This window comes from Eriocheir sinensis, unplaced genomic scaffold, assembly GCF_024679095.1.
Source record: "Eriocheir sinensis breed Jianghai 21 unplaced genomic scaffold, ASM2467909v1 Scaffold1141, whole genome shotgun sequence".
NCBI classification, from domain to species: Eukaryota; Metazoa; Arthropoda; class Malacostraca; order Decapoda; family Varunidae; genus Eriocheir; species Eriocheir sinensis.
The window spans coordinates 4,395-76,483 of record NW_026110454.1 but is presented as its reverse complement, the minus strand read 5'-3'; the positions used below and the strand labels follow the sequence as shown (position 1 = coordinate 76,483).

General features: G+C 43.1%; 1 protein-coding gene across 1 annotated transcript; it reads left to right on the top strand.

The window, feature by feature from the left end:
• Positions 1 to 30,553: 30,553 nt before the first annotated feature.
• On the top strand, positions 30,554 to 69,675 carry LOC126989379 (uncharacterized; the record flags this gene model as incomplete). Its single annotated transcript, XM_050847988.1, has 9 exons — positions 30,554 to 30,860; positions 43,672 to 43,838; positions 55,647 to 56,041; positions 56,122 to 56,278; positions 57,121 to 57,400; positions 58,186 to 58,401; positions 67,026 to 67,197; positions 67,800 to 67,979; positions 68,613 to 69,675. Coding segments are annotated over 7 exons (1,569 nt in total), but the record flags the coding sequence as incomplete, so codon positions are not given.
• Positions 69,676 to 72,089: the final 2,414 nt, after the last annotated feature.

The following is a 72,089-nucleotide window of genomic DNA, read 5'->3' as shown; positions in this document are numbered from 1 at the left end:
AATACCGCGAATGTTGCAGAAATTGAGAAGAAAGAGGTTCGAGGAGTTATCAAGACACCTCTCGGGTCGGCAGCCAGAAGGGGAGTCCTCCTGGGGAATTTAGGTCCTCCAGTCGGGGGACCTGAGGCTTGGTGTATGTGCGCCATTTTGAAATTTTAATTTTGGGAAAAGGTGTATATGTTGTGTGAATGCAGTGTGGTGTGGATAGAGAGAGGATCTGTCTTAGAGAGCATGCTGAACTACCTCCGGTGTTGGTGAGACAATAGGGAAACGGTTAGTGAGGACATGGAAGGGTCTTTGAGGGCTTCAGCCCTTCTCACCTCCCATATATACCTCACTGGGAGTGGCTTGCGCCTGCTCGGTAGGTGTCTTCCTACCTACTCCATACATGGTTGGAGACTGTAATAGGGGGCTGTCGGGGTGGACATCACTGGTTGGAGGGGATGGGCAGGAAGGTGAGGAGACAGCGATAGGAGAAGGAGGAGGAATGGTGGAAGAGGACGGGAGGAAGGGTGGTAAAGTGGAGGGAAAGCGAATAGAGGAAGGGAGGTGGAGACGGTTAGTGAGAGGAAAAGGAGAAGAGTGATAGAGAGCGTGGTGGAAGGGGAGGTGAGGTGGAGTGAAGGGGATGTAAGAGCAGAGAAGAACAAGAGGGATGTGGAGGGTGGTAGTGAGGGAAGAAAAGAAAGAAAAAAAGAGCAGGAGGAGGACGAGGAGGTAGAGGAAGAGGAGGAGCAGGAGGGGTAGCAGGGTCGGCCACTAATTCAATTAAGCAACACAAATTCCTTTCTTGGGCTGCAGCATCGCGGGACAAAGGCCACCGCTGGCTGGTTAGCTTCTCTTTCTTTGATTTTTATAGTGAGGGTTTTTTCTTCCTTTATCTCTTTTTTACTTTTTCTTTTCTATCTACAGTAACAAAGTCTCTTCCAATTTTTTAAAATCATTTCAGTTTTTATTGTTTTACTTTTTCCTTTAATATTACTTTTTTAGCTTTTACTTTTACTCTTACTTTTATCCTTCCTTTAATTAGTGACAGTTTTTTTCCTTCCTTTATTTTTTTAAAGCCACAAACGATTCAAGTGATTCTACGTCATGTTCATAATCGTTTATCTTTCAGCTATGTGTATAGGTAAGTATTTTCTTTAGTCAATATCTACTGACCTTTTTCTTCTTTTCCTCCTATTAAAAATACCTCTACTTATCTCACATTATATTTATTTGTCATTATATCTATATATCCTTACGGTTACTCTCCCGCTCTCTTTCACGCTGTCTTCCTATACATTCACCCGTTTGATATTTCTACTCCTTTCTCGTAACTGTCATGTATATCTAATGAAACCGCAGCATGTTTCGTTCTAGCTTGTGTCTGTTTAAATAGTTCATCTTTTTTGCAGCTTTCCTTCGGTCTCTTTCCTCTGTGGACTCACTTCCTCTAGAGGTGCCCATTGCCAGCTCTTTCTCTTGTACCAGCTTAAACTGACTCAACTTTTTTTTACATGTCATTTCAACTGTTTTCAAAGGATGCTGCAGAACGGTGATAGGCTGTAGATTTTATCATGTAAATTATCTGCTGTTCGGTGCGTCAGTCACACTTTGCGCAGCACCAAAACCTGCAGCCGACCTTATCGGTCATACGGCGGACGGAGACACATGACGCTCGCAAGCGCGACCATGTGCGACCTCCCACGAATCGCAGGTCGCCGATTGTCGTTGTTAGATCGTAAAATCAGTGTGACAGGGGTTTTATCTGTTCGTACTCGAGCCTGTACACCTGTCTAATTAAACACCTGCACCTCGAGACGGATGGAGTGGCGTTAATAGGACAACAGGAATGTGGTAATTAGTGTGTGTGTGTGTGTGTGTGTGTGTGTGTGTGTGTGTGTGTGTGTGTGTGTGTGTGTGTGTGTGTGTGTGTGTGTGTGTGTGTGTGTGTGTGTGTGTGTGTGTGTGTGTGTGTGTGTGTGTGTTTACATTATATATAACATTAATTAAACGTTGTATTGACTGCAGCGACCTTCTCTCTCTCTCTCTCTCTCTCTCTCTCTCTCTCTCTCTCTCGAATTAACACAACATACACTTTCATTGTACGTACAAATCAACTGGTGGGTCAGGCAGCAGCACACACACACACACACACACACACACACACACACACACACACACACACACACACACACACACTAATTACCACATTGCTATTGTCCTATTAACGCCACTCCATCCGTCTCGCGGTGCAGGTGTTTAATTAGACAGGGTGAGTCTGATAATAGTTTGTCATGTGGATTATTCCGCAGTAACAGTGTGCACCCTGACCCTGGGGGACGGAATAAGAGGATGATGATGAGGAGGAGGAGGAGGTAATAGGAGACTAGCAGAAGGGTACTGTTGGACTAAGATTCTGAAAGAAAGGCACGTAATCAGTAACATAGTGGTGTAAATGGTGGAGGGATGAGGTTCTGTTTGGTGGATATTGATGGAGGAGGAGGAGGAGGAGGGGGAGGAGGTGGAGGAGGAGGCTGGATGGTTGAGGGTGGTAGCAAGGAAGAATTGAGTGTGGTAGAAGGATAATGGTAGAAGGAAACTGATGAAGGAAAAAGAAGGAAAGTAAACAGAAGACAGATAAACGAAAAGTGGGCAGTGGAGATAGCAGGAGGAGGAAAAGACGGAGGAAGCAAGAAGAGGGAGGCAGAGGTAGGTGAGGACAGGCAGGTGGAGGAGGAGGATGCGAGAAAAAAGGTTAGTGAAGAATGACGAGGAAATAGGTAAGGAAGGTAAAATAGGGTAAGAAAAGATAAGGTAATGTAAGGTAAGGTAAGGCAAGGTAAGAGATGGATAGTTAGGGAGCTGTGAGGTGGAGAATACAAAGACGCTGTAAAGATAAGCTAAAATTATGGAACATTATAAGATGGTAAATTAGTGGAGCTTGAGAGGTGGAGGACACAAGGACGCTGCTTACAAGTACATGTAGAGTGGAGGTATTAAGACCTGAGATGAGTGGAGACCAGCAAGGAGACTAGATCCGCTAACAGTGTGGAGAACAAATGTGGGAGATCAAGGCAGCGTGGGAGGCGGTTTACCTGATGGACCTTCCGGGAGGCTACCAGACGAATGGAGGAAGGGGAGGAGAGGGAAGGGGGAATAAACTGACGATGAAATAAATAGAAAATGAAGCAGTTCAGACGAAATTAAAAAAGTAGAAAAATGAAGGAAATAGAAAACGAAAACGACAAAAAAAAAAGAAAATGTAGCGAAAAGAAAATAAAGAAAAAACAAACACGGACATGAAGTAAGTCAGATCAGAGGTCACAATTTGAGACGAGGTAGCGGGCAAAACCTTCATTTAAGAGCTTCACGTCTGTCTGTCAGGCCTGCCACGCCCCTGACCAGCGCCGAGGGGGAGCAGCAATAACCAACAGCCTGGCACCCCACGCCTTGTCACGCCCACACACGCACGAGACCTAAACTTCTTTCCTCCTATTATTTTCTTGATCTTCTTCCTCTCCCTAATTTTTTCCTTACTAATTATCCCTTCCATTCATCCATGCTTTATTTTTCTTCCTTCCTTCTATACGCCAGGATTGGACTGAACTGAAGAAGGAAAAAGAAAGAGAAAGGGAAGAAGGAAGGTGTGGTATGGGGGAGGAAGGATAGGAAGGTAGGTGGTAAGTGATTAGGAAAAGAAGGAAGGTACACGAACTGAAGAGGACGAATTATGTTTTTTTTTTAATTAAGGAAACAGTTCAGTTAAGTGCAAAGAAAATATATAAAAAAAGACCTGCTACTAAGTGCTCCTGATAGAGGTCAAAGGTGTCCAAAAAAGAGAGGTCACTTTCGGGAGGAGAGAGGTGTCCTGATACCCTCCTCTTAAAAGAGTTCAAGTCGGTGGCAGAGGAAATACAGATGAAGGAAGATTGTTCCAGAGTTTACCAGCGTGAGGATGAAAAATAATAGTAAGGTCTGAGGCTAAGCGTTCCTGTTGCCTCCAGCCTTGAATCAAATCGCTAAGTCTTGTAGAGTGGGCCCTATTAAAAAAGAAGTTGAGTAATGCAGAGGAGTCACTGACGTAAGAATGGAAAGGACAGTTCACTTTGGAAAGATCAATACCAAATGAACAACAGAAAGAGAGTGGGAGATAGGACAGAGCCCCTGTGGGACACCACTGTTAACAAGTTTAGGAAGAACAGTGACCGTCCACCACAGCAGCCAATAGAGGAGTGGTCACAATTTGAGACGAGGTAGCGGGCAAACCTTTCATTTAAGAGCTTCACGTCTGTCTGTCAGGCCTCACGCCCCTGACCAGCGCCGAGGGGAGCAGCACAACAGCCTTGTCACGCCCACACGCACGACCTAAACTTCTTTCCTCCTATTATTTTTCTTGATCTTCTTTTCCTTCCTAATTTTTTTTCCTTATCAATTATCCCTTCCATTCATCCATGCTTTCTTATTTTTCTCCTTTCATCTATACGCCAGGATTGGACTGAACCGAAGAAGGAAAAAGAGAAAGGAAGAAGGGAAGGTGGGTGGTATGGGGGAGGAAGGAGGAAGGAAGGTAGGTAAGGATTAGGAAGGAAGGAAGGACGAACTGAAGAGGACGAATTATGTTTTTCTTTTTTTTAATTAAGGAAACAGTTCAAGGGCGCAAAGAAAAATATAAAAAAAGCCCGCTACTAAGTGCTCCTGGATAGAGGTCAAAGGGGTGTCCAAAAAAAGAGAGGTCACTTTCGGGAGGAGAGGTGTCCTGATACCCTCCTCTTAAAAGAGTTCAAGTCGTAGGAGGAAATACAGATGAATGAAGATTGTTCCAGAGTTTACCAGCGTGAGGGATGAAAAATAATAGTAAGGTCTGAGGCTAAGCGTTCTGTTGCTTTCAGCCTTGAATCGTTAAGTTCCTGTAGAGTGGGTCTTCTATTAAAGTAAGTTAAGTAATGCAGAGTAAATTCATCGGCGTAAGAATGGATTGGACAGTTCGTTCTGGAAAGAAGATTAATGAACAACAGGAAGAGAGTGGGAGATAGGACAGAGCCTTGCGGGACACCACTGTTAATAAGTTTAGGGGAAGAACAGTGACAGTCTACCACAGCAGAAATAGAGCGGTCAGAAAGGAAACTGGTGATAAAGGAGGAGGATAGAAACCGTAGGAGGGTAGTCTGGAAAGCAAAGATTTGTGCCAGACCCTATCAAAGGCTTTTGATAGGGTCCTGCGCAATAGCAAAGGCTTCACCGAAACGGCTAGGAGAGGATGACCAGGAGTCAGTTAGGAACCCATACTGGCGATCAGATAGAAGGTTAGGAGTGGAAAGGTGTTTTTGAATCGTCTGGTTAATGATTGATTCAAAAGCTTTAGATAGACAGGAAAGTAAAGCTATAGAGCGGTAGTTTGAGGGATTGGAACGGTCAACCCTTCTTAGGCACAGGCTGTACAAAGGCATACTTCCAGCAGGAAGGAAAGGTAGATGTTGATAGGCAGAGACTAAAGAGTTTGACCAGGCAGGGTGTCAGCACGGAAGGACAGTTTTTAAGGACAATAGGAGGCACTCCATCAGGTCCATAAGCCTTCTGAGAGTTGAGGCCAGAGAGGGCATATAAAACATCATTTGGAAGAATCTTAATGACAGGCATAAAGGAGTCAGAGGGGGGATGAGTAGGAGGAATATGCCCAGAATCGTCCAGGGTGGAGTTCTTACAGAAAGTTTGAGCGAAGAGTTCAGCCTTAGAGACAGATGAGACGGCAGTGCTGCCGTCAGGGTTAAGGAGAGGAAGGAAAGAGGAAGAAGTGAAATTGGAGGAGATATTTTTGGCTAGATGCCAGAAGTCACGGGAAGAACTAGAAGCAAGGCGTTGACATTTTGTATTGAGAAAAGAAGTTTTGGAAAGTCGGAGAATAGATTTGACACGATTCCGGGCTGAAATGTAAAGGTCAAAGTTAGCGGGGGTTCGAAGGCTCTGGAAGCTTTTGTGAGCTGCCTCTCTATCTTTAATAGCACGAGAACAAGCATGATCAATCCAGGGCTTTTTAGCATGAGGAGTAGAGAAAGAACGTGGAATGTATGCCTCCATTCCAGAGACAATCACCTCTGTGCGATGCGCTGGGCACACACAGAGGGGTCTTTATCCTGAAAGCAGTAATCATTCCACGGGAAATCGGAAAAGTACATCCTCAGGTCGTCCCACCGAGCTGAAGCAAAATGCCAGAAGCATCGCCTCTTTGGTATATATATATATATATATATATATATATATATATATATATATATATATATATATATATATACATACATACATACATACATACACATACATACATACATACATACATACATATACATACATACATATACATACATACATACATATACATACATACATACATATACATACATACATACATATACATACATACATACATACATACATACATACATACATATACATATATATATATATATATATATATATATATATATATATATATATATATATATATAGATATATATATATATATATATAGATATATAGATATATATATATATATATATATGAACTATAGGAGAGATAGAGGCGAATGGTAATGTGGAGTGTCATGGAACGAAAGGATGGACAAAAAGGTGAAAGGAGGAAGAAGACGAGAAGGAAGGAAAGCAAGGATGGACAGAAGGCGAAGGAAATACTAAAATAATACAGAAAATAATAGAAAAGAAAGATAGGAAGGACGGCAAGAAGAGAACTGGTTGAAGAAATTGAAGGAAGGAACGAGAAAGATAGGAGGAAAAGAATAAACTGATGAAAAATGAAATGGAAAGGAAAGCATGAATGGACTGAAGGGAAAAGACGATAAGGGAAAAGGTAAGATAAGGGTAAAACACGAAATGAGAGAGAGAGAGAGAGAGAGAGAGAGAGAGAGAGAGAGAGAGAGAGAGAGAGAGAGAGAGAGAGAGAGAGAGAGAGAGAGAGAGAGAGTCTGTGGCAATAATAAAGGAATCAGTGCAAATCACATATTGGAAGGTGGGATGATGAAGGAAGTAACTGAGAAGGCAGGAAGAAAGAGGAAGGAAGGAACGAGCGAACGAACGAAGGAAATAAGGAGAGACTTGAAGGAAAGGAAGAAGGAAAGAAATTAAGTAAAAAGTGAAGAAATGTTAGATATGTAAAGGAAGGGACCGAGAAAAGGAAGAGAAAAAAGGAGAAAAAAAACGAATAAACGAACAAACAAAGGAAGGAATGAAGGAAGAAAAACATCGCAACAAAGCAGAAAGGAGAGAAATTCATACATGAACAAGGAAGAAAATAGAGCCAAATTAATGAGGACAAAATATTAACCCAGGAGGGAAGGGAGGAAGAAAGAAAGGAAGAAAAGAAGGGAAAAAGATAGGAAGAACGGAAAACATGAAGGGGGGCGAGATGATAACACTAGAGAAGAAGGAAGAGGGGAAGGAGGAAGGGAAGGGATGGGGAGACTACCTGAGGGATTATGGACAAGGAAGAGGAACCTTAAACCGATTACCTTTTCATCTGCTAAGAGGCGGAGTGAGAGGATGCGTCTGATACTGCTGTGTGTGATGAGGCGATTCAGCCGGTGTGTGTGTGTGTGTGTGTGTGTGTGTGTGTGTGTGTGTGTGTGTGTGTGTGTTTAGGGAGTGGAATGTAGGGAGAGGAGGAGGAGGAGGACTAATCTATTTCACCGTTCGTCAGGGGAGCAAGTCAGTCGTGGGCGTGACCTTGATCGTGAGAAGAAAAGCTTATGAGAACGTTCAAGTAAGGGGAAGAGATGCAAATTGTAATGGGTGAGTCTGTGGTAATGAAAAAAAATTAAAAAATCTTACTACATCGCTTAAGTATAAAAAAAAATAGGAATGAATGAACTGGGGAAAATGCGATAATTCCAACATACAAGTTAGGGAAAGAATAGTTAGCAAAAGGTGCTACTGGCAAGAAAATGATGTTGGGAAAGATTGTAGCTGTGGTGATGGAAATAAACAGCCTATTTCAGTGTCCGAGTTAGGTAAAAATAATAATTAATCACCCCTACCACAACCACTGCCACATTCTTCAGTAAACACCCCTCGGCTATCCTCACCATCTTCCTTTCAGCATCCTCACCACTGCTGCAATATTCACCCAACATTTATTCTAAACGAACATCATCATCACCTTCATTTCACACTATCACCACCATCTTCACTCACCACACTCATCCCTAGAGGCACTTTACGCACACTGACACCACCAACATCACCATCACCATTCACCATCAAAATTCATCCCCATTATCCTCCTCCTCCTCCTCCTCCTCCTCCTCCATCAACTTTACCAAGCCTAACACAAAGCTAGACAGATGGAAAAGAGAAAAATTGATGGCGCAGTCACCTCGGTCGAGAGACGGATTAAAAGATCAAATAAGATAAAACAATAAAAACTCCCCGCCGACGCAGTGGTCCGATATAAACACAATTAGAATGAAAAAAGTATAATGCTCGTGTTTAATACAAGCGTTGTAAAAAAAAAGTGTTTAGTCTCTTAATTCTCTCCCTCTCCCTCCTCTTCCTCCTGCGCCTCGTTATGTCAGGCAGGTGTGTGTGCTGAGGGGAAGGCGGCAATCTTTCTATACTCTTACTTTCTCCTCTTGGTATCCTCTTCCTCTTACTTCATCTTCCTCTTATTTCCTTTCCTTCTACTTTCCTTTTCTTCCTTTTCCTCTTACTGTCCGTTCCCTTTTACATTATTTTCCTCATACTTTCTTTTCCACTAAATTTCCATTTTCTCTTACTTCCTCCCCCTCTTACTTTCTTTCCCATGTTAGTCCTTTTCCTCCTGTTTTCTTTTTCCTCTTATTTTCCTTTCCCTCTTACTACATTCATCATCTTTTTCCATATTTTTCTTTACTGTTTGTTCCTCTTCACGTTTTCTTCACTATCTCTCTTCCATCTGTCTTCTTTCCCTCTTCCTTCCTCGTCCGCATCCTCCCCGCGCCTCCTCGCCGCCTCTCAGCCTCCACACCTCCTCTGTAATGGCCTGAGCACGAGGCGACCCAAGGGATCCTCGGCTCCTCTTTTATCTCAACTACTTCATCTTTCCTTTTAGCTTTTTCTCTCCCCTCATTTTCTTTCTTTCCTTTCATCTACCGGTTTCTGTAATAACTGAAGACAACCAGCTTTGTTATCTTTTTTTACGGATTCTTTCTTTTCGTGTTAGGCGACACCTTCTACTATTCCTTTCCTCTAATCCTTTCTCATTTAGTATATTTTCCACAAGGTCTCCATATGTTTTATTTGTATCTGTAGTAATGAGAGACAGCCAAGAATATTTGTTATTTATCTTCTTCCAGTCCAAAGGTATTTTTTATCTTTTTTCATCCCTTCTCTCTCACTTTTTTTTAGTATAATCTATTTTCAGATTTCTTTCTCCTTTTACTCGCTTCTTCAGTCACCAAAAAGTCACTCCTTTTTTTCTACGGTATTATTTTTAAATCCATTAATTTCCCAGTCTTCAACCTATTATTCTATCGCTTTTCCAGACCCCTAATTATATCCTTTCAATTAATTTATATTACGTTTCTTCTCCATTTACGACAAGGAATACATAAGGTAAGTTAACTTCTCTCTTCACCAAAACCCTCATTTGATTTCCTCTCTGACTGTGGAGGTAAATATTTACGTTCTCATATTTTCACCACATGGATTTCTTACCATGAATACTATCCTCAAAATATGAACGTAACTTCCTAAGAGTTTTAGCTCAGAACTAAAAATACGTTGATCGGTAAATACACAAAGAAACATGAAACATCAGACGAACGCACACGATACATATACTGAAGTACACATGACACTGATAACAAGACGTACATAAAATAGATTAATAAAACGTTGTAAATAGACAAAAGGTAGGTAAAGTTGGGGGCATACGCTGTAGCAGCGCGTGGCCTCGGTACTCATCTCCGTAACATTGGCCTTTTAGCCTGTGGTGGGAGGGAGCCCATTACCCCGGGACACAGGGCCAGTGTGACATCCGGGTTACCACATTTTACCTTCCCCAGGTTTCCCCAGGAACCCATTTATCGACCAGCCCGAAAGGGAGGATGAACAGCTGGGTGAGCTGCACGCCGATTGCCCGGGCCGGGATTCGAACCCGGGCCCACGGAATAGAAGCCAGGCACGTTAACCACTAGACCACGGAGGCGTATAATAGACAAAATAGACAAAGATATGCATATTATATAATTAAATGAAATACATACATGTAACAAAAAATATCATTTTATAGAAGATATACCGAAATAACATGCAAAAGACAAACATACACATAACATACAAAAATAAAACACATTCCTACAGATAAAAAAAAAAAAAAACGGGCAGATACTTGGCTAAACACACAAGTAAAGCAACAGGTAAACAGGTTAACTATCAGCAGAGGAGGATGAAAACCCAGCAAAAGGCGAGCAAGGAGGAAGAGAAGGGAAAAGGAAGGGGTGAAGAGAGGGGAAAGGGAGAGGGTAAAAGGGAAAGGGTGGGGAAAAGGAGGGAGCGGGGAAAGCAGGTAGGAAGCGGAGAAAAAAAGGAAGGAAGGAGAGGACCAATGGGAGGAAGAAGGGTGAGAACGCAGTTTTGAAATAAGCCTAACGTGAGGAACTTTATCAAACGCTTCGGGCGTCCCAACATGTATAAACATCGTTGAAAAAGGTTAATAGGTTGGTAAGGCAAGACCGATTACTACGAAATCCATGCTTACTATCAGTTATCAAATCATTTGTTTCAAGGAAAGTGATCATTTTATCCCTGATTATTTTTTCGAATAGTTTAATTAGGACAGACGTAAGGCTGATGGGACGATAATTACTGGCTTGTTTTTTTATCTCCTTTTTTAAAGATCGGGGAGGAGGAGGAGGAGGAAACATGGGAACATGGAAATGCAGGCAACATAAAGCCTATTAGCTCATTACGAGGTCGCCCGCTTTGGTGATTTAATCTGCTCGACAGCCACTTGGGTCTTGAGGAGCAGATGAAAGCACATCGATGTTGAGGAGCAGATGAAAGCACCTCGATGTTGAGGAGCAGATGAAAGCACCTCGATGTTGAGGAGCAAATGAAAGCACCTCGATATTGAGTTTATTCCCGACGCAGCGAAATGACGGTCGATTATATATTTGAAGGAGTTGATGGTATTTGCATTAATTACTTCTGAGGGAAGATTGTTCCAGTGGCGGATGACTCGGTTTGAATAGAAACTCCTTTCAGTGTCTGTGATACATCGACTCGACTGAATGGGTAAACCGTTATTTCTAGTTCTTGAGTTGGTTTGCAGTTCAAAGAATTTGGAGTAATCGACATTATTTATTTTTTTCAAGTACTTGAAGACTTGAATCTTATCCCCTCTTAGGCGTCTTTTCTTCAATGTAAAGAGATTGAGTCGCTTGAGTCCTTCCTCGTACGGTTGGGCCATTAAGGTTGGAATCATTTTCGTGGCGCGTCGTTGAATCCTTTCCAGTAAATCAATGTCCTTACAGTAATTAGGAGGCCAGAACTGTACTGCATACTCGAGGTGCGGTCTTACCATGGAATTATACAAGGATAGCATCACGTCTGGCGTTTTACACTCGAAGTTCCTCGCTATGAACCCGAGCATAGTGTTGGCTTTGTTGTATGCTTTTTTACAGTGATTCGCGTGTTTCAGGTCACTGTTGATAGTGACTCCAAGATCTTTTTCCTCCTGCATCGCCTGCAGAGGTTTCCCATTCATGATGTAAGTGTGGTTATTATTTCTGGACCCAATGTGCATGACTTTGCATTTGTCAACATTAAAGGACATTTGCCATTTTGCCGACCATTCGATAGTGTGATTGAGGTCTTTCTAAATGATTTCGCAGTCGGCCTTTGTGAGGGCCTTTCTACCCACCTTGGTGTCATCAGCAAATTTCGATATTGTGCATTTCAGTCCTGATTCGAGGTCATTGATATATATATATATATATATATATATATATATATATATATATATATATATATATATATATATATATATATATATATATATATGATAAAGAGAAAGGGTTCCAACACTGACCCTTGAGGCACTCCACTAGTGACTGGAAGCCAATCGGAAGGCTGTCCGTTGAGTAGTACTCGTTGTTTTCTGCCGGTGAGCCAATCTCTTATCCACGCGATCAGATTGGCTCCAATGCCCGCCGAGTGCAGTTTCTTAAAGAGTCCCTCGTGCGGTACCTTGTCGAAGGCTTTCTGAAGGTCCAGGTATATAACATCACTGGGGATGTGGGCATTCCAGTTCTTATATATACCTTGGAAGAAGTCTAATAAATTCGTTAGGCAGGAGCGCTTGTTTCTGAAGCCATGCTGGGTGTCGGAGATTACATTATTGTCTTCTAGAAACTTAACAAGTTTGTCTCTAATAATCTTTTCAAGTATTTTTCCTGCCACTGATGTCAAACTTTTGGGCCTGTAGTTTAATGCAACGCTTTTGTCTCCTATTTGATAATCGGTGTTACGTTTGCAATCTTTCAGTCTTCCGGAACCTTGTTCAATTGAACTGATCGGTTGAATAAATTAGTGAGTGGTTGAAGTATTTGTTGTTTAAGCTCTTTTAATAACCGTGGGGACATAATGTCGGGTCCCGGTGACTTGTTCGTGTCGAGTTTGTCCAAATACTTTTTCACTTCTTGGTCGAATATTGAGTCAATTTTCAGGGGCGTGATCCCTCTTAGGCGGGTCAGGGCCCTCGGGAATGGTTTTGATGTCCTCGACTGTGAATACGGAAGCGAAGTTACTGTTGAGGATTCTGGCCATCTGTTTACTGTCCTGATTTACAGATCCAGTCTCGTCTGTCAGGGGACCAATATTGGATTTTACTTTCTTTTTCGATCTGATGTATGTGAAGAATTTTTTGGAGTTGGTCTTCATGTCGCGTGCTATTTGTTTTTCATAGCTGCGTTTACTACTCCGAATAAGGGTGCGACAAGCTCTGAGGCTGGTGTTGTACTGTGTACGGGCTTCGGCTGTGTCACTCTCTTTCATTAGGTTATAATTCCATTTTTTTAAAGATTATTGCCCTTTTTATTTCTCTGGTCATCCACGGTGGATCTACGGCACCATTTACTCGCCTGGGTTTTGTAGGCACTGTAGCCTTCTCTACCCCCAAAAGCTTATCTTCGAAGTCGTTCCACACGTTATCGATTGTATTGTCGGTGAGGTTAAGTTAGTCCCAGGTTGCAGGGGGAAGCAGCTCACGGGCTACGTAGAAATTTGCTTTTTTGTAGTTTGGTATCACTGACGGATTGCCTACGAGTTTGAGACTTATGTTGACATTAAAACGGATTAAGTGGTGATCGCAACAATTAATTTTCTCACCAACTTCACAGTCGCGAATGAGGTCGAGGTCACTTACTAGTACCAGATCCAGCAGATTGTTTTCTCTTGTCGGTTGAGTTACAACTTGAGTGAGGAACGAATCCTTCACCATTTCTATAAGCCTGTTACCCTCTTGATCTATAGTCAATTGTCCCAAGTCAATGTTAGGGCAATTAAAGTCCCCGATTATTATTGCTTCTTTGCTTTGTGTTAGAGAGTGAAGCTCTTCGTACAGGGCAATGTCGTCGGCAGCCTGTTGTTTTGGAGGCCTGTATACGGTCGCAAGTGTTAATTTCTAATTATTCGCGGTTATTTCCACATAAACGGAGGAGGTTGAGGAGGAGAAAAGGAATCAGAGAGAAAAGATGGAATTGAAATGAAAAGTGAGTGGAGGGAAGAGTAAAACAAAGTAGGAAAGAAGAAAGAATGCAAGAAAAAGGAGAAAGAGGAAACTTGTGAGACTGCATAGTTTCCTAGTTGGTAATTATTAAGATATGAAAAGAGAAAACAGAAAATGAGGAAAAAAGGGAAGAGTTAATCTCTCTCTCTCTCTCTCTCTCTCTCTCTCTCTCTCTCTCTCTCTCTCTCTCTCTCTCTCTCTCTCATCTGATATTCTTCCTCCAATCTGCAGACTTTTTTCCCTTCCTCTTATCTCTCGTCTCTCCTTCCTCTCAATTTCCTTCATCCTGCTCTCAAACTAACTGCCCCCTCAAACACTCTCCTCCTCCTCCTCCTCTTCCTCCTCCTCCTCCTCCTCCTCCTCCTCTTCCTCTTCCTTTCTCCCCTTCTTCCTCCTCCTATTCATTCCGTTACAAAATGTTCTTCCTTGTTTGTTTATCTATCTATCCTCTTTTCCTCCCTTCCTTAATCTTCTCTCATTTCTCTCATCCTCCCTTCTCCTTCTTCCTAACTTTATCTTTTACATCTCTTTTTTATATATATATTTTTTTTGTTTTCTCTCCTTCATCAGTTCCTCTCACTTCTCCCTCTTTATCCTGTAGCACAAAACACTACATCTCGTTTCTTCTTCCTTTCCTCATTTCCTCTTTGCTTCTCCCTCCTATCCTCTCTCTTAACTCTTCCTCCTCTTTTTCTTTCTCACGTCTTCCCTTTCTCCCTCCTCATATATTCGTAATCTTTCAACCTTCCTCCTAACTCTCTATTCTTCTCTCCTTCCCTTCTTTGTTTTTCCCTCCGCTTCTATCTCTTACTAGCTCTTCTTCCTCCTCCTCCCCCCCCTCCTACTTTCTTGCACCTCCCTTTTTCATCCCTTTTCATACCACACCTTTCCCGCCTTTCACCAGCTTTTTACGTTGTTGCCTATTGCGCCGGTAGGCATCTTCCCGGTGGGGCCTGATGGTCGGCCCAAGGCTTCTTCCAGGTGGGGCCTGATGGTCGGCCCAGCCCGTTCTGGCGCAGGCGAGTGTTTATAGTGGCGCCATCTTGCATTGGCTCATGCTGCCCCCCGGAGCTCGTTCTTGATTCGCTTGGACGGCTTCCTCTAGAGTCCGGGTTGATGGGTGGTCTTCAGGACAGCATGTGGGTAGTTTTAAGCCACTCGGCGGTGACTGAAAAATCCGAGTGGTAGCGTGAGGATTCGAACCCGCGTCGTCCATCACGCGGCGAATGTGGGTCCAGTACGCTATCACTTCGGCCACCGCCTACCCCAGCCTAGCTTGCGCCCACCTTCCTTTTACCTCCTTCCTCTTCCTTCTCTTCTTTCACCCTTCCCACTCTCTCACCTCCGCTTCCTTGCTACTTATTACCTACTTCATTTCCTCTTGCTCTGATTCTTCCCTCCCTCTCTACTTTCCCTTCTCCTTTCGTCTCTCCATCCTTTCCTCCATGTATTTGCTCCATCCTTCTCTCTCTTTTTCTACTTCCGCCTTTTCCTCATACATCCTTTTCTCTCCTGAGTTTTCTTCCCTCCTTCCCTCGCTACCTTCTCATCTTTACTTTTCTTCCTTTCCTTCTCCTCTTTGCCCTTCATTCTTCACTCTTTCCCTTCTACCATTCCCCCCCCCTTTCTCTCTCCTTCCCTCCTCTCTATAGTTATTTCATCATACCTCATTTTCTTCCTAACCTTTACTCCCTAGTCCCTCCCTAGCTACCTTCACACAACTAGTCTTCTTCCATCCTTTCCTACACCCCTTCTCTCCTCTCCTCCACTCTTTCTCTCCTCCCCTCCTTTCCTCCGAACCTCCATTGGCCTCTCCTCCACACTGGAGCTAAAAACCTTCAAGTAATATCCGGCAAGCGGGAATTATTCAGGGAGAGAGAGAGAGAGAGAGAGAGAGAGAGAGAGAGAGAGAGAGAGAGAGAGAGAGAGAGAGAGAGAGAGAGATTTTAGACATTTTCTGTCTCCCAACCCAACACCTTTCTCCTGTCTCTTGTCTCTCTCTGTCTGTTTGTCTTTAGCTGTCACTCCCGTCCCTACTTTCTCTCTCTCTCTCTCTCTCTCTCTCTCTCTCTCTCTCTCGTCATCGGAGGAAGAGAGAAATAAAAACTGTTCTTCCCAAGAGCAAATAACGGCCTGACTCGCTTCATCTTTTCCTCTTTTCGTCTTTTCCATTTTTCCTCTTTTCCTCCTCGCCTGTCTTCATGTTCTGAGCTTCTGTATATGCATCTGCCTGCCTGTCAATGTCTGTCTGCCCACCTGCCAATTTGTCCTTCTATTGGTCTATTAACACATGTTTCTATGTATGTATGAATGTGTTTATGCTTCTACGTTTTCTTTTTGGGGGGGTAAATGTATCTATCTACCTTTCTGTTTTATATCATTATGTTAATCACTTAACTATCTTAATTCTTCTCGTTAATGTTTTTTTTTTGGATTTTTTTTTTGCCTTTTCATATTCTTATTTTGACTGATTTTGTTTTACCACTCAATGTGTGTGTGTGTGTGTGTGTGTGTGTGTGTGTGTGTGTGTGTGTGTGTGTGTGTGTGTGTGTGTGTGTGTGTGTGTGTGTGTGTGTGTGTGTGTGTGTGTGTGTGTGTGTGTGTGTGTGTGTGTGTGTGTGTGTGTGTGGTGAACCTTAAGTGCTTCTCGGTAATGCAGGGGAAGGGGGAGGAGAAGAAAAGGGAAGGAAGGAGGAGGGAAGGAGAAGAGGGAAGGAGAGGTAAGTAGGGTAAGGAAAAGCTAAATAAAGCAGAAGAGAATGGCATATCAAATAATGGCTGGATGGGTGATTGAACTGAGGAGGAGGAGGAGGAGGAGGGAAGAATCAAAGAGGAGAGGAGTGTCATACGTCCTTCCGTCACCTGTGCACCTGCCTCTCTCCCCAGGTGTGTTGCTTCATGATGCACCTCTGTGTTGAACCAGTCAGCAGGGCGTGAGCAGGACAGTGATGACATACATACAATCACGGGGACTAATGACGAAGGTGAAACGCTTAGATGTAAAGGTGAAGCCGATGACGCAATGTTATCCTGGTTGTTAAAATTTAGGACCGTCAAAAGAAATGGAAACTTGTAAATAATGGCGATAAAAATGACGCAAATATGGCAATGGTGTAAATAAAACGTGCTAATGGAGACAAAATTAACACGTGAAAATAGCAAAAAATATAATCATTTGTTTTTTACAGTAAAGGAAGCAGCTCAAAGGCAATAATAAAAAAAATCACGTTACTCACTTCTATGGTAGTAAGACCAAAAAATGATTAAATATTGTAGTAGTGATAAAAACTTCGATATTGTAACGGCGAATAACACAAACAAGACGGCTGAGGGTTACAAAAGACAAAAATAAATATCAAAACAGCAAAAGCAGCAGCCATGTAGTAGTAGTAATAATAATAATAATAATATTAATAATAATAATAATAATAATAAAAATAATAATAATAATAATAATAATAATAATAATAATAATAATCATTTTTATCAATGTTCAAGTTTTTTTTAAAGGTATTTTCTTTATTTTTCCATGCATTTGCTACCTTATTAGTTTATTTCCTAGGGTCAAGTGATAAGTTTAAGAATTGGACTTTAAAGTCAGCATATATTTTATTAGCAAATGTTAAACATCTGTTAGATACTACTCATATGTGATATATGGCTTGATGCTGGTAATATGGGCTACCCTGCCAGGTGCTGATATGGACTCCTGCCATCAGAAAGAAGACGAGTAACAGGGGTCGGAAGAGAGCTGGGGCGTGTCCCATAACAGGAAAACCTTACAAGAAATCACTAAATGAATATAAAAAGAAGTCAAATATGGAGAAACCGAAAAAGTTTAGATTTTTTATTCAAGGAAGAGCAGACCAAAGAAAAGGCTCCAATAAAGATAAACAACCAAATTGGTAGGAGAGTATATACTAAAGCTTCAGACAGTGGGCCTGGTGCAGGTATTTTACAGGACGGTGACAGTGAGACAGTGGTGTAGAAATGCCTGGTGGGACACAAAAGCCAGGAGATGAAGGTGCTGCCTGCCTTTTCTGTGACAGGAACTTTTCTGATGATAAAAGAGGTGAACTGTGGGTTCAGTGTATGATGTGTTCACTCTGGGCACACAATGAATGTGCAGGAGCTGAGATGGATGCATATGTGTGTTCCTGTTGTAAATAATTACAAGTTAAAAGTTTTATTTTTCCAACATTTTTATCATATAACAAAATAATACAGGACTATTTTATTACAATACTGAAAAGGAATAAGTTTTCTTTCATCTGTGATTACTTACGGCTGTGTATGAAAAAAAAAAATAATTAAAGGTACCTGTGGCATTCAGTTTTTCCACTTTTAACCCGTTTATATACACCATTAAATATATTCTATATAAGTAGCCCATATTCGCACCACCATTTAACGAACAGTGACTTTGCATAATTAAATAAAAAAGTTATTTTACAGAAAACTGAAATGATTTATAAGGACGTTGCATGCTTAGCATATAGTGAACATAACATATTTTGTATTGCGGATATTAGTTTCTTTAACCGCTGTTAAAACTCAAATATATTTGGAGAAAAAAATGGTAGCCCATATTTGCACCATTTCCTCTAATAATAATAATAACAACAATAACTATAACAGTAATAAGAGGAGGCAGTAACAACGTCAATACGCCGGACAACGAAACCTTTGACCTTTGACCTGCAACAGCCGACGTCACAGAGGTCAAAGAGACGCGGAATCCCTCTCTCTCTCTCTCTCTCTAAGCAAAATTGTCACGTATCACAATAAGATATTATTTTGATTGTTATTATTACTATTAGTATTATTATTAGCATTATTATTATTTTTTTATCATTATTACCGTTAATAATATCATCATTATCATCATGACCCTACCAACCAACCAAGCTACATGCAGGCAATCAGTCAGTAAGTGTCAGTCTGTCAGTTCGCCAGTCAATTAATTTACCAGTTGGCAAATCATTTTGTCAGTCAGTTAATTAGTTGAGTGGGTATGAATCCAGTTACTCAGTCAGTCAGTCAGTCAGTTAATTAGTTCATCGCCAGCATAATCATTCAATCAGCAAATAAGGTCGCAATCGCCATAGTCATTCATTCAATCAGTCAGTAAGATCGTCGCCGCCATGTAGTAACCGCCACGCCTCGACCTTCATTGCTGCACGTCTTCCTGCCCCTTCAGCCCCTCTGTCCTGATGAAGTCACTTGTCACTTCTAACATCCTCCTCCTCCTCCTCCTCCTCTAAAAACAATTCAACGAAGAGATGCATTACGGATATCGGCAGGAGTTATTTTTCGAACAGAGCCATCCGCCACTGGAACAGTCTTCCTGCAGGAGTGGTTAGTGCGGAAACAATCAACTCCCTTAAAAATAGCATTGACCGTCACTTTGCTGCGTCGGGAGTGAACTAAACGTACCCACGAGTACGTACAGGAGTGCTTCAATCCTTCAGCGAGTACTACTCAACGGACAGCCTTCCGATTGGCTTCTAGTCACTAGTGGAGTGCCTCAAGGGTCAGTGTTGGGACCCATCCTCTTTATCATATAAATGAATGACCTAAAATCAGGACTGAAATCCACAATATCGAAATTTGCAGATGACATCAAGGTGGGTGGAGAGACCCTCACAAAGACCGACTGCGAAATCATTCAGAAAGACCTCAATCACATTATCGAATGGTCGGAAAAATGGCAAATGTCTTTTAATGTTGACAAATGCAAAGGCATGCACATTGGGTCGCAAAATAGTAACCACACATACATCATGAATGGGAGACCTCTGCAGGCGATGCAGGAGGAAAAGGATCTTGAAGTCACTATCAGCAGTGACCTGAAACACGCGAATCACTGTAAAAAAGCATACAACAAAGCCAACACTATGCTCGGGTTCAGAGCGAGGAACTTCGAGTGTAAAACACCAGACGTGATGCTATCCTTGTATAATTCCATGGTAAGACCGCACCTCGAGTATGCAGTACAGTTCTGGTCTCCTAATTACAGAAAGGACATTGCTTTACTGGGAAGGATTCAACGATGCTCCACAAAGATGATTCCAACCTTAAGTGCTCAACCGTACGAGGAACGACTCAAGCGACTCAATCTCTTTACATTGGAGAAAAGACGCCTACGAGGGGATATGATTCAAGTCTTCAAGTATCTAAAAAAGTTCAATAACGTCGATTACTCCAAATTCTTTGAACTGTAAACCAACTGAAGAACTAGAAATAACGGTTTACCCATTCAGTCGAGTCGATGTAACACAGACATTGGAAGGAGTTTCTTTTCAAACCGAGTCATCCGCCACTGGAACAATCTTCCTTCAGAAGTAGTAAATGCGAATACCATCAACTCCTTCAAATATATAATCGACCGTCATTTCGCTGGGTCGGGAGTAAACTGAATAACGAGGGGCTTTCATCTGCTCCTCAATATCGAGGTGCTTTCATCTGCTCATCAAGCCCCAAGTGGCGGTCGAGCAGATTAAATCACCCAAGCGGGCGACCTCGTAATGAGCCAATAGGCTTTCTGTTGCCTGCATTTCCATGTTTCCATGTTTCCCGCAAGCCACTTCTGTGGCTGACGGATTGATTAAATCACTGAAAGCAGGCAGCCTCGCAATGAGCCAACAGGCTTTCTGCTACCTGCTCGTCCATATTTCCATGTTTTCTCCTCCTCCTCCACCTATACATCCTTCTCCTCCTTCTTCTCCACTCCTTCCGCTTTGCATGGTGTCTATCTCCTTCTCTGCTTGTTTCTCCCGCTTTTCAGTTCGCTCATCTTCTTCCTCCTCCATTTTCTCCTTCCGATTTGCTTGTTCCCAGATGAATTTCCTGTAATCTCTTTCGCTAATCTCACACTTCCTCCTCCTCCTTTTCCCCCTCTTACCAAAATCCCAATTCTATTACTACTGTTTCATCTTTTTTTTTCTACTCGTTCGCTTTTTCTTCCATATTCCACTTATCCCTAACCACCAATACCCAACCAGTAACCATCCCGTTACCATCAGTAGATCCCGTACCTTGAATCCACCTCATCCTTGTTTGCATATTTTTGGTGAACAGATTACGGATGCTTCTAATTGGGAGTCACTCTTGATTCTAAACTGACATTTGAGAAGCACATACGTTCCACGTCTTCCACTATTGCACAGAAGACAGACTTGCTTCGGAAGTGTTTCAAAATATTTGCTTGTGACTCAACTGTAATCAAATCTTTTTATGCATTGATTTTGCCCCACTTTGAGTATTGTGCTCCTGTTTGGATGTCTGCTGCCAATTGCCATTTAAAGTTACTTGACAGAGCTATCAATTCAATTAAATTTATTTCTCCGGCACTTTTTCTTGATCTTGATCATCGGCGTCAAGTTGGTGTGTGTTATTTAAAGTTTTTAAGAATAATCGGCATCCCTTACACAATGCTTTGCCTGATCCTTTTACTCCTGCCCGGGTCACGAGGTTTGCTCTTAATCAAAACGATCTTGCTCTTAATCCTTCGAATTTTTGTACGACACAATTCTCACGATGTTTTCTTCCGTCGTTGACAAATTCATGGAATCAGTTGCCCAGTGAGATTGTCCATTCTTCAAACATTTCTACATTTAAGTCTCGTGTGAATCTCTTTTTAAAACAGTAATTTCATTTGTCATCCTTGGGGCTCTGATTGGCCAGTTTCGTAAATATTCGTTGCCTTTGCTTTTCTTTAGTACCTTTTGGTATTTTGTGTGGTTCAACTTGTTGTATCTGCACCCTGGAGGGAAGCTTTGGTAGCTTATCATTATAACAATAAAATATTAACCACACACACCTTATCACCCTCCTACACAGCTTTCTCCTCCTCCTCCTCCTCCTCCGCTTCCCACCGCCTCCTTCACAAGTAACAACACACTTCAACAAGGACCTGTGGGCCATCAGGCAATTTAATTTTCTCACACGCTTCACGTAAGTTAAGAGGAGGGGAATATGATAATGGATATAGATTGTGTAGCAGTGAATCAGACGACGTAAAGTGTGCCCCGAAGTCCACTTCAGTCACCCCTTCGAAACACATGTCCTACCTCCTTATTCCGTTTTTTTTTTTTTTAATTGTTTTATTTATCTCGTGAGTAAACAGAAGAAAGAAAATAGTGTCTTGGATAGTACTCTCTAAGTCTTTTGTGATGGAGTGATACATAAGTCTCTCTCTCTCTCTCTCTCTCTCTCTCTCTCTCTCTCTCTCTCTCTCTCTCTCTCTCTCTCTCTCTCAAAAGGGGCCCAATGAAACTGCATCCACGCGTCATTTATCAACGACAATGAAAACGAATACCTCCCACGATTACTGCTCCCCTTCCCCTGTCCCTTCACCCCCTTCCTCCCAACCTTCCATATCTCCCTATTTTCTCACCCATTAATTAATTTTCCCATTCACCTCACCCATCCACACATTCTCACAAACCTAACCCCCTCACCCCCCACCCATTCTCCCGTCACCCGCTTCACACACAACCAAGTCATCCACTTTCCCACCCATCTGATACACTGTCACCCGTCTCTCTGCTGAGTGACCACATGGCAAAAGGGTGGAGGAGAGGGAATTTTAAGAGATGGGGGTGGTGATGATGGAGAAAGTGGAAGAATGAAAATAGGTGGTGATTGGGTGGTGGGTAAAGTGGAGGAATAAATGGAAGTAGTGGAGGAGGTGGAGGGAGAGAAGAATATGGTGGCTAGGTGGAAGTGATGTGGTAGGGGAGGTGGTGGAAGAGATGGAGGTGGTGGTTGAGTGGCGGTGGAAGTGGAGGAAAAGAAGGAAGTGATGGAGTAGGTGGAGAAAGAGACGCGTGTGTTGTTTGAGTGGCAGTGGAGGAAGAGGTGGAGCTGATGGATGCATTGTGACGGTGCTTGAAACAGCGGGGAAATGTTGCTAAAGTTTCGTTTTCTTTACCGATTGTTTAGTTTAGTTTCCCAGATATTCCTTTTGACGTGGTTGCTGATTTTGTCATGCCATCAATCTTTAAACACACACACACACACACACACACACACACACACACACACACACAAGATTGGTACAACGAGCTCTGTGCTCTTCCGTAAGGGAACGGCTGGCTGTCTCGAGAGAGACCCGCAGCAGACCAAGAGGTGAATTACACACACACACACACACACACACACACACACACACACACACACACAAGATTGGTACTACGAGCTCTGTGCTCTTCCGTAGGGGTACGGCTGGCTGTCTCGAGAGAGACCCGCAGCAGCCAAGAGGTGAATTACACACACACACACACACACACACACACACACACACACACACACACACACTTCAACACTTACGTACATGACGCGGCGACTTGGCGGCACACACAACCCACCTTTCTCCTGTAAAAGAAAAAAAATGCAATCTTTGGTGTAGAACTTTCTGAATATTTAAAGTTATCTCGCCAACACACACCTACTTCAATTTTATACTTTTGTAATTATTTGACATGACGATAAAGTATCCACGATAAAATCATGCATATTTGTGGAGGTTTTGGTTCCTGGTTAAGAAAAAAACACACAGGGAGGCGAGGACACACCAAAAATCATAAAGAAACACAAATACACACAAACAAGACAATCAATATATACTCTTAGCAAACAAAAATAAACAAAATTCTAATTAAAAGCACACGCCCACGAATATACAACAAAGATGCAAACCGAAAACACATGATACCGTTACATGAACACACACACACACACACACACACACACACACACACACACACACACACATAAAAGAAAAACACGAGAACGCACATAAACTCGTCCCTTCCAGACCATGTTCAAGTAAAGTCTAAATGTAAAACACACGCACGGAAAGTTATTAACGGAACAAGTTAAGGCGGACCAAACAGAGCAGCACGAGTCACACACGAGGAAAACACCGGCCCGCAGCGCTGCACGGAGGAGGAAAGAAACTACGGAACTGTGCGAACGTTACGGACAAGAAAAAAAAGTAAAAAAGTTGGAAAAAAAAATGTTGACCTTGGAGGTGAGGAAAAAATAACTGGAGCACAAAGTCTGCCTGTATTGTACTCCTCAGGTAACCGAGGCCGGGCAGGTAAAAAAAAAGTGAATAAAAGGAGTATAATGTAAAAAAAAAATTAGTTTGTGCTTCCAAGTAGAAAAAAAAGTAAATGTGCACAAAGCGTGAAAAGTCGGGAGAAGGGAAGGGGAAGACAGGAGGAAGGGTGGCACAAATAAGTCAGTATGGGGAAGGGGAGGAGTGGGGGCAGGTAAGGCTGGAAAGGTGGAGGGGAGGGGAAGGGAAAGAAAGAGAAAGGGAAGGGAAGGAGGGAAGTGAAAGGAAAGGAAGGGAAAGGAAGGGAAGGGAAGGTGGGAAAGGTATGGAAGGGGGAAGGGAAGGGAAGGGATGGGGGGGGCAAGCAGGTAAGGATGGGCAGGGTGGCAAGGGAAGTTCACCTGGCGTAATTAGTAGCAACATCAGTCTTAAGAAATGGGAGATTACCTGAATGAGGAATGAATGTCTTAGAGGGGAGGGAGGGGAGACAGGACGAGAGGGAGTGTTTATCTAGGACGTGGAGGAGGAGAGGGGAGAGAAGGGAGAAACAAACGAAGGAAGAACAGATAATAAGGATGAGGGAAAGGATACAGAGGGAGGGTCCTGTTGGAGGGAAAGAGAGGAGGAGAGGAAGAAAGAGAAAGGGAGGATATCTAAAGTGAAGAGGAGAAAGATGGGGGAGAAAAATAAGGAAAAAAAGGAAGAGAGAAGGGAGGAGAGGTTCTGTTAAAGTGTAAGGGGTGATGAAAGAATAGACGAAGGAAGAGATAGAGAATGTATTAAGCGGGGAAGTGAAAGGAGAGAGGGAAGGAGTAGAGAAGAGAGGGAACGAGGGAGAGGAAAAGCAAATAGGGGAAAAGTTGGAGGGAAATGAATGATAAGAGGAAGGAAGAAAAGGGAAGTACCTAAAATGGAGACGAGGAAAGGAAAGGAGGAGGAGGAGGAGGAGGAGGAGGAGGAGGAGGATGGGGAAAGGTAAGGAATGAGGAATGGGGAGATGTCAGTTCCGTCACGAAAAATGGAGAGAAACATAACTATATTGGATAGGGATGCAGGACAGCAGGGAGGGATAATAAGAACATGTGTGTAGAGGAACAAAAAAGCGGAGGAAAAAATTACTGAAGGAATATTGTGTTGGGGAAAAGTAAGCTTGTAATAAAATAGATAGATAGATAGATACAAACAGATAAATAGATAGATAGATGGATAGAGTAATAATGGACACAATGTAAGATGCATATTAACGAAGAATATAATAAAACAGAGAAATGTAGAAAGAGAAGACAAAAATAATCTAGCCAAGGAAGGAAGGAAGAAAGGAAGGAAGGAAGGAAAGGAGGTTAAGTGAGAGGTAGGAGAGTGTTGTCAAACATTGGAAGAGAGGGAGGGAGAGAAGGAAGAGAGTGAAACATGCAAAGAGAAAGGAGAAGAGCGAAAAATGAGAAAATGGAAAGAAGATCGCTGAAGAGAAACGGAAAAAAGAAGAGAAATGACTTCTAAAGAAAAATTGGAGAAGAAAACTGAATGATAATGGAAATAAAAAGTGAAAGGATGAGAAAAGAAAAAAAGTTGAGGAGGAGGAAAAGGAGAGGAAGCAACGAAAAAAAATAAACGAAAGGCTGGAAAGTAGACAAAAACTAACCAGAGGAATATAAATTGAAGCAAAAGTTAAAAAAGCAAGTGAGGAAAAGAGGAAAAGAACGAACGAGCTAAAAAAAAATTAAGAAAGTGGTGGAAAGAACCCCAAGAATAACAAGAGGAAAGAGAAAAAATAGAGAAAATAAAGAAATGAAGGGAAGAAAAAGGCGCGTGGAGAGAAAGAAAAGTAAAAAATCAAGAGATGAAAGAAAATTGGAGAAAAACAAAACGAAATGAAAAACGAAAAAATGAAAACGAAGTAAAGGAATAAGAAAAGAAAGGAAATCGAATGAATAAAAGGAAACGAAAATAATTTAGAAAAACGATGACGAAGAGAAAGAGGAAATGATGAAGAGAAGGAGAGCTGGGAGTAGAGGAGGAAAGGAGAGCGATGTGATAAAAACAGTCGTTCGGGATATCCTGCAGGAATTTCAGAACCCAAACAGGAATCCTGCAGCAAAAGTGGAGTCCCGGAATACCCGCAGGAATGTATGAGCTACGGGAACAGGACGGGAATTCAGTTGAGAAAAAAATATAGAAATAACACAAATATGCCACCAAAGAACCAATAAAAAGTACGCGAGAAAAAGTTGAAGAAAAAGAAAAATATGGATAGATACAGAGATGGAGAAAGAAAGAAAAAAAAAAGGAGTGAGAAAGAGTGCACTTCAAATGTTGGAAAAAAATACTGAAACAAAAAAATACCGAGGGAATTAAAAATGTCACTGAATACTTTGGTAGAAACAGAATGAAACGAAAAAAAATATTAGAAAACTAACTGAAAACTGGAACAAAAATCTTGAATACTCGAAGGAAAAAACCAAAACAAAAACCACAGCATTAACATTAGAAATAAATAAAATAACGCGCAATAAAACTACAGGAGTAAAAAAACAAAAAAAAAATCATAAAAAAAGATAAGCGTGTATCGAGCACTTGACATAAAACTGAAATACTGAAAGAATAAAAAAAAGAAAAAAATCGCAAACTCCACTAAATAAGACATCAATGTAATCTAAAAATATAACGAAGACCAAATATTACTAAGAAAAAAACTATCAAAACACGACAACAGGAATGAAACACAAACCAAACCAGAAACACACCACAAACAAACCAGAAACAAACGAAAAAAACAACTACAAACCCAAACTAGCAACCAAATAACCACCACCACCACCACTAGTCAGAGTCGGACTGGGGTGCTTAAGGGGGCCGTGCCATCTAGTGGCTGGAGGGGGCCCGGGCCCATATAAACTAAAATATCAAAATATTCAAATGATACACATTGGCAGTAATTAATTAGTTTATTTAATTTGACCAACCAATATAATATTAGTTGGTCTAGTAAGATAATATCAGTATGTGCAGGCACTACCAAAATGTCATTTACTCATTACGGCAATTAATCATTATTATATGACATAGCATGAGTACCCGTCCAGGGGCCCATGTACCTTGGGGGGCCCACGTGCCATTGGCACACGGGCACATAGGCCAGTCCGACCCTGACCACCGGACAGGACCGCTACAGGACTGACGGCACAGCGGCGAAGCGTCAGCACAGCACAGACGGTCAGCACCAGGGGGAGCCGGAGGGGAGCGACAACCAACTGTATTCAGAAATCTCTCTGTTCCTCCCTCCTCTTCCTCTCTTGTTATTCTCTCCCTTCTGTCCTCTTTACTTACTGTCTTGTTATCCTCCCTCCCATTCTCTCTTCATCATTTCCTCTTTTCTACTTCTTGTTATTCTCCTTACCATCTTTTTCTTTAGTTCATCTCTAATTATCCTTCCTTTCATCCTCTCTTCGTTCTTCCTTTCCTCCTCCCTCTTTTTGTTATGCTTTCCTCTCTTCCGTCCACCCTTCCTCTCTAACTTGATATCCTCTTTCCTCTCTTCTTTACTTAATTGCTTTCTGCCTCCCCATTTTTGTTTTTCTTTTCTCTCCTCTCTTCCTTCCTATCTTTCTTCTTTACTTCCCTCATTTCTTTCCCTTTTCCATTCTATTTCCATTCATTAGCTTCCCCTTCCCCTTCCCATCATATGCCTTTCTCTTTCCTACCTCGTTTCTATTTCCATCCTTTATCTTCCCTATCCCCTTTCCCCCTTTCCTTCTATTCCTTTTCTAATTTCCTTACTTCGCTTTTCTCACCATCCGTTATCTTCCCTTTCCCCCTTTCTTTTCCTGTTCCTTTCTTTCCCTTTTCTTTTTCATTTCTCTATCTCCCTGCTCTTCTCATCCTTTATCTTCTCGTTCTTCCTTTTCTTCCGTTCCTTTCCCTTCCCTTCACTTACTACCTTCCTTTCACTTCCCTTTTTCATTTCCCTAACTCCCTTCTCTTCCCTTTCCTCCTTTCCTTCTGTCCCCTTCCCTTTCCTTCAATCTCATTTTCCTTTCTTCTCCCTTTCCAGTTTTTATTTCCCTACCTCTATTCCCTTCTCTTCTTATTATTCTCCCCTTACCCCTTCCCTTCCTTACCTTTCCCTTTTCTTTTCAATTCCCCTACCTCGCTTCTCTTCCCATCCTTTATCCTCCCTTTCCCCCTTCCCTTCCTTTCCTTTCAGTACTCCCTCGCCTCTCTCCCTCCCGTTCCGTTCATTCCAAGGATTATAATGTTCTCGCGAGCTGCTTCCTAATCCAGTCCAATCTGTTTTGAGAGAGAGAGAGAGAGAGAGAGAGAGAGAGAGAGAGAGAGAGAGAGAGAGAGAGAGAGAGAGAGAGAGAGGAGGTGGAGGAGGAGGAAGAGGGAGGGTGAAGGCGGGATATGGGGAGGGAGGAAAGATAAAAAAAGAAAAATAGGTTGAGTGTCAAGAGAAGTGGGAGGTAGGGTGTAGAGGTTGGGGTTATAAGGAGGAGGAGGGGGTACTGAAGGGCGACTGGCTGGTTGGACTGATGATAGGAGGGAGTCAGCTGATCGTCATAGTGGGGTGAAAGGCAGGGAGAGGAGAGGGGGAAGGGAGAACAAGGGGGAAGACAAGCTAGTTAAAGGGCGTGGCAGATCGCTAATCATATTGTTACCTTATTTTACTTAAAGCAGTCCTCCCACTTTTTGGTCTAATCCCTTTACTACAAGCTGGGTTTGTGTTAATGGTTTGTCATGGGTGTGTGTATTCCTCTAGTCACTAGTGTTTCGTTTTCGATCGTGATTTGTTGTCCAAAGTAGTCAATCAATCTGCGAGTGTAGCAACCTCTTATACGAGTAGTCCCTTGTTTGATGGCATAATTCAGAGTACCTAAAATACCTGATGACTGGTTAAGCTTAGTCATAATTCTGGTGGAATCCTGGAATACCCTCAGGAATAAGAAGGGAATTCAGGTGTAAGAAAATAAAAGAAACAAACAAAATTTGAGAAAGAGAGAGAGAGAGAGAGAGAGAGAGAGAGAGAGAGAGAGAGAGAGAGAGAGAGAGAGAGAGAGAGAGAGAGAGAGAGAGAGAGAGAGAGAGAGTACTGACATGTTGGAATAAAATACTAAAACAAATAAAAATAGGGAATTAAAAGGTTGTGTTGGGGGAAGTACACTAGTTTCGGTGGAGTTGGTTAAGCTTAATGAGCCGTGATGAGAGAAAACGCGCCGGTCAGCTTCACTCAGGTCCTCACAGAACGACACTCGGCTCGAAACACCAGCACGGAACCTTGACGGGCTCAGGATACTTCGCTCGTTCCATCATTACCGGAAGCCTTATGGACGAGCTAAGTATGAACACCAAGTATAAGCTACATACAAAACCTTAGTATAATAAAAGATGCATTACGTAACATTAACACACTATCGAGACTTGCTGCGGCTTGTCTTGCTGACCATAAGGCCCTCCTCTCCTCCCTTCCCCCTCCTTCCTTCCCTCCCAGCAGCCTGAGGTACGACGATTCTCTCCTCATCACTCCCTCACACTCACGCTCCCTGGTTCCTTCACATTCATTCCTCAGCATTGTGTCAGAATGAGGCCCCGTTCATGCTACACACACACCCGCCGCCCCGTCCCTCTCGTCGGGGCGGGGCAGAGCGCGACTCACTCCGATCACCGCCGCGGCGTCAACATCACCGGCCAGGCACCGATGACGTCACGGCCGGCAGCCAATCACAGCACGGAACAACCTCCTTCAAATATTTCTAATTATACGTCTTTATATACCTTCAATTCACTCCCCAGGCGATTCTCAACATGGACAAGCTTCATAATCACTGTAATAATCAAGAATAGTCGCACGGGAAGGAATAAACTGGCAGGGTGCTCACTCCATCCCACCCACCGGCCTCCCCTGCCTCATTTATTTTATGGTCTATAGTCTATACGCCGCGTCCCTTCCTGCAAGAACCACCACACCGTTCCTCACCTTGATCCTCGCGTAGGGCCGCCTCAGCACGCCGCCGCCAGCCACACGACACACGACACGCGCGACACACCCGCCGGGGACCCCAACACGCACGGCACACGGAGACGCCCTCACTCCGTACACGCCACGCGGGACTCTGGGATCGGCGTGACGTCACCGATGCGCCTTTGTTTTACCCACAATGCCCCGATGGTTCTGCCGACATGGTTACATTGACACCTAGAGACCTTTGGTCGCTTTCCATCGAGTAATAAGCATTGCTATTGAAATTTGCTACAAAATAAATAGTTTTTTCCATTTTTTTGTTAAATAATACCACTATAATATCATGGCATTCCCTACGTTACCTCTCTGAGAGTTGGCAACACAAGGCGCCTCACCTCTACGTCAGCGCCTCACCACTCGCTTGTTACTGCCTGAATATTTCACTATAAACGAAGGATTGCTCTCCAGACTCCATGCTGTAAACCATTCCTCTGCGTGAGGCGGCGCGGGGATCACTGTACACCATCATGGTGACTTGTACGCCCCACGCCTGCATGATCACTGCCACCGAGGAGACCAAGGAGTCTCCTTGGAGGAGACACATCATTCACAGTCTTGCCAACACTGCTGACACATATAATAATGAGGCCCTTATAACCTTACAAACACTTCAAACAAAATTACTCCCCCCGTACATACAACCAGGTATTCTTCCTTCCCAGGTGTCATGAATCAGACAAAAGCACCTGATATTCCTCTAATAATTTCATCCCTTAATTAAAACCCGGCACCTCATCAACCATTACAAGAACAAAACAAAACACACATTTCTCCCGCACTACAACAGGTGTTCTCCCCCCCAGGTGTCGTGGATCAGGCGCCAGGACCTGCACGTGCTGACCACAGGTAACTTCACGTACGCGACGGACACGAGGTTCCGCGCGCTGCACCTGCCCGGCTCGCCCTTCTGGAGCCTGGAGGTGGACCGGCCCGCCATCACTGACTCCGACCTCTACGAGTGCCAGGTGTCTACGCAGCCCAAGATATTCCGCCGCTTCAGGCTCAGCGTTGTGGGTGAGTGGATGGGGGGAGGGGGGTAAAGGGTGTGTGGATGTGTTTGGGGTGGAGGAAGGGTGGGTATAAGGTGATGAAGGTGGGTATAGGGTGTGTGGGTGTGTTTCGGGTCGAGGAAAGGTGGGTATAAGGTGATGAAGGTGGGTATAGGGTGTGTGGGTGTGTTTCGGGTGGAGGAAGGGGGGGTATAAGGTGATGAAGGGGGGTATAGGGTGTGAGGAGGTGCTTCGGGTGGAGGAAGGGTAGATGTAAGGTGAAGGTGGGTAAATTTTTTTTTTTTTTTTTTTTTTTTTTTGAGGGAGCCATCAGCCCTGGCTGGGCTATTAGGCCATGGGTAAAGGGTGAGTGGGTGTGTTTGGGGAGGGAAGAATTGGCACAGGGTGTGTTGGAATGGAGAAAGGGTGGGCACAGGGTGTGAGGGTGTGTTGGAGGTGGAGGAAGGTGAGTGAGGTGTGTGTGTGTGTGTGTGTGTGTGTGTGTGTGTGTGTGTGTGTGTGTGTGTGTGTTTGTTTGAGGGTGTGTTGGAGGTGGAGGAAGGTGAGTGAGGTGTGTGTGTGTGTGTGTGTGTGTGTGTGTGTTTGTTTGAGGGTGTGTTGGAGGTGGAGGAAGGTGAGTGAGGTGTGTGTGTGTGTGTGTTTGTTTGAGGGTGTGTTGGAGGTGGAGGAAGGTGAGTGAGGTGTGTGTGTGTGTGTGTGTTTGTTTGAGGGTGTGTTGGAGGTGGAGGAAGATGAGTGAGTGTGTGTGTGTGTGTGTGTGTGTTTGTTTGAGGGTGTGTTGGAGGTGGAGGAAGGTGAGTGTGGTGTGTGTGTGTGTGTGTGTGTGTTTGTTTGAGGGTGTGTTGGAGGTGGAGGAAGGTGAGTGAGGTGTGTGTGTGTGTGTGTGTGTGTGTGTGTGAGGAGGTGTGCGTGTGTGTGTGAGGGGAGTATGCAGAATGAATGATTATGAAATATTACTCGTCTGCAGTAGGCTATGTATTGTGCATTTTTGTTGTCAGTCTGTAAAATTATCTTTTCTTTTGCTTTATACCAAATTTTACTGTTTCATTTTTAAGCAAGCAAGCCTAACTAACCAACCAACCAACCAATCAACCAACAAACAAAGTACTAACCATATAAACAAATAACCAATAAACTAACTTACGAGCTAACTAAATTACCAACTAGCCTAACTAACTAATTAATTAACCAACTAACTGATTAACTGACTAGCCCACCAACCAACTAACTAACAAATTGAGTAAGTAACAGTGGCGTGTGGTGCAGATGGATGTGTTCATTAATAAGATGACAGTGCTTTTTTTATGGGCATCAGCCCTGGCTGGGCTATTAGGACATATATATTTTTTTGTTTTTAGGTTTTGTTAATTTTTATTTTTATTTTTATTTTGTCATCAGCATCATTCACACAGTCATTCATTCAGCTCATCCACACAGCTTAGCAAAAAAAAAAAAAAAAAAGATTAAATAAATACATCTTAAGCCCAGTTCACACTGTGCCCACTCTGGGCCACGACTACCCACGACTCTAGGGCACACGAGGTCTTGGGTGTTGATGTGAAAGGGTCGGGCATGTCTTGAAAGAGGTCTTGAGACTGTTGCCGAATGCTGCGCCGACGTCGTGACGGGGGTCTGGAGTCGTGAGGGTTAGCACGACATGCTGGCAACTAGTTGGCCGAATGTCCCAGACAGTCGGCATGACACCAAGAGCCCAATAAAACCTACCCCCCATTCTTGGAGCGTTGGAACCAACTTGTCAAATGGAAAAGTCGCTGTGTTGTCGTGGCCCAGAGTCAGCACAGTGTGAACGGGGCTTAAGGGGGCCTATCCAAAGCTAGCAAGTAGGGGTGGGCGGGCACACAGGAGTAGCACATTCACACACACACAGGGCTGTGTGGCCCAGCAATAGACCAACATCGCATATAAAAATGAGATAACATATATATCAATTTTATATGTATCACCTGCTGATTATCACGTGGACCACAACAGTAATAGTACATTTGTTTACATAAGGTATATGTAGGATAACCATAATACTATGTTTATATTTCATATATAATAATATAAATTAGGAACCCCCCCCCAAAAAAAAAATGTATATATATGGTGTCGTCACATCTCGTCGATCAAGTGGGTCTCTCTTAAGAAAAGCATCAATATATCGGTCACCTCGGGATTCCCATCCCCAAGAACTGCGTCCAAGGTGATGGGAATATCCCTCGCTCTGCAGTAGTTTACCAGTGGACTGCGTTCACGGGTAAATCTACTGCAGTGCAAGATGAGTTGACTGATAGACAATATAGCATCACAAGTCTGACATATCGGCAGTGCGTGTGTTTGGTGTATGGTGTGGTGATGGTGTGGCGTAAGGGTGGGGAATGAGGGAGCAGGACGGGGCAGGGAGGAGGGGGAGGCGTGCGTGGAGTGGGAGGGATAGATGATGGCTTCTGTCTTCAGCTCCGTTCACACTGTGCCGACTCTGGGCCACGACAACCCAGCGACTTCTGCATTTGACAAGTCGGCTCCTACGCTCCAAGAATTTTTTGGCGTCCTGGTGTCGGCTACCATGATTGCCGACTGTCTGGGACATTCGGCCAGCTAGTTGGCAGAATGTCTGCACCATGCTGCCAACTAGTCTCAAGACGAGTCTCAACGGTCTTATTTTTTAAATTGCGCCATGTCTACGACAACCACGAATCTGCCGACCGATTGGCCGACAGTCTTCCAGATTGTCTGTCATCTGGTTGGCCGAGAGCTGGCCGACAGTTGCCAAGGAGTTGGCCGACGGTCTTCGCGACTGTCTTGGCGGCAGAGAGAGAGAGAGAGAGAGAGAGAGAGAGAGAGAGAGAGAGAGAGAGAGAAGGGAAGGAAAGGAAAGGGAAGATAAATGTGAGAGACGGAAGGAAGGAGAGAGAGGGACGGAGGGAGGAGGGAACGTGGCAGTAAATTCTCTATTCCATTTTACTTTAGTTGGCCATGAAATATATTTGCGTTTTCTATTTTTAACTTTTATCTTTGGTATTTTTTAAACTTTTTTCTCTGCTTTGAATTCTATACTCAACATTTTTCTCCTCTTTCCTTATTTTCCTGTTTCTCGTATTTTCTTTTTTACATTATTTTGGTTTTGATTTTTGAAGTTCGTATTTATTTTTCCATTTGTCCACTTTTATATTGTTTTGTCTTTCTCTTGTATATTTACGTCCTTGTTGTTTTTATCTTTTTTTTTTTCATTTTTAGACATTCTCTTTTCTGTCTTTCTTTTCCTTTTAAAATTAATTTTTCTATTCATATTTAAGGACAACAGCTCATACCATTGTTTTCTTTTAGCTTATTATTATCATTATTATTATTATTATTATTATTATTATTATTATTATTATTATTATTATTATTACTGATTTTACTGCCGCTGCTAATGCAACTACTACTACTACTACAACTACTACTACTACCACCACAACTACTGTTATCATTATCATCACTGTTTTTACACCTACTACTTATACTACATCATTATCTTTTCATTATCATCTATTTTCATTATTACTATCATCCTCATTATTGTTACTATTAATCTACCAGTACCTTTTCTCACTTCCATTAGCACCCATTGAGTTATTTATCAATTTGCCTTCCTTACGTATGGGTATTCATCGTAGCAAAACAACAACAACAGCAACAAAACCTCTTGAGCGCCAATCACCAGGGTTCACGGGCACCAAATCCCTCCAGTATTTCTCTAAACAATCAAGTCGTTCCTCTCCCTCTCTGCCCCTCGTCCTTCCTCCGTCTCCTTTCTCTTGGCCTCTGTTTCTCATGCAATTTCCTTAACTCTTAACCATCTCTCTCTCTCTCTCTCTCTCTCTCTCTCTCTCTCTCTCTCTCTCTCTCTCTCTCTTCAGGTTCTATATAATCTGGTTTGATAATGCGAAATCTTAATTGTTACTCTCTCTCTCTCTCTCTCTCTCTCTCTCTCTCTCTCTCTCTCTCTCTCTCTCTCTCTCTCTCTCTCTTCAGGTTCTATATAATCTGGTTTGATAATACGAAGTCTTAATTGTTACTCTCTCTCTCTCTCTCTCTCTCTCTCTCTCTCTCTCTCTCTCTCTCTCTCTCTCTCTCATCAGAGAGAGAAAATTGTTTTACAGGTTAAAGAAAGAACAAAGCACGCCCGAAAACATTAGACTTTATAATGATGCCAGGCGACGAGTAAAAAAACTAGTAGGTCAGGCAAAGCGTAGATATGAAGAAAATATTGCAGCCAACTGTAAAAATAATCCGAAATCTTTCTTCAGTTACATAAACAACAGAAAGGCGATCAAAAGTGGTATTGGACCTTTAACAAACAGCGACGGTGCACTAGTGACTGACAGCCAACACATTGCAAACCTCTTAAACAATTACTTTTCATCGGTGTTTAATACTAACAGTCTTCCTCTCGCTTCCAACAACACCAGTACTATTGTAAATCTCGAGCATGCATTGCCTAATTTTGAAATAACAACCGATGAAGTCCTTAAAGCTCTCCATTCACTTAAAACAAATAAAAGTCCCGGACCCGACAAAGTATATCCTATACTGCTTAAAGAAACAAAGAGCGAAATACTCTCCTCCGTCACTACCGTATTCAATATGTCCTTGCGACAAGGCATCGTCCCTTCAGATTGGAAAAAGGGTAACGTGACACCGATTTTTAAGAAAGGAGACAAAAAAATACCAGGTAGCTACCGACCCATTAGTCTAACTTCAATTGTAGGTACGCTACTCGAGAGCATAATTAGAGACAAAATTGTGAGTTACCTCGAAAGCCACTCATTAATTGGGGATTCACAACATGGCTTCCGTAACAAAAGATCCTGCCTGTCAAACCTACTGACCTTTTATAACGATCTCTTCTCAATTTATGACGTAACCAAATCAGTGGACGTAGTCTATCTTGATTTCCAGAAAGCGTTTGATAAAGTCCCACATCATAAATTACTTTATAAATTAAATCAAATAGGCATTGACGGTCAAGTAAACCAATGGATCGCGAATTGGTTGAGCAACAGACAACAAAGAGTAGTGATTGACGGATTTAACTCATAGTGGGCGCCGGTCACTAGTGGCGTCCCTCAGGGCTCGGTTTTTGGCCCAGTGCTCTTCATTATTTACATCAACGACGTGGATGTTGGACTCAATAATCGCATTAGTAAATTTGCAGACGACACAAAGATTGGTAACTCGGTTCTCACTGACGAAGACAGGCAAAGCCTCCAAGAGGATTTGCACAAAATTTCAGCTTGGTCGGATAAATGGGAGATGCCCTTTAACGTAGACAAGTGCCAGGTCCTTCAAGTTGGAACAAAAAATGAGAAGTTCGATTACGAAATACGCGGCGTTAAACTCACAAGTGTTCAATGCGTTAAGGATCTGGGGATTAAAATCGCATCAAACCTCAAATTCTCACATCAATGCATCGATGCAGCAAATAAAGCGAACAGAATGTTGGGCTTCATTAAAAGAAACTTTTTATTCAAAAATAAAGATGTAATACTTCCGCTCTACAATAGTTTAGTCAGACCCCACTTGGAATATGCGGTACAGTTTTGGTCTCCCCACCATGCAAAGGACATTGCTAAACTAGAAGGTGTTCAGCGTCGAGCAACAAAAATGATCCCTTCCTTGCGCAACAAATCCTACGAAGAAAGGCTTTCCACCCTTAACATGTTCTCTCTTGAGAAACGTCGCCTCCGAGGAAAACTGATCGAATGTTTTAAAATACTTAATGGTTTCACGAATGTAGACAGATCAAAATTGTTTATGATCGATGACACTTTGCGAACGAGGAACAATGGCACAAAACTCAAATGTAGACAAGTAAATTCAGACTGCACCAAATTTTTCTTCACCAACGTTGTAGTGCGAGAATGGAATAAGCTCCCACCATCAGTGGTCCAGTGTAACACGATTGACTCCTTTAAAAACAAGCTCGACCGTCACTTCCTTGAACTTAATATTAACTAGAGTAGAAAAGCAACGTTTTGGAGCCATCTGATTAATGTAAAATCACTTAGATTTAAGGACAGGCCACCTAGTCTGGACCATGGGGTCTGTGTGGTCTGATTTTCTATGTAAATCTATGTAAATCAGGTTCTATATAATCTGGTTTGATAATACGAGATCTTAATTGTTACTCTCTCTCTCTCTCTCTCTCTCTCTCTCTCTCTCTCTCTCTCTCTCTCTCTCTCTCTCTCTCTCTCTCTCTCTCTCTCCAGTTCCCTAGTTTGGTTGTTATCTTCTTCCCCTTCCTCCCTCATTTATTCGTTGCCTTATCTTCGTTCCATTTCCTTATTTAATAAACATACATTCGCCTTTATTCTTTCTCTCTTCGTGCTTCTTCTGTTTCTCCAATGTCTATATTTCTTTGCTTTGTTTCTTATCTACTGCGTTTATCCTAATTTTGTATCATCATAACCTCTCATTAATTGTAATATTTCATTTTTCCTTTTTCATTTCATTCTTTTTTTACTTAATTCCCTTCTAAAACACCTCATCTTTGTATCATTCTTCTCTTTTGTTCTCTTCTTTTTGTAACTTCTCCTTTTGTAGCTCTATTGTCATTTACCTTTTCTATATTTTTTTCTTTCATTCTCATAGTTTTTTAAGCACTTGAATGTTCTGTCTTTTCCCATTCTCCTCTTACTCTTCGTTGTCCGTCTATTTCTCCTTTTCTTTTTTCGTTCCTTTCTCTTCCTTTCATCTCTATTCTTCCTCCTCCTTTCTTCCTCTGACATTCATAATCTACTTTCTCTGATCTCTCCTCTTAATCCTTCTTCTCCTTCGCCCTTTTCCATCATTCATCAACGCCTTTTTTCCTTATCTCCCTTTTTCCTAGTTCCTCCTTCTTCCTCTCCTTATTTTCGTTGCCCTCACCATCACTGCCTCTTCCTTGATTCTTCTCCCTTTCCCCTTCTTCATTGACTTTTCCTTCACTTCCTTCTTCCATCTTCCACTTTTTCCTTACTCTCCACTTTTTGTCGCACACCTTCCCCTCGCTTGTCTTTCTCTGCTTTCCCTTCTCGTCTTCTTTCCCTCCTGATCATGTTTATTTTATTTTATTCCTTATTTCCTCTCTGTTTTCTGTCTCTCTTGCCTTCCTTATTTCTTTTCTCTCTGTGCTTTCAATTCTCTCAGCTCTCTTACGGTCGAATTTTCTGTTTTCCTCGCTTTTTCAATGTCTTCTGAACATATTAAAACTCCTTTTTTCCTTCCTTCGTTTTTTTTCGATCTTTCTTTCCTTTTGTTTTTGTTACTATCAAATCTTTCTTTTCTAGAACCTCATGTTTACTGTTTTCCTTTTACACTACACAATGTTTCCGTGATTTGCTTTTTTTGTCTCCTTTCTTCTTCTCGTCCTCTTCATTCTCTTCATCCACACGACCTCTTGGTGTCTCACCGCTTATCTTTAGTCACCCATTTAGTCCACTTGCCCGTTTGTTTTAGGATTCGTCTGTAAAATATTTACCTCCACTTCCGTGTCCTACAGATTCACCAACCTTGTCAACCTCCTATTAATCTTTGTCCCTCCTCCTCCTCCTCCTCCTCCTCCATCTCTTGTTCCTCCTTTTTTCACTCCAATTTCACCTCCAATTCCTTGCCCTGCAATCGAGTCTTTCTCCCACTTCTGTAAATATTTTTTCCTCATTCTCCTCCTTTCTCTTCCACTTCTTCCTCCTCTTTATCTCTCTCCCTCCACACCTTAGAAGAAATGTAATCTCCATCTGTTTCTCCACGCCTTTATTGTTGTCTCTCCACATTTGCTTCGACTGTTTAACCGCATCGTAGATCCACAATTCCTTTATAAATGTAATTCCTCCTGTTTCTCCACCTCCACCGAGGCTCAGGACAAGCGATTGGTCTTTGAGGCGTTTTCAAGACCCTGTGGGAGCGAACTCCCAGTGTTGGAGGCATCTAACACAGCAGTATCTATTTTCCATGCACAATTTTTATACAATTCAATTTATGGTCACAATTTAAGTTATTTCGAAAGCGCTTTTAATATTTGCCCAAACTGTTAACTCGCTTAAATTTCTAACAATGCCTTCGAACCTTAAGTGTGACGTCTGTCCCGGACGTTTTGCAGCTCAGTTCTTCCAGCTGAGTAAAACTTGCCGCCTCTGCGTTCAAAGATTACATCTTCAGAAGGCTGTTACTGAATGGAAAGTCAAGCACAATGATCTTGAAAAGAAATTTGTAGCCCTTCAGGAATTTGTTTTAACTAATGTGGCAGTGACTCCACCATCGATGGTGGAGAGGCCCTCCACTGAGACTGTGCCCTCTCCAGATGACCCTCCTGCTTCACGGGAGGACGTGTTACCTGCCTCACAGGTTGACTCCCAGCCTGCCTCACAGGATAACCCCCAGCCTGCCTCACTGGCTAACCCCCAGCCTGCCTCACAGGCTAACCCCCAGCCTGCCTCACAGGCTAACCCCCGGCCTGCCTCACAGAACAACCGCCAGCCTGCCTCACAGGCTGACCCCCAGCCTGCCTCACAGGCTAACCCCTAGCCTGCTTCACAGGCTAACTCCCAGCCTGCCTCACAGGACAACTTCCAGCCTGCCCCACTTAACGCTTCTCTTCCTGCTTCACAGGATGTCGGGTTCCAACCTGTAAGGAATGGAGCCAAACCGAAGCAGGCAACCAAGGATTTACTGACCCCCACTACCTTCAATAGGTTCCAGGTGCTGGCAGACACCATGGAGGATGAGTTCGAGACTCGCCTAGTTGGGGACTCCATGGTGCGTGGCCAGCTGGTTGAGTTCTGTGGTCGTTCATCAAACGGCCGCAGAAAACGTTACTGCTATCCAGGTGCCAGACTGGACGACATCACCGCAGCGTGCGATGATGTCACGAGAAATGCCGACCGAAACACCCTCTTTGTCATTCACGCGGGGACAAATGACGTAAAGACAACCCTTTCTGAGGAACAGCTTGAGAAATACCGCCGCATGATCAAGCAGTATAAACGTAAAACGGATGCCAGTAACATCATAATCTCAGGAATCCTCCCGAGGGTCGGTGTCGAATCTAGCTTTTACAGTAAGGCCTTCAGCACAAACAACAGACTTCAGTCCCTTTGCTCACAAGAAAACGTCCAGTTCGCTAACTTGTGGAACAATTTTTACTACGATTCAGACTTGTTCCTTCCTGATGGCATTCACTTAAACCCTGTTGGAGCAGCCCGTTTCGGGAGGCTGCTCTGTGACCAAGTGGCTCTTCGAAAGCCAAAAAACGCGGAGGCGAGAACACCAGCAGCACTCAACCCGCAAAACTCCCGACTCGAATCACATTAAAGCTTGCTATGTAAACGCTCGTAGCCTACGTAACAAATTTGAAGACTTAGAAGTCCTCGCAGCTACAAATCATTATCACATCATCGGAGTCACAGAATCTTGGATAGACACTTCAAATAGAGATTTCATTGCGGAATATAGATTACCGGGTTATACCATCTTTAGTCATGAAAGAGAGAACAGACAGGGTGGAGGCGTTATTTTTTATATCCACAACTCTCTCCATCCAGTATCCGTGAAAACAGATATTATAACCAATGTAGACACGGTCTTCATTGAAATTAAAAATAAATCTCGTAAAATAGTAATTGGACTTATCTACAGACCGCCAAGGCAGTCTCTTGATATCGACCACGCATTAAGTGAATTATTATTAGAAACAAGTAGCAGTTGCGAGGCAGTAATTGTTGGGGACTTTAACTTGCCAGTGAAAAGATGGGGTGAACCGTTGAACTGTCATACAGGGCTCGACCTGTACACAAATTTACTAGAAAGTGATTTACATCAACACGTTCAAGAACCGACTCGGGAAAATAATATACTTGACCTTATCTTTTCAACGACAGCTGATCTAGTTAACGAAGTAAATGTTGGTCCAATTTTTAGTTCTAGCGATCACCGAACAATCACATTCAGCATCAATATGAAAGAAAGTAAAGTAACTCCTTGTAAAGAAAAGGTGCCTGATTATATCAGAGAGCGAATTTCGTAAGACTCCGATCAATTCTAAATAATTCTGACTGGACTGAAATCACGGCGGAAACAGATATTGATAAATCTTGGGGGGCCTTCACCACAATATTGAACAATGCCATAAGCATATGCGTACCCTATCGTAACAGACGTTCAGCTTCTAAGAAGAAACCCAAATGGTGGAATAACGAGATTCAAAATAGCCTATCTCTTAAAAAACGCGTATACAGTAGGTACATATCATCTCAGAGCGAGGCTGACAAACTAAAGTTGGACAGAATTCGCCGCGAAACCAAGAAATTAATAAAACGAAGCAAGAAAAATCTTGAAGAATATATAGCGGAAACAAGTAAATCTAATCCTAAAGAATTTTTCAGCTATGTAAATAATAAAAAGTCACTCACTTGTGGTATTGGACCGCTTGCTAATGATAATGGAAACCACACGAACGATGAAAATGAAATGGCTACAATCCTAAATAACTTTTTCGCATCCGTATTTACCGATGAAGATTGTTTATCACCTCAACCGCCGGAGGTTAGAAGGACCGAAAAGATGTTAAGTGGCGTGCTCATCGTAGAAAGTGACATTTTACGCACAATTGAAAAGATTAAAGTAAGCAAAGCTCCTGGTCCAGACAAAATTACCCCTAGGGTCTTAAAAGAAATCAATCATCAAATTTGTAAACCGCTCTCCATCATATTCAATAAATCTTTAACAGCTGGAAAAGTTCCGTCAGATTGGAAACTTGCAAATGTCACACCAATTTTCAAAAAGGGGGACTAGTCTCATCCAGGAAACTATCGACCAATTAGCCTGACATCGATTGTTTGTAAGTTAATGGAGACTATCATTCGCGACAATATGGTGAAATTTTTCGAAGAAAATAATATAATAAATAATTCGCAACATGGCTTCCGTAGTAAACGTTCGTGTTTGACTAACTTACTTGATTTTTTTCATTATATTTTTGAGGTGTTCCATGAAAGCAGATTAGTAGATATCATATATCTGGATTTTCAAAAGGCATTTGATAAGGTCCCCCACCAACGATTGCTCAGCAAACTACTGGCGCACGGTATCTCGGGTAACATTCACAATTGGCTTGCGGACTGGCTCTCTGAGCGGAAACAGAGAGTAGTTCTAAACGGTGTTACATCTAACTGGCTCGATGTCAAAAGCGGCGTACTTCAATGATCAGTGCTTGGCCCCATGCTCTTCTTAATTTATGTTAATGATATCGATGATGGGCTCACTTGCAAAGTATCAAAATTTGCTGATGACACAAAAATTGCTAGTAAAGTAACTGCGATACTCGACGAAGAAGCTTTACAATCAGATATAGATCGACTTGCACGTTGGGCCAATCAATGGCAAATGAAATTTAACGTTGAGAAATGTAAAGTGTTGCACATCGGAAAAAATAACAATCGCGTTCGGTAAGTAATGAATGGCCAACAACTTTCTGCGGTAAGTAAAGAAAAGGATCTTGGAATCACTATATCAAGCGATTTAAAGCCCGGTCAGCATTGTTCAGAGGTAGTTAAAACTGCAAACAAATTGGTTATCTTCATCGGACGAGTCTTTAATGATAAATCGGAAAAAGTAATATTGAAACTGTATAATTCGTTGGTTCGACCCCGTCTAGACTACTGTGTACAGTTTTGGTCTCCCTACTACAGAAAAGACATAGAAAAGTTGGAACGGGTCCAACGAAGAGTAACAAAGATGATTCCTAGGTTGAGAAATTTGTCATATGAACAAAGGCTTAAAGAAGTAAATTTATTCAGCCTATCAAAACGAAGAATGCGAGGCGATCTAATAGAAGTGTTTAAAATGTTTAAAGGATTCAGTGATATTAATGCGGAAGATTACTTTACAATTGATCGATTAAATAGAACAAGAAGAAATCACAATTTGAAGATAAGTGGTAAAAAATTATCGTCGCACGAGGCTAAACACTTCTTCTTCAATCGAGTTATTAATGTTTGGAACTCTCTACCCTGTGATGTCGTTGATAGTACAACAGTTACGGCCTTCAAGAATAGATTAGACAAGTGTTTTGAATCCATCCAGCAACTAAGATATTACTCATTGTCATATTAACGTTAAGTAAAAGATTCTCGTCGCACGAAGCCAAACACTTCTTACATCGAGTCGTTAATGTTTGGAACTCTCTACCCTGTGATGTCGTTGATAGTACAACAGTTACGGCCTGCAAGAATAGATTAGACAAGTGTTTGGAATCTAACCAGCAACTAAGATATTACTCATTGTCGTAATAACGTTAAGTTCTTTCGAATACTGGTGTCCTTGTCCGCTTTTATCGCCCGGTTAGTGGTAGCAGTAATGGTAGTTCTTTCCTCTTTCCTACATAAATTCCATGCAGTTTTTCCATGCTGCATGGTTCTTTTTCCTTTCCTGCCAGCTTTGGCTGGAGGGATGGGGGGGTGGGGAGGAGCCTTCGCCTTTGCTGTCCTTCATCTTCCACCTTTGATTAGATAGTTAGTGTAGCTTGTCACAAACAACCTCGTAAGGACCAGCAGGTCTGCTGTTGTTTGTTCTTCCTTTGTGTTACTTTGTGTGTGTTCCTCCTCCTCCTACTCCTACTCCTCCACTTCCTCCTCCTCCTTCTCCTCCTCCTCCTCTTCACCATACCCCCCTCCCTCCCTCCCTTATCGCTAGTGCAATGAACAAGCCACTCATGTCTAATTAACTTCTCTCCTCTCCCTCTCCCCCCAGTACCCAGCGCAACTCATGTCTAACCCCTCTTCCCCTCACCCCAGTCCCCAGCGCGCGCATCACCGGCCCCAGGGAGATCTTCATGAAGGCGGGCAGCGACATCAACATCACGTGCGTGAAGGGCGCCATCAGGGGAGCGCCCGTCACCTGGTACCACGTGCTGCCCCGCTACCTACGTGAGTACACACGGGGGGGGAAGAAGGGAAAGACAGGAAAGTGAGTAGGGGAGAAGGGAAAGGTGAGGGACTGTACCGTTTAGAACTACTCTCTGTTTCCGCTCAGAGAGCCAGTCCGCAAGCCAATTGTGAATGTTACCCGAGATACCGTGCGCCAGTAGTTTGCTGAGCAATCGTTGGTGGGGGACCTTATCAAATGCCTTTTGAAAATCCAGATATATGATATCTACTGACCTGCTTTCATCGAACACCTCAAAAATATAGTGAAAAAAATCAAGTAAGTTAGTCAAACACGAACGTTTACTACGGAAGCCATGTTGCGAATTATTTATTATATTATTTTCTTCGAAGAATTTCATCATATTGTCGCGAATGATAGTCTCCATTAACTTACAAACAATCGATGTCAGGCTAATTGGTCGATAGTTTCCTGGATGAGACTAGTCCCCCTTTTTGAAAATTGGTGTGACATTTGCAAGTTTCCAATCTGACGGAACTTTTCCAGCTGTTATAGATTTATTGAAGATGATGGAGAGCGATTTGCAAATTTGATGTTTGATTTCTCTTAAGACCCTAGGAGTAATTTTGTCTGGACCAGGAGCTTTGCTTACTTTAATCTTTTCAATTGTGCGTAAAATGTCACTTTCTACGATGAGCACGCCACTTAACATCTTTTCGGTCCTTCTAACCTCCGGCGGTTGAATGATAAACAATCTTCGTCGGTAAATACGGATGCGAAAAAGTTATTTAGGATTGTAGCCATTTAATTTTCATCGTTCGTGTGGTTTCCATTATCATTAGCAAGCGGTCCGATACCACAAGTGAGTGACTTTTTTATTATTTACATCACTAAACAATTCTTTAGGATTAGATTTACTTGTTTCCGCTATATATTCTTCAAGATTTTTCTTGCTTCCTTTTATTAATTTCTTGGTTTCGCGGCGAATTCTGTCCAACTCTAGTTTGTCAGCCTAACTCTGAGTTGATATGTATCTATTGTATACGCATTTTTTAAGAGATAGGCTATTTTGAATTTCGTTATTCACCATTTGGGTTTCTTCTTAAAAGCTGAACGTCTGTTACGATAGGGTACGCATAGGCGAGGGAGGAAAGGGGAGAGGGAATAGGGAAGAGGGAAGGGGAGAGGGGGAATGAGAGAGGAGGAAGGAAAGAGGAAGCGGAGAGGAAGAAGGGGGAGAGAAGAGGAAAAGGGGAATGGGAGAGAGAGAAGGGGAGGGGAAGAAAGGGGAAGAGAAAGGGAGGGAGGAAATGGGAGAGGGAAGGGGAGAGAAAAAAGAGATAGGGGAAGAAGAGGAGGAAAGAGGAGGGGGAAGGAGAGAGGGGAAGATGAGAGGGAGAAGGGGACTCTGGGAAGGGGAGAAAGAGAAAGGGAGAGGGAAAAAAAATGGGGAAAGGAGAAAGGAGGGAATGTAGTGAAGGATGCTGAGGAAATGGAGGATGTAGCAAGGGGCTGTTGGATGCAAGAAAAGGATTGATGCAGAGGAAAAGCGTAAAAAATAACGCGTAGACACGTCACGGAAGTGTAAGTATGTTAGTGATGTAGCATCGAAGAAAAGAGAACAACAAAATGACAGCTACACAGGAAAATCAGTGGAAAGGAGCAAGAAAATCAAGAAAATAGACGAACATCGAAAGATAAAAGGTAAAAATAATGTAATACAGAAAGAGAAGAGTAACACAAACAACAGCGACACAGGGAAATGCGTAGAAAAGGAAAGAAAGGCGACAAGTACCGAAAGCGAGAAAAAACAGAACATAATAGAAATAAAAATGGCAGATAAAATTTAATAGAGAAACAAATAAAAAGGAAAAAAGAAGCAGGATGTAAGGGTTAGCGGAGGGAGTGTGTGGAAGTGTACGAAGATGGAGAGGAAGGAAGGAAGGAAGGAAGGAAAAAAAGAGCTGCATAGTTTGTTTTAGACTGTGTTCACTATTTGACACCTTGTTGTTGTTGTTGTTGTTGTTGTTGTTGTTGTTGTTCGCTCTATAAGGCTGATGACTTTGTTTTCGCTTTCTTGTTATTGTTGTAATTTTTGTTGTTGGTGTTGTTCGCGTGACAAGATTGAATGCTTTACTCTTTTTTTTTATTATTTGTTAGTTTCTTTGTCGAGCGAAGCTTTTGATTTTGCGGATTCTCTCTCTCTCTCTCTCTCTCTCTCTCTCTCTCTCTCTCTCTCTCTTGTCTGTGTTTCCACGCGTGTAGCTTCAGTTATCGCTTTGGACTGTCTGTCTCTGTGTGTGTGTGTTTGTATGTCTGTTCTTTATACGTATTATCTTCTGCCTTTTTTTCATTCTTCATAATTTTCTTAACTTCCCCCTTTTATAAATCATTTTTCTTTGGTTTCACTTTATATCTATTAATATTATTTTTCATACTTTTTGGACATTCATTTGTCACCACCGGAAAATCTCTCTCCCACTCTTTTTCGTACTTCAGTCTGTTTTTTTTCAATGCACAGGTTTTTTTCATATTTTTGCTTTCTCCACATTTCAGTTTTTTTTTTAATATTCTACATCCATTTTTTAATATTCCACAGTATATATCTTTTTACATTCCACAGTCAGGTTTTATCTCATATTTCAGTCTGCTTTTCTTCATTGTCCACTTTCTGTTATTTTCCATATTCCACAGTCATTTTTACCAGATTCAGCAGTAAGAGTTTTCTTTTTCAATGTTTCACAGTCATTTTCCATATTTCAATTATTTTCTCCACACTGAACAGTTATTTTTTAATCCATATTCCAGACTGTTTTTCTCCATATTCCACAATCTTATTTTTTCCATATTGCACAATCTTCTTTTCCATATTCCACAGTCTGTTTTTTTTCCATATTTCAATCTGTTTTTTTTTTAAATATTCAAGTCAGCTTTTTCCATATTCCACAGTCATCTTTTTTCAATGTTCTAGTCTGTTTTAAATCAGTATTTCCCTATCTACGTTCTGTCCTACCTGCTCCTCCTCTCCTCGCGGCCTCTTACCATCGCCACTAATTCACTCTCGCCTCATGCATATCATTTCCTTTATGCGGTTCCTTTACCTGCCTCCGCCGAGCCGCCTCCTTTGCCCTATATATCAGACCTTGAGACTCTCCGTATTTTTTTTCCTTCATTTACCACCATCACCACCATCACCACCATAACTACCACCACCACCACCTTAACTACCACCACCAACACCAACAGCAGCAACAACAATAATAACAACACATATAACCAGTAACTACCACCACACCTCTTCCTCCATCACCACCAAAATAGCAACACCCATCACCACCACCACCACCACCACTGTTTCCCCTTGTTGCACACCCCATACACTTGATTTCCCCTCCCTGTTCTCTGTGTTTCCTTCTCGTGAATATTTCGACCCCGCTTTTCACAGCAGGGTTGAGGGAAAAAAAAGGATAGGTAAGGGAGAAAACAGGTACGAAGGAAGAGATGAAGAGAAATGAAGGAGGAAGGGGAGGACGAGGAAAGGGGGAAGGTGGTAAGGGTAGGATGTGGAAGGGGTTTGAAGGAGGGAAGATAAAGAACAGGAAGCAATGGGGAAGGGAGGAGAAATATGAAGTTAAGTATATATGATTGAAGGGATAAGGAGGAGCAGAAGGAGTTGAAAAAGAAGGTAATAGTGGTAAGATATGGAAAGGAAAATAATAGGAGGAAAGGAAAGGGTTTGAAAGAGGAGGGAAGAAGAATGGGATGCGATGGGGAAAGGGAGGAGGAAGATGGAGGTAAGTATATGTTTGAAGGGAGATGAGGAGGTGGGGGAGAGAGGTAAGGAAGCAAGAGGTGTGGGAGGAGAGGTGAGGAAGACGAGTGGGTCAGGGGGAGGGAAGGAAAGCCAGTTAAATAAATATAAAAAGGAACAGTAAAGATATGGTCTCGGGTGTGAGGAAAACGAATAAAAAATAGAGAAAAAGTTACAGCTAAGAGGGAAAAAATTCTGGAGATCTATTACAATATAAATTATTCACTTTTATATTTTAACATTAAGTGCAACTGTGATTTCTCTCTCTCTCTCTCTCTCTCTCTCCTTTCTTAATTTACGTCTATTTTTACATATTTTTTTATCCTATTTATTTTCCTTCTCTCTTTTCTAATATTCTTCCATTTATGGTTTTTTTTTGTTTTCTTTCTATTCGTCTCATTTTTTTTCTCATTTATTGCATTTTTTTCTTATTTTCTATTTTCTTTTTCACTTCTCTAAAATTCTTCCCTTCTTTTTTCTTTTCCTTTTATTCCCTCGTTCTTCACTTCATCGAAATCTGAGTCTCCACAGGCAAGCATTTTTTTATCTCTTATCTCTCTCGCATTTTTCTCTCCTCCACGTTTCTCTCCATCTCCTCCGAATCTTCTCTTCCTCCTTCCATAAAACAATTCCTAATACCATTCTCCTTTTTTTCCTCTCCTCATCCACGCCTTCTCTCCACAGGCTGAGAAGATGGAGGAGAGAGAGAGAGAGAGAGAGAGAGAGAGAGAGAGAGAGAGAGAGAGAGAGAGAGAGAATAATTAAATAAAACACCAGTAAACTCCTTCCTTAACCCAAACTTTCCTGGACACATTTCGTAAGGGATCAAATTAATTCTAAATAGTTTCTCACCCTCCTCTCACCCCTTCTCTCCCCTCCCCCTTCTCAGTGTTTTCCTTCCTTTAATTTATTTTTCTTTCCTTTTTATCTTATAAGCAACTAAAGTCTCTCTCTCTCTCTCTCTCTCTCTCTCTCTCTCTCTCTCTCTCTCTCTCTCTCTCTCTTCCATTATTCCTTTCCTCCGCGCTTTTCGTTTTTTTTTTTCCTTTTCATCCTTTCGCTGCTTCTAAAATTCTCCCTGTCCCCCTTTCCTTCTTTTCTCTTCTCCTCCCCTCCTTCTCGCCTTCCCTTCGCCCCATCTTTCCTTCCTACTTCCGTTCTAACCTTACCTAAAAGAACTGTTTAATTTTCATATTTCTCTTTTCTTCTGTCTTGTTTTTCTATTAACGCAGTTCATTCACAAAATGTTTTCATTTTTCTTCCCATTTTCTTTAATTTCTACTTTTTTAATCCACTCTCATATTATCCATTTCCTTAATGCAGTAAATCACACTTACTTTCGAACAGCAAAATATTTTCCATCTTTTACAATTCTCATATATTTCCCTGTTGTTTCTCATTTTTCCTTTTCCTCTTTTATTTCTTCCAATGAACTTTTATCACAGTTTTCGTTGAGCTACATATTTTTCTCGTTTTTGTTTTTAATGTTCATCGTTTTCCCGCTGTTTCCTTGTTCTTACAGTTTCCTCTTTTTTTTTTTTTTGTGTGTGTGTGTGTGTGCAGCTCAACCACACGTTCTGTACTACACCATCAGTTTGCCATATTCTCCATTTCCTTTCCTCTACAGTTTATTTCCCCTTCCTTCTCTTTTTCTCTTCCTCGCTTCCTATTTTTTATTTTTTTTTAGCAATTCAGCCGCACACATTTATTTTCTTCTTCAATAAGTGACTGCTCCCCGACACACTAAACCCATGAACCCGCCCCATAACTTTTGTACGAGGAAGTATGGGCCTAACTATTTTGCGGTAGAAGCCTATAGAAGGTTATCACGTCCTGCCAAACCTTTAAATTATGAAGCTAATAGTTGTACCGACCCTCCTCAACCTCCCCTCTGCCCTCTTCCCTTCCCCATCCCCCTTGTCGATGTTATTTTTTTTTCCTTCTCTCTCTCTCTCTCTCTCTCTCTCTCTCTCTCTCTCTCTCTCTCTCTCTCTCTCTCTCTAACTTTCATCTACCCCTCCCCTTCCTCTTTCCTTCCTCCCAAATCCTGCTCCTCTATCTCCCCTCCTCTTTTCCTCCTCCCTTAGATCCTCTTCCATTCCCTCAGCCTCTTTTCTTCCTTTCTCCAACCTTTTTTTTTAATATCCTCTCTCTCTCTCTCTCTCTCTCTCTCTCTCTCTCTCTCTCTCTCTCTCTCTCTTTGTGTGTGTTATTTCCTTAAAAAATATCAACACGGATTTAACAGAAGTAAACGAAACAATCACTGCAAACGCAATAACAAAAAAAAACATACATAAAGAATTACACTAAAATTGCATGAGAAATAATTACACTAAAAATCTCAATAATTACAAAATGACAAAACGAAAAGATGAAAAAAGAACAAAAATAGAAGATAAAAAAATCATTCATTAAGCTTTGAAACTATAAATATAAAAAGTTAACTAATGAAGATTACATGTATCAAAAACAGTAAAACAATATAATAACCTACCCCGTCCACACACACACACACACACACACACACACACACACACACACACACACACACACACACACACACACCATGAGGAGCAGATTAATGTAATCAGTTCTTAATCCTGCTGATCCATGTGGCAGGCATTGTTATATTGCTTAATTAATGGTTCAGGAGGAGGAGGTGGAGGAGGAAAAAGAGAAAACCCACAACGAGAGGAAGACGGTGATACAGCTGATGGAAATGAAGGATGGGGATGAGGAAGAGGAAGAGGAGGAAGAGAAGGAGGAAGAGGAAACGAAAAATGAAGATGAAGGAGATGAAGAGGAAATCAAGACGAAGAATAAGAGGGCGAGAAGGAAAATGAGGAGAAAAGATGAAAGAGGAAGATAAAGTGACTAAAAGAGTTGGAGATAGAGATGAACAGGAGGCGGGAGACGATCTGGACGAGGACGAGGAGAGAATGATGCAGCAGACGGAGGAGGAGGAAGAGAAGGAGGAGGAGGAGGAGGAGGAGGAGGAGGAGCCTATTTCTCTGCGGACACAGTTATGGCCCTTCAGTTGTCTGTAGCAGTAAATCTTCCCGTCCGGCAGTCTCTCTCATCACTGTTCCCTTCTTCCACCAAGAGGCTACACTGCTAACACCCCTACCCCCTCACCCCGCCCTCCCTTCCCTCCATGGACGTACTAGGGCCACAATGCTACAACACTAATGGTGACTCAAGAACAATATCACTGATAATAATATGACCCATGTCACAGGTCAACACTAAATAACAGATGTATCTCGTTATTGCTTCCATCACTACGTTCATAAAAGCTATAGTGAATGCGGAAAAACGATGGATACAATATGAATACCTCGGTTTGAATTCCCTTTGTAGCATTTCTTTTTTCCCACAAGCGCCTCTAACCGAACACTGTTTCTCCCACTACTACAATGTTAATACAATAATCTACAGAATTACATAAAACAACGCAATTAATCGCTACCCTGGTTCGAATCTCCTCTTTTGACACTTCCAAGCACTTCTAACTCGGTACAGTCCACCCCTGAACACGACATTTCTAACTTCGCTAAACACACATCGCCACTTGATACAATAAAACCACGAATACGATAACAGTGCCTTGGTGTGGATTCCCCTCCTGGCGCCTCCTTTGAAGTCTTAGCTTCTCCTTTCGGCAGCCTCCATTTACAACAAACTGCCTCCCAACTCCTCCTGGCTTTCTGTTATCATTGGGTTCCTAAGGGAAAGTCAGCTAAACACAAGACAATGAGTACAGTAAAAGAAACTGTTCGAATTCCCCTTTTCAGCATCTCCCGTTCCCTCCCCGTGAACACTTTATTCTCTTTATCATTATGCTTCGTTGTGTAAGAATAAAATAAAATAAAAATCAGCAAATAAAGACTATACAACACACATGTTGAAATATCCTTCCCAACACCCTCTTTTCACACCAGGCCGCCCTCGACACTTTACTCGTTTTATTACTACACTCCGTTATAAAAATACCTGAAAAAGCAAAATAACAAGGATCGTGCAGCAAACAACACCCTCTCTTCACCTTTAACCTCTCTCAACCAACTCCGACTCACCCTTGAACACTTTCTTCCCTCCATTATTAAGCTCCGATGTCAAAAAAAATAACCGAAATACCACAAAATACAACAAACAGGTTCGAATCTCCCTCCCGGCACCCTCTTTTCACACCGAGGACCCCAAAACCAGCAACAAGTCGGCCGTGAACACTTTAATTCCTTTATTACCACGCTCAGTCGTCGAAATACCCTAATACCCAAATATATCAAAATAATACAAAAATGTTCTAATCTCCCGCCCAACACGTTCCTTTCGCACCAGTCGCCCCCAAACCAGCACCAAGTCGGCTGTGAACCCTTTATTTCCATTATCGGGGCGTCGCGGAAAGAGTGTCGGCGGTACATAGTGGGGATGGGCTTCGAGGGCACAGGTGGAGGGCCAACCCGAGCCCCGGAACGGCCTCTGCGGGCGCGTGGCTCACAGGGGCGGCGCCGAGGCATAAGGAGCCCTCCTGACTGTTGACAACTCGTTATGGGTCTTCTTTTCTCTTATGTAACGACTTGTGAGGGTGTAAGGAAGGAGGAAGTGTGGGTAGCTGGGTGGGTGGGCGGGTTGAGTACGCGCGCGCGTGTGTGTGTGTGTTGTAGTTGTTATTATGTTATGCGATCCTGTGTTGCTCCCTCGAATATTGATCAAAGTTTACCTTCTAAATAATGTTATGCTTTTACACATTTTGGCGCCCTATAATAAAAAAAATAGCACATATATTTGACAAGATTTTGGACGAGTAGTGGGTCACTTCCCTGAAGGGTACTGCGTAGCTTTATGACCTTCGTGATAAACTGACAAGCCTTCTGCACCATAAACTTGAAAAAAGTAAACTGATGAGAACCCAATTAACCTCCTTTGTGGCCTTCAGGAATCGTTGAGGAAGCGTCTGAGAATACCGACAAGAGGATGCTTTGGTGCTGGTTTAGAGTTGCCTGAGGTGAACATTAAAGAAAAAATAGTGTTACGAGAAAATTTGAACCTTGGTACTTGTTTATGTATTGTGATGTATTGTTTAATATATTCATCCTCATTCTCTTTTGCTGCGCGATGTGACTTTCAATAGTGTGTTCAAGAGGGACTTGGGTTGCCTTAGTGTTGGCGGGTGTGGAAAGAGAAAGAGGTGTAAGGAGGAAAATTCAAGCCGAGATACTCTTTATTTTGTTGCATTTAGCCTTACTCCCCCGTCTGCAGTGGTAGGAGAGGAAGGGCCAATATAACGTCTGTTTTGATGTTTCTTTAATTGTACACGACTCACAGTGATAATGAATACGTAACGATCAGGGGTACCGTGGCGGTGGTTCAGAACTTTGGATGACTGCTGAAGGGGAAAGGGGTGGGGGGAGGCAGGGGTTAAGAAGAAAGTTGACTGTAGCAGTATATATATATATATATATATATATATATATATATATATATATATATATATATATATATATATATATATATATATATATATATATATATATATATATATATATATATATATATATATATATTAACGGGAGAAGTAATAATATGTTTTAATTTTAAGTGTTGGTTTGAGAGGCAACTATACCCAGTTGGTCACGTCCTTCAGCTATGGCCTGGCGTCGAGGCAAAAACAGCTGCGAGAGAAACATGTTTTGTATCATCAGCTGGGCAATTCTTCAACGTGGGAGACGAAGTGTGTGTGTGTGTGTGTATGTGTGAGAGAGAGAGAGAGAGAGAGAGAGAGAGAGAGAGAGAGAGAGAGAGAGAGAGAGAATTTTTCAGTAGGCTATGAATAGTTTGTGTATAGAGCGAAATAACCTACTGTTATAGCCATTTATTTATTATTTTTTTTTTTACAACAAAGGAGGCAGCTCAAGGGCAACAAAAAAAGAAAACAATAATAAAAAAAAAGCCCGCTACTCGCTGCTCCTAAAGTAAAGCAAAAGAGGTGGCCGAAAGGAAGATCAAATACAGGAGGAGAGGTGTCCTGATACCCTCCTCTTGAAAGAGTTCAAGTCGTAGGCAGGAGGAAATACAGATGAAGGAAGATTGTTCCAGAGTTTACCAGCGTGAGGGATGAAAGAGTGAAGATGCTGGTTAACTCTTGCATAAGGGGTTTGGACAGTATAGGGATGAGCATGAGTAGAAAGTCGAGTGCAGCGGGGCCGCGGGAGGGGGGGAGGCATGCAGTTAGCAAGTTCAGAAGAGCAGTCAGCGTGGAAATATCGATAGAAGATAGAGAGGCAACATTGCGGCGGAATTTAAGAGGTAGAAGACTATCAGTATGAGGAGGAGAGCTGATGAGACGAAGAGCCTTAGCCTCCACTCTGTCCAGAAGAGCTGTGTGAGTGGAGCCCCCCCACACATGAGATGCATACTCCATTGCTGTTTTTATACTGTACATCACTGGCCATTTGTACACTGGATGCTGGACGATACAAAACACAGCAGTGAATACAACAGTAGGCTACCTCGGTAAACAAACTAAATAGCAATAGCCTACTCCTGGAAAAAAAAAAGGTTGAAACGTATTTGTGGCGTATAGAACAACGTACATTTACGTACCTGTCACACAGCACACAGAGTGGTGGTGTTGTAACACACTGGGGGGTGACCGGGGGGGACGAAAGGGCAGCGGCGCCAGGGTGCAGCGGTGAGGGAGTCAGGGAAGGGCCGCCCCCTGCTGTGCCTCACGGTGAACACTCAACGTTGACACTCCTCCTTCACCACACACCTGACCACAGTGCACAGCCTCACGTGTGTCAAGGCGGCCACACCATCGTCCTCACCTTGGACAGCCGCTTGGCGAGGAAAAGCTAAAGTGGGCAAATTATCCACTCCATGCGGGTGTTGCCGTGCACACCTTCACCGTTCCCTTGCTCTAAAGACACTGACGCCGCCGCGGGCAGCCGGGCAGGCACGTTGCGTTCACTACTAATAATCGCCGCACTTCTCGTATCATGGCAACAGCGTTCACCTTTGTAAATGTTGAAGTATTTCCCTCACATTCTCATTACCATTCTCTTCACTCTACTTGCATAATTTTCGCCTCTTCCTCCAGGTCCATTTTTAAACTGTCCTTATTGGCTACTTTATTCTTTCCATCTCTATTTTCTCTACTCTGACAATTTATATTTTCCTGCTTTTCATTATCCTTCCGTTTTTTTCATTGCTTTTACCTTCAGCTACGTTTTTCTTTCGATCATCTTATATTTCTTTTTTAACCCTTTTATTTTCCTGTTCATTACTCTCATGTTTTAGTTCATTTATTTTACCTTCAGCTAATTTAATCTTAGTGTTATCATTTTTTTGCTTGCACCTTTCTTTTTTTTTTCTTCTTTGTCCTCTTCCTTTTTGGCTACCTACTTAATCTTCTCCCTCTTCGTTATCTTCGCATCCTTGTTCCTTGTACCTGGCTCCTTTACTTTCTATACTTTTATCACAATTATTTTTCAGTTACTTTTTTCGTCTTCCTCTTCCTTTTTTCCCGCTTACTCCATCAGCTTCCTCTTCGTTATCTCCACATCTCTTTTCCGCGTTCCAAATTCCTTTACTTCCTTCGTAATCTCATTGACTACCAGATAAGGAAGACAGAAAAAAAGATCAATCCCTTACGATCCTTTTTCCTAGTCTTCCTCCTCCTCCTCCTTTTCCTCCTCACTGCATCATAACTTTTGCAATTTTCTCAAATCTCTCAACATATTCCTCCAATCCCTTAAACGACGAACAAAGAGGAGGTAGTGGAAGTCAATAGCCAGGATCGAAACTGTTATTCATTCCACTCTTCCTCTTCGTCTTCCTGTCTAACCCTTCCTCCTTCTTCTCCTCCTGATCCTTCTTCATATAGCGTTGAATCCTGTTCTGCTGATCCTAATGTTTCTTCAATTCTCCTAGTTCGGCAGATAAGAGAGAGAGAGAGAGAGAGAGAGAGAGAGAGAGAGAGAGAGAGACGCCAGAGCTCTCGAGGGGCAGCTGAGGTTTGGAGACGACACCCTGGCCATTGGGGACTCCATCAACATCCTGGGGGCGGAGGTCGACTCCAAACTCAGCTTTGACCGCCACCTAGAGAACGTGGCGCGCAAGGCGTCCCTGAGAGTGACACTCCTGCGTCGAGTCCGCCACCTTCTCGACACTGATGGACTCCTAAGGCCTTACAAGGCCCAGGTGAGGCCCATCATGGAGTACAGGCTGTACAGCCCCCTCACATGGATGAGGAGCGCCCAGTGCCACCTCTCCCTGTTGTACCGGGTGCAGAGGCGTGCCGAACGCCTCATATACGGTGCCAGTGACCAGCAGCAGCAGCAGCAGCAGGGACGACAAAGGGGACACCGGCAATGGCAACAGCAACAACAACAGCAGCACCACCGTCACCACCCGAGACAGGACGTTCCCCGCCACCAGATGGATAGTCTGAAGCACCGCAGGAGGTCGGCGCCCTCACAGTGCTGCACAAGGCCCAGGTGAAGCACACACCACACCTCGCTGCCCTCGGAGTCCCGTGGAGGAGGTCAGAGCGAGCTACGAGAGCGGTAGCGTCCGGTGATCTCCTCGAAGTCCCGAGGACCCGTACGCTGAGGTGTCAGCGGGCTTTCACTTGTGTCACAGCAATACTGCGGAACGCCTTCAAGACCGAGGTGGACCTATCAGGCCTGAGCACCCAGCGCGTAAAGACAGCTGCCCATCTGTGGTGTCGCGCACGCCCCTTTAAGTGACAGTGTCTACGAACAATACGGACTTCAAGGGGGGCCACACCCACATTAATATAAAAGAACAAACTATTGGGCAAGCTTTAGAATAGGTGCCCTTATGGACGAAGGCTCCTTTAGCTCGTGACACCCCATGCCATACTAATAGGATATCATCTATGTGCTTTTGTTTAAGGAGAGAGAGAGAGAGAGAGAGAGAGAGAGCGAGACCGGTCAACTGTGTATTCCTCATCCTCTTTCTCCTTTTCTTCGTCTTCTTTTTCTCCTGCTTCTAAAACAATGAGTTATACATTTCTTTCCTATATTGAACGTAAAAAAAAATATTGATGTACATTTTCTACATTTTTTATCCGCCGTTTATTCCCTTATCATCCTGCTTCACATTAATCAGTGCTTCTAATTTCAATTCTAAATTATTGTTTTCGGCTTTTCTCATTGTCTCAGCCTCTCTCCACCCACTGTTATTACCCCCATTAACTCCTCGTTTGATCTCCTTTTTTAAAGCATCAAAACCCATCCATTTCAACTCGTTCCTTTTATTCCTCATCTTTCTTAAAGTTCTCCTCCTCCTTCTGTTCGTCCTCTTCCTTCTCGTCAACGGATCGGAGCCTCACCAGTCCCTTCCTATCACTATTTATATATATATGTATATATATATATATATATATATATATATATATATATATATATATATATATATATATATATATATATATATATATATATACCCTCGCCCTACAAACAAGACAGTGGAGACTGGAGACCAATCCCATTTACTGCTCCTCTTAGTACCCTCTCAGCGTCCTCCCTGGCAATCACGCCTGTCTCTTCTCCCTCGCCCTACAAACAAGAAGACAATTATTATCACCCACAACTCCATCTCCTCTCTCCTCCCCGCAGCCAAGGAGGAGCTGGTGGAGATCAACGCCGGGGGTCGGGGCGGCGTGCAGCTCGTGACGGACAAGAACTCGGGCACCAGCTGGCTCCTGGTCACCCACGCCACCTGGAGGGACGCCGGGAACTATACGTGCGCGCCCGTGCACGCCACGCCCGCCTCGGTGTCCGTCCACGTGCTCGACGGTGGGTGGGCGTGGGCGTGGAGGGAAGAGAGGGAGAGGGTGCATGTGTGTGTAAAGCCCCGTTCAAACTGTGCCGACTCTGGGCCACGACAACCCAGCGACTTTTCCATTAGACAAGTTGGTTCCCACGCTCCAAGAAGGGGGGGAGGTTTTATTGGGGTCTTGGTGTCTTGCCGACTGTCTGGGACATTCAGCCAACGAGTTGCCAGCATGTCGTGCTAAGTTGCTAACCCTCACGACTCCAGACTCTCGTCACGACGTCGGCGCAGCATTCGGGAACAGTCTCAAAACCTCTTTCAAAACATGCCCGACCCTTTCACATCAACACCTCAGACCTCGTGTACCCTAGAGTCGTGGGTAGTCGTGGCCGAGAGTCGGCACAGTGTGAACGGGGCTTAAAGCCCTGTTCACACTGTGCCGTCCTGGATAAAATCCTTCCTTCCCAAACGTTATGTATTCCATGTCATTCTTCGTTGTTCTGTTTATTTCGTTCACTATTAGTTTTTCATTTACTTTTCAATATTCGTTCTCTCTCATGATCACTATTTGTTCTCTTTCTCTCACTATTCGTGTGTACTACTGGCCACTTGCAGACTCCTTACTTTCTTGTTTTTATGTCCTTTTTGGTCTTTAAAACACTAATTCTTCCTTTCCTCATCAGTCAGACTCCTTACCGGCCACTTGCAGACTCCTTATGTTGTTATGGAATCTCCTTGTGGTCTTTAAAACAATCCTTCCTTTCCCCACCGCTGCGTGCCCTTGATCCCCGTTCCTTTCCCCCAGAAGAGGCTCCAGCCGAGCTCCAAAACGACCCCCAGCCGAGCCGGGCCCAGACGTCCACCCAAGGAACGCCAGGCCTTCCGCTGCTCCTGCTGGGGCTTCACCGTCTGCTGGGGCGCAACAGGACGAGAACGTGGTGCCTCTGGGTTCTCCTGGCTGCCTGTCTAGGGTTCTCCAGCGCCGTCAGTGGTACGGGTGGCCTTCAGGACGTCTCTCAGACTAGTAAGGAAGCCAAGGCATTGTTGAAAGTCGCCGCGAGGGAGGAAGGTGGTTTGCGGATATCCTTTGCTTCTACACTTCCTCCTCTTCTCTCTTTGTATCCTACACTTCATTCTCGTCTCCCCCATCCTTCATCTGATACACTCCACCCTTCTCCTCATCGTTGGAATCCTACACTACCTCTTCCTTTTCTTCCTCCTCCTCCTCCTCCTCCTCCTCCTCCTCTCGAAGGCACCATGACAAACCACTCAGTTCCGACGCCCACGTGCATTGATCTAACCCCCTCCACCTCCTCCTCCTCCTCCTCAACATCATTTTCGATGCTCAGCACAGTTTCAGGAACAAGCGCTCATGCTTGACCAATTTATTGGACTTCTTCCAAGGTATCTATGAAAACTGGGATAATCATATCCCCAGCGATGTTATATATCTAGACTTTCAGAAAGCCTTTGACAAAGTGCCACACGAAAGACTCCTCAAGAAACTCAAGTCGGCGGGATTAGGCGGCAATCTGACAGCGTGGATCAAGGACTGGCTCACTGGAAGAAAACAACGAATTGTACTCAACGGACAGGCCTCCGAGTGGCTCCCGGTCACAAGTGGAGTGCCACAGGGGTCAGTGCTGGGACCCATACTTTTCATCATATATATCAACGACCTAGAACTAGGATTGAAATCCAATCTTTCAAAATATGCCGACGACACAAAGGTGGGTGGGAAGGCCCTCACAACGGCAGACTGCGAAATTATCCAGAGAGACCTGGACCAGATCACTCGGTGGTCAGAAAAATGGCAGATGTCCTTCAACACTGCCAAATGTAAAGTAATGCATATCGGATCCAGAAACAGCAACCACACATACCACATGGGTGGCGAACCACTACATGTTGTGCAAGAGGAAAGAGACCTCGGGGTCACCATCAGCAGTGACTTGAAACAAATAAAACACTGCAAGTCCGCCTGTAAGAAAGCCAATACAATGCTTGGGTTCATATCGAGGAACTTCGAATACAAGACGCCGGGAGTTATGTTATCCTTGTACAATTCGCTGGTAAGGCCCCACCTGGAATACGCCGTGCAATTCTGGTCTCCTAATTACAGGAAAGACATTGAATTACTTGAGAGAGTACAGCGCCGCGCCACGAAGATGATACCATCACTGAGGACGAAGCCCTATGAAGAGCGACTCGAGCGACTCAACCTCTTCACGTTGGAAAATAGACGCCTGCGGGGAGACATGATACAAGTCTTTAAGTACCTGAACAAGCTCAGCAACGTTGATCACTCCAAACTCTTCACGCTACAAACTAACCTGAGAACAAGAAACAACGGAAAAACAATTCAAGCAAAGCGATGCAATACCGACATCGGCAGAAGTTATTTCTCGAATAGAGTTGTTCGCCACTGGAACAGCCTTCCTGCAGAAGTGGTTAGCGCAGAGACCATCAACTCCTTCAAGAAACGCATTGATCGCCACTTTGCTGCATCGGGAGTGAACTGAACGTTCCCAAGAGTAGATATACAAGTGCTTTAATCCTTCCCTGCAAGCCACTCCTATGGCAAACGGATTGATTGAATCACTGAACGCAGGCAGCCTAGTAATGAACCAACAGGCTTTCTGCTGCCTGCTAGTCCATGTTTCCATGTTTCCATGTTTCCCTTTCCTCACCCACGCTTAGTGCACTTCCCCCTCCCACGCCTTCCGCCCTCAGCTCTAGTCCAGGGCGGGGCGTGTGGGAAGCGAGGCGCGGGGGGCGTAACGGCGCGTTGGTTGTGTTGGTTGTCTGCGGTGATGTGGCGGAGTTGTGTTGCAGCGGTGTGTTGATGCGGGTGTGTTGCGGCGGTGTGTTGGTGCGGGTGTGTGTTGGTGCGGGTGTGTTGCGGCGGTGTGTTGGTGCGGGTGTGTTGCGGTTGTGTGTTGGTGCGGGTGTGTTGCGGCGGTGTGTTGCGGTAGTTGTGTTGCGGCAGTGTGCTGGTGCGGGTGTGTTGCGGCGGTGTGCTGTTGCGGGTGTGTTACGGCGGTGTGCTGATGCGGGTGTGTTACGGCGGTGTGTTGGTGCGGGTGTGTTGGGGTGGTTGTGTTGCGGCGGGGTGTTGGTGCGGGTGTATTGCGGTGGTGGGGTTGCGGCGGTGTGTTGGTGCGGGTGTGTGTTGCGGCGGTGTGTTGGTGCGGGTGTGTGCTGCGGTGTGTTGGTGCGGGTGTGTTGCGGTGGTTGTGTTGCGGCGGTGTGTTGGTGCGGGTGTATTGCGGTGGTTGTGTTGCGGCGGTGTGTTGGTGCGGGTGTGTTGCGGCGTTGTGTTGGTGCGGGTGTGTGTTGCGGTGGTTGTGTTGCGGCGGTGTGTTGGTGCGGGTGTGTTGCGGGGGTTGTGTTGCGGCGGTGTGTTGGTGCGGGTGTGTTGCGGTGGTTGTGTTGCGGCGGTGTGTTGGTGCGGGTGTGTTGCGGCAGTGTACTGGTGCGGGTGTGTTACGGTGGTTGTGTTGCGGCGGTGTGTGTTGCGGGTGTGTGTTGCGGCGGTGTTTTGGTGCGTGTGTGTTGCGGCGGTGTGTTGGTGCGGGTGTGTTGCGGCGGTGTGTGTTGCGGGTGTGTTGCGGCGGTGTGTGTTGCGGGTGTGTGTTGCGGCGGTGTGCTGGTGTGGTGTGTTGCGGCGGTGTGTTGGTGCGGGTGTGTTGCGGCGATGTGCTGGTGCGGGTGTGTAGCGGCGGTGTGTTGGTGCGGGTGTGTTGCGGCGGTGTGTTTGGTGCGGGTGTGTCGCGGCGGTGTGTTGGTGTGGGTGTGTGTTGCGGTGGTGTGTTGCGGCGGTGTGTTGCGGCGCTGTGTTGGTGCGGGTGTGTGTTGCGGTGGTGTGTTGCAGTGGTGTGTTGCGGCGGTGTGTTGGTGCGGGTGTGTGTTGCGGTGGTGTGTTGCGGCGGTGGCGTTGGTGCGGGTGTGTGTTGAGGTGGTATGTTGCGGCGGTGGTGAGTTGTGGTGTGTTGCGGGGCGTGAAGAGGAAAACTTTGCATCTATCGTGTGTGTTGTCCCTCCTCCCTCATGCATGTGTAAAAATGTGTTGCTCTTTCCTGCTCTCTTGATCACGCTACACACACAAACACACACACACACACACACTAACTAACTAACTAACTAACTATGTACAAATTTTAAGGTCGTATGTACAGTAAAATCATCAGTGTGTTAATAATAAAAAGAGTGGACGAGGAAAAGGTTATGAAAGAGAAAAAAGTGAGAACGATAAAAACGGAGAACGAGAAAAAAAAGTGTTTGACAAATAAAAGGTTAATGGTAAGTAGAGAATAAGCGAAAAGAAATGTGTGGAAACAGATAAATGACTGAACAGAAGCTTAATTAAGGGAAAAAAATACTGTGAAAGGTAAGATATGCAAAACAATGAATAAAGAAGAAAACTTAGTGATTGATGAAAAGGTTGATGAGAAAAAGATGGACAGTGAAACAGGTGACAGTGATAGAAAAGACTGATAGAAAAAGAGACAAATGAGGAAAAAGGTGAACGAGGAAAACAATCTGAAATACGGATGAGAAATATTGGAAGGGAATAATAAGACTCGCAAATATAAACGAGAATACCAATATAGTAAAAATAAAAAAAAATAAAAAAAAAGAGGGAATAAAAGTGTAAACTCTAGAAGGGAAGAATGTGCGGGGATGAAATTTAAGTGCAAATGTGATCAATTATTCTCTGTTTTGTGAAAATACGATAAAGATGGAAAGAGTGCAAAAAAAAAGAATACTGAAACTCATAAAAATGGAGGATGTGAGTATCAGAAGAACGTAAACATCGAATGAGTAAAAAATGAAGAAGTTACCGAGAATGACTCCCGTAAGGTTGAAATAAAACTGAAGAAAGGAAAAAGATGAAAAGACTGAGAAAAAAATATTGAAAATATATGGAATGACTGAAAATTCTAAAAAAAGGGAACTTCAGAAAAGGCGTGATCATTAATTGTCAGGACAACGTGTAAAATTAAATGAGAAAAAAAAATATCCTTGAAGAAAATGTGCACATATGTAATTCAACTGTTATTGTGACCAATGATTCTTAACTTTGTGGTAATGAGATAAAGATGAACAATGTGATGAACGATTGAAAGTTATGAAATGAGAATCTCTAAAGAAATTGGCAATGTTAGGACTGACTCAACTTCGAAACTTCGACGGATGAAAATATGCAAAAAAAAACTAAAAAACAGGAAACTTACGCAAAAGGAAAGTGAAAAGCATATATGAAGACATTTCAAAGAAATTAAAAGAAGAAATATATAAAACTCTCCAGGGGAAAAATATGCAGATATTGAATTGGGCTTAATAATTTGTAAAAAGTCAAGTGCTTTGTACATTAATCGTCGACGCTGTGATCCATTAGAGAGTAAAACCAAAACGGCGAGATAATAATAAAAGAAAATTACCAAATGGATGAGTTACCGTTAGCAATTATTCATTTTCTATTAGTTAAGTGATTTCTGTGGGAGGGAAAATATTGAAGAAAATTAGCTGGTTGCTCTCTCTCTCTCTCTCTCTCTCTCTCTCTCTCTCTCTCTCTCTCTCTCTCTCTCTCTCGTGACCTGAATACACATAGGCTACACAATATCGTTTTAAAATATGCATCCTTCCTCCTTGTCTCCTCCTCCTCCTCGTGCTACTCGTGCTCCTCCTCCTCAACCAACTCAGCCCAACCTCAACCCAACTCAACCAACTCAAGAACTAGAAATAACGGTTTACCCATTCAGTCGAGTCGATGTAACACAGACATTGGAAGGAGTTTCTTTTCAAACCGAGTCATCCGCCACTGGAACAATCTTCCCTCGGAAGTAGTAAATGCGAATACCATCATCTCCTTCAAATATAGAATCGACCGTCATTTCGCTGCGTCGGGAGTAAACTGAATAACGAGGGGCTTTCATCTGCTCCTCAATATCGAGGTGCTTTCATCTGCTCACCAAGCCCCAAGTGGCGGTCGAGCAGATTAAATCACCCAAGCGGGCGACCTCGTAATGAGCCAATAGACTTTCTGTTGCCTGCATTTCCATGTTTCCTCCCCCTCCTCCTCCTCCTACACCCGCTCCCCGAAAATACCATTCTCTCCTTCCCTCTCCTCATGTTCCTACTTTTCTACATACTGACTCTTCTTCCTCCCTCTTCCCTTTGTCTACGTCTCTATCTTCCTCTCCTTTTTCTCCGTCACTCCGTCCCTACTTCTTCTCTTTTTGTCTTTCCTCCTCCTCTTCTTCCTCCTCTTGTTCCTCTTTGAAACTGTGGTGTTCAAGGACTCTCAATGCCATGGAAAGAGGAACCGTCGGAAGAAAAAAGAAAACCAAAAAAGACGGACAGAAAAGGAAGAGGGAGAGGAGGAGGAGGAGGAGGAGGAGGGAGGGTGGTAGAGGGAATGGGGCGAAGGAAAAAGGCAGTGAAGAGAAAGCTGGAGAGATGGAGAGAGAGAAGAGGGGTAGATGTAGAGGAGTAGAAGGGAGGAGAAACTGGAGAAAAGTTGGAGGAAGTGAGGAGAGGGTGAAGAAACAAAACTGAGGAGAGAGAATAAAAAAAAAAGAGAAAGATAAGGGAGGAATGAAGGTAGGGAAAAGTAGGGGAAGAATGGAGCAAAAGGAGAGAGAGAGAGAGAGAGAGAGAGAGAGAGAGAGAGATGCCTTTATTTTCTTTAAAAAATATTAAATTAATGAAAACCATGTAAATAGGAAAGAAGGAAAGAAAGGAACGAGAGAATGAGAAATAAGTGGAGGTAAAGTAAGAGAAAGAAATGAGATATAATGAAGCTGGCAGGGAGGAGCGGATGGGAGGAAAAGTAGTGACGGGAGATGAAGAATGAAGAGAAAATGAAGGAAGGACGAAGCAGCTAACATGAAAAAGGCGAAACGAAAAAAAATGAGAGGGAAGAGAACAAGAACATGAAAATAAAATTGAAGGGAAGATGGAGGAGTTAAAAAGAAGGAATAACCAAAGTGAAAAGAAGGAAAAAACATGAAGAAATGAACAAGAGGACAAGAATACAGACTGATGAAAAATTAGATTAAACTCGAAAGAAAAACAAACTAATTAGGAAAAGAACTGGAGTGTGAAAACAAAACAATTAAGTTAGTGAGAAGGTATTAGGAAAAAAGAAAAACTACACAAAATACAAAACACAGAAGAGTGAGAAGAAGAGAATGGAATGACGATGATAGAAATAAAAGCCAAAACCGTGAACAGATTTACACAGAAAAGAAGGGCAACGGCGATAAAAAGATAAACAAGGCAAAATGTGAAGAAAAAATGAGGAAGAAGAAGAGGAGGAAGATGAGAAGGGAAAAGGCAGTAAGGAGATGGATTAGGGAAGGTAAAGGAACACAAAAGGAGCGAGATATTGAGAAAAAGCTAATCAATAGAATATAAAGAAAGTTAGGGAAAAGAAAAGGATATATGGTAAAGGAGTAACACGCACAAAGGAATTCAGAAAATAAAGGAAAGAAGAAGGGTTACAGAGAAAAAGAAAAGAGCGTGTGAAAGAAATCCTGAAATACCTGCGAATCCCTGAGGAAAAGATCAATGGTGTGGAAGCGGAGGAGGGGAAAGAAGAGAAAGGAGAGGAGGTCAAGGAGGGGAATCGGAAAGGAGGTGGAAGAAGAGTGAAAGAGACGCGTAAAAAAAAACGATATGGAGATACTGGAAAAGGAAGAGGCAAAGAAGAAGAGGAAGATAAGAGGAGAAGGAAGAGGAGGAGGTGGAGGAGGTGGAGGAATAAGATTAAAGAGACAAAATTTAATATCACATGAGGAGAGGAATGTGTTAGTATGTGAATATGTGTGTGTGTGTGTGTGTGTGTGTGTGTGTCGCGTCTCACTTCCCTGATTGATGAACAGTGCTTATTTTGTGTGTGTGTGTGTGTGTGTGTGTGTGTGTGTGTGTGTGTGTGTGTGTCGCGTCTCACTTCCCTGATTGATGAACAGTGCTTATTTTGTGTGTGTGTGTGTGTGTGTGTGTGAGAGAGAGAGAGAGAGAGAGACGGGTTTGAAATATTAAAAATAATCGAATCTGCAAAACTAAGTGAATTGAAACAAATGGAAATGTTACGCTCGTGAACATGATTCTTCGAACGATTTCGTTCTTTTTTCGCACACGATTTGTTAAACTAATTCTCTCTCTCTCTCTCTCTCTCTCTCTCTCTCTCTCTGTTAAAAGCGCTCAAGGGGAGGAAAAGAAAGCGGAAGAGTAAAGGAGAGAAGGAACATGCCAAGAAGAAAAGGAAGAGCGGTGACGAACACTGAAGCGAGGCAAATAAAGAATATTCACGCAACTTGAAGGGAAAGGTGAAGGAGTGAAGAGAAAATGATTAAGAAAATAAGAGGAAAGAGAAACAACAATAAGAAAGAAATATTGAAAGGTGTCAAATAAATGAAAAAAAAATATGAAAGCAACTCAAAATGAATAATAGATTTAAAAAGTCAGAAAGCTTAGGAAAAAAGAAAGTAATGGCCGGAACGAAAAATGGAAACGTGTCAGTCGAACAAAAGAACAGACATGTGAACAACTCAACATGGAAACTTAATTAGAAGAGTGAAAGTCAGAAACACTAAGAGGAAAAAGAGGAAAAAATGATAAGAATGAAATTAGAAAAGAGTCAATAAGTGTATGAATAATTAAACAAAGAAACGGAATAATGAAATATAAATAAATATATAAAAGATGAACACACACAAAAAAATGTAAGGGAGATGTGAAAACGAGGGAATATTTTCAGGTCCAGCGTCATTACATACTCGTTTTGTTATAATTATGTGTTCTCCATATTTGTTAGGCTAGTGTCACACATTCACGATCTTGACTCGACGTTAGAAAATGTCACGCTGCCAGACGTACGTTAAAATCATCGTAAATAGATCCCCTAAAATGTCGATCATTGCCGACGTCGAAACGACGTTGTCGAGACGTTGCTGAGATGGACATCCAACGGTGATGGTTTACTGCCGACGGTGGCAGATGTCGGGAAGGGCGCTGAGTGTTTAGAAATTTCCAAAAGTGTCGGCGTGTGACCTGACGTCGGGAGGCGTCGAGAGTCAAGATCGTGAATGTGTGACACTGGCCTTGGTTGTCTTTGGTGCATGTGTTCCTCATAACAGATTATACCACACAGTGTTTGGCTGGTGTGTGTTGAGGCTTTGTTCCCTTTTTCCTTACTATGCAAGGAAGAGAAGTTGCTGCTCACCCTCAGCATCAATTCTGTTGATCAAATGCAAGAGGAATACAGAGGTGATTTTTAGGAAACCATTTCCCGGTGCTGCTCTGAAGTCATGACCATTTTCACTTCATTTCAAAGTGCTGCCTTTGGCCCTTTATCTGGTGTTCACTGCGTAATGGTTTGCTTTCCAGGAACAGCTGCATTGCATGTTTAAACAGGAAGATGGGATGATTAACAAAATTAAAGTACATAAGATTAATGGAAACTTTTGGATAACTTTCAAGAGCGTTTATAATTCAATATATATATATATATATATATATATATATATATATATATATATATATATATATATATATATATATATATATATATATATATATATATATATATATATATATATATAAGCCTGAATAGGTTATAGTATATGTGTATTGTTTTAGGGCCCTACACTGTGTGTGGAGGAAATTATCAACGGCATCCCGAGTAACGACACCAGCACCCAGCCGGTGGCCACACAAGCTGCACGCAAGAAGCTCTCAGCCCGCTCTTAGATGCCACCCCGGATGCCGGCCTGGTGCACCCCCTTGTACTCCTCCTGGAGAGGGCAGACAAGTGAGTGTGGGCTGAGTGCTGTAACCAGAGGACAGGGTTCAGGATGTCTATTTATTCTCTTTATAAATTAAACTTTCAAGAGAGGAATATCAAATCTTCTCAAACTGAAACTGATCACTCTTTTGACATGTATTAAGGCCATAGGAGCAACAGTTGTGTTCACTTATTCATTTGTTTCGCTCTTTAGCTGCCTCCTTTAGTTTATAAGTAAACTGAATTACAAAATGGTTTGTACAAATTGGCGACCATTACTGTTACGTGTAGGATTACTTCACGACGAACGTGTGGAGATGTGTGGCTGCCAAGCGCCCTGCCGCAGCCCCGCCCTACACGTTCTATACTGTTCTTTCTGACCCATTCATAAGTAATAGCAAGGTTAAGCATTCTGTGGCATCCAGCCCTGAGTTGTATCGTTCCTGCTGTGAGGGTCTCGCGTTGAAAAACGTGAAGGGGAACATGAAGTCTGAAGATGAAGAGAAAGCGGTAGAAAAGGGTGTCGCTTCTTGATTGAATCTTCCTACTTTGTTTTTATGTTGTATGAACAAATTATTAGTTTGAAGTTTGTTCCTGCATGTAATCCACGGTGTTTGCCTCCCCAACAGACTCGGGCGCTGTCGTGTTGTTCGTCAAGCTGCTCCGCTCGCCGCACACCAACGTAACATGCAGAGCAAGCCGTGTGGGCGCCGGGAAACACTGCTGGCGATGGCCCCAAACTCAGAGACTTCGTCATTAAGGCTGGCATTGTACAACCTCTTTTGAAACTCATTAGACCAGACACAGAGGTAAGTTCATGAGGATGATTTCTTACATTTTATAATGGGATGCTCTACCATTCAGTGATGTATTCTTTCTTCACTTCAAAACTCAAGCACAAAGTGGAACAGTAAACTAATGTTTATAAGAGAAAGAAAAAAAAGAATAAACTGTCTTCAGTATCTTCATTCCAGTAGCATCAGAGCTTCATAATGAATGTATTGCTGAGTGTAGATACACAGGTCTTTGTTGAGCAGGCATGAAAAGGCGGCACCAGGTGGAAGGCCACAGCCACAGACGGCAGGCCAGTGCTGTTACACAATACGGTGATGGAGGCAGTGATAGTGAACAGGGTTATAACTTGTTGGCTGTTGGAATATGTTTGACGGATGGGTACTTTGAATTACGAGGAACTAATAAAGTAATGTAAAGGCTAGAGTTCAATTCTCAGGTCTGAGGACATGTATCTTAACATAAACTCCTTAGTCATTCATTCATTATTGTCTTAGAAGACACAATAAAACCCAGTGAGGTGATGCCCCACTCGGACCGCTTCCTGCATGCATCAGTTATTTGTGTGTCATACCAGTGGGGGTATTGTAGGTTAACATGGCTCGTTAATATTCACCCAGCAAAGGGTTTAAATGTGTTCATCTTCTCAGACTGCCGAGATCAACGAGGTGGACCGCCTGGACCAGATGACTGAGGAGTGCGGCGGACTGGACAAGACCGAGGACTGCAGCACCACGACAACGAGGCCGTGTACGAGAAGGCCCTGGATGGATATCATCGAGAAGTGTTCCGGCGAGGAGGAGGGCCCCGAGGTGAGCAGCCCCACCAGTGGCCAGGTGTACGACTACTCTGCCGTGAACAACGTGCCTGAGGGTGGATTCTCTTTCTAGGACTTCAGTGTGCGTGTCTGGCAAGGGAGGAGCAGCAGCAGGCAGGGTGTGTGTTCCACGGCGGAATAATGTGATAATGTATCTAACCGTCAATCTCACTTGTCTAAGTGACCTCTGCAGCATGTTTTACTGGGCCTTCAGTGGACCCGCTGGTGCCTCAATGTTTTACTGGGCCTTCAGCGGACCCGCTGGTGCCTCAGTGTTTTACTGGGCCTTCAGTGGACCCGCTGGTGCCTCAATGTTTTACTGGGCCTTCAGCGGACCCGCTGGTGCCTCAGTGTTTTCCTGGGCCTTCAGTGGACCCGCTGGTGCCTCAATGTTTTACTGGGCCTTCAGTGGACCCGCTGGTGCCTCAGTGTTTTACTGGGCCTTCAGTGGACCCGCTGGTGCCTCAGTGTTTTACTGGGCCTTCAGTGGACCCGCTGGTGCCTCAATGTTTTACTGGGCCTTGAGTGGACCCTCTGGTGCCTCAATGTTTTACTGGGCCTTCAGTGGACCCGCTGGTGCCTCAATGTTTTACTGGGCCTTCAGTGGACCCGCTGGTGCCTCTGTGTGTCTTTCAAAATTGTTTGCTTGATAGGCTGAAGCTTGAGGAATTCTGTGGATTACTTTTCATATCAGGTAATGGCTTTTTACCTGTTTTTTTTATTCATCCAATAAATTTATCTTTATAAACTGCCTAATGCATTTGACGCAACTGATATTTTGTAATAAGGGACCAAATAAACTCGTGCCAGATGATGAAACATTTGATCATCCAGCACAGTGTATCCTTCTCAACCTGTCAAAGATATTTTCCTACATCAATAAAGTTAAAATAAGTTGTCTTGGTGCAAATTATCCTACAAATGTTATAAAAAGTCTCTCCACGCCTTTCATAGATTTTTTTCATGATAGGTTAGCTAAGGGCACTTGTGAAGTACTGTGGGTTATTAACTATACAGAGTAGTGTTGAGGGTTGGGTTTACTTTCCTTCGAGTTTTCATTCACACGTAGTCACGTACAGACACCCTGGCAGGCCTGGACGCTGAAGACTGCGTAGTGTAACTGGCCACTCAACACTGACATGTCCTGCTTCCCTGACTAAGACCGTGACTGGTTACATAGACATCATTGTTACAATCTCATATATATATATATATATATATATATATATATATATATATATATATATATATATATATATATATATATATATATATATATATATATATATATATATATACAGTAAAGTAGCCAAATCCATCTGGCACCGCTACCCGCGCTTTTTTTTTTTTTACAAATAGAAATACGATAATGTTCGCAATTTCTTTTATTTATTTTGTACGTTTATATTTATTTTATTATTATTATTATTATTATTATTATTATTATTATTATTAGTAGTAGTAGTAGTAGTAGTAGTAGTAGTAGTAGTAGTAGTAGTAGTCGTAGTAGTAGTACGTATTAGCAGTAGTAACAGTAATAGTAGTAGTAGTAGTAGTATTGTTATTATTATTATCATTATATTTAGTAGGCTAGTAGTAGTGTTCACAGGAATGATACCCCCCAGATCTCAGTGAATCTTTGAAAAGGCACAATTTAGGTTCTAAAAGGGGACGCCCACGCCCCTGCCTGGATCCGCCACTAGCTGAAAGGAATTTGTGCTGTTCCTGTTTGGCACGACGCTGTGTATAGATGCTGCCGCTAAATCTCTGGTTGACTGAGTTCCCATTGATAATTATGCTCTCCACCCTTGACCTTGCCACACTGCTCAGTGCTTGGGGGAACTTTGTCTCTACCTCCTCTCCACCATCCCACTGACAGCAAGTTGGCCCTGGACAACCCTCCTGTTTCCTCGCAGTACCTCCCTCCCTCCTATCTAGGGGTGGGCAGGTACCGTTAATTTGAGTACCGGTAATACCGGTACTAAAAACTCCATTCCTGGTAATACCGATCCGTTACCCGTACCTGCAAGGTACCGGTACTGGTATCTTAGGTGCTAAAGGTACTTTACCGGTACCTTAGCGGTATTAACGGTACCGGTACCTTAGCGGTACTAACGATACCGGTAACTAGTTCCGGAACTTAGTACCTGTTTCGCTAGTGCCGCTAAGGAGTCGGTGCTGCTTTGGTTTCGGAATCGCTACTGCAGCCAGGAGTACGCACTCGGCATCTCTTGTCGCCTGAAGAGGACGGCTGCTCATCGTGTGGTTCACGCCGGAGTCAGTATGTGTCAGGAGAGCGGAGCTGCCTTGGTTCGCTGCCCTACACCCTCGACGTGTCTTCACCCCGACGCTAAGTAGCCTTCCTCTCTCATCCCAGCGCCGCCAAATTAGCCTTAGTTAGGTTAGAGCTTAGTGCTGCAGCGTGCTTGGTGTGTGAGTGGGCTTCTGCTGTGTGGTGCGAGTGTTTTAGATTTCCTGTAATAAAGTGTACCGAGGTGTGCACGTGTCTGCTGCCCCATGTGAACTCCTGAGCCCTGGAGGTCCTTCACGCGGGTGTGGGCGCTGCCACCCCCACGAGAGGTCTTCAAGAAGTACCCTCAAGGTGAGGTAAGTCTTCATGAAAAAAAAACTGCCCCAACATACATCTTCGTCAAAAATTTTGTTAGTGCTGCAACAGGTTAATTATTCACTCATACCATGCCCACTGCTGCTTTGGGTGAGTCGGGGTTGCTGGAATGGCTGGCTGGGCTCTATTGAACTCCATCCCTTTCATGATCCTTCGGCGAACAGTCACCTTGCAAGGGGACACTGCAATAATACTCTGCTGTTTTTCTATTACCTGTATCGTTACTTATATAGGTCCCCCTCTGGATCCTCTCTTCTGCTTCTTTACACACTTTGCTTTTCAATGGCGCTATAGTATTTATAGTGAGTCAATCTTGTCTTGCCGCCTCCCGACGGGGCTCGCGCCATCCCCCCGGGGCTCTTTTTCCTTCCAGACATCTTTCTCGTATTGCTTCTTAGCTCTTTTGTCTCTTCTAATTTGGTGTCGCAGTTTATTACGTTCTTCCGTAATCTCTGAGGCTCTGTACGTAGCTCAATAGTCTTCTGGCGAGAGTAGGCTATGGTTTCTTCAGTTTCTTACTGATAATGTCCATATCTGTTGGATAAAAAGTCCCGTAGTTCATTATATACATTTTTTTCAATTTGTCCCCTGGCCAGAGTGAATAATTATTTTTTAATAGGAAAGATCAAACAGATTTTTGTTTTAAATGAAAGGTGGGTTGGAGAGGCAGTGCACATTGAATGT